The following is a 60,300-nucleotide window of genomic DNA, read 5'->3' on the forward strand; positions in this document are numbered from 1 at the left end:
ATCTGTTCTCACATAACTTCTAAAGTACTCATTAGAATTTGACAAACGATATGTCATTCGAATCGTCTCAATCGTCCGCTGGTTATAGGCTATATGACGTCACCGCAAACGAAACATGGCGCCCTCTAGAGGTCATAAAGTAACGAAGCAAAAAAATAAAATGAAGTTAGGATGACATGTTGTATATCATTTGAAAGGGCTTGATTAGCACATTTCAAATATGTATATATTGTTAGCTTTTATTCCCAGCTTTACTTGATTACACCGGATAATTCATTGATTTCTCGGAAAAATTGACTAACTATTTGCTAATCCGCAAGCGCTCTGACATAGTTCCACGCATTATCCGACTGCGGTTACACAAGAAGGCTTTTGCCAAAGAAACAAATTTGGCTGCTTTGTATATTAATTTTATTAAAGATTTGCAATATTTTTTCGACCTAAAGTTCAATTTCGTACATCAAATTGTCATAATAAGAACTAGATGAAGTTTGACGCTGTTTTGTCATTCTGACGTGTATCATAGATTGCAGGAAACCCTAGACGAATGGTATGTTACGTCATCGTGCCACAATGACTTTCTACTACGACAATATATTATTGAAAGCTAGTTAATCATCTAAAGTTATTATAATTTTCATAAATAGAGAGAAAATGCGGTACCACGATACTGATTGCCAGCTATACCTGTCTCTTTCAGTATACGGTATGCTTTATGAGGGTGTACATACCGTAGACGCGGTCCTAAATCTACTTAAAGAGTCCTTACAGAGTGAGCCGACGCACGCGGTCCTAAGCCGGGCGCCTTCGGCGCCCTCTAACTTAAAGTGTCGGGCGAAGCCCGACGCACGCGGTCCTAAGCCGGGCGCCTTTGGCGCCCTCTAACTTAAAGTGTCGGGCGAAGCCCGACGCACGCGGTCCTAAGCCGGGCGACTTCGGCGCCCTCAAACTTAAAGTGTCGGGCGATGCCCGACGCACGCGCTCCTAAGCCGGGCGCCTTCGGCGCCCTCTAACTTAAAGTGTCGGGCGAAGTTCGACGTACTCGCTCCCAAGCCGGGCGCCGAAGGCGCCGTCTAACTTAAAGTGTCGGGCGAACCGACGCACGTGCTCCTAAGCCGGGCGCCTTCTAACTTAAAGTGTCGGGCGAAGTTCGACGCACTCGCTCCCAAGCCGGGCGCCTTCGGCGCCCTCTAACTTAAAGTGTCGGGCGAAGCCCGACGCACGCGGTCCTAAGCCGGGCGCCTTCGGCGCCCTCTAACTTCAAGTGTCGGGCGAAGCCCGACGCACGCGGTCCTAAGCAGGGCGCCTTCGGTGCCCTCAAACTTAAAGTGTCGGGCGAAGCCCGACGCACTCGCTCCCAAGGCGGGCGCCGAAGGCGCCCTCTAACTTAAAGTGTCGGGCGAAGCCCGACGCACTCGCTACAAATGTCGGGCGAAGTTCGACACACTCGCTCCCATGCCGGGCGCCGAAGGCGCCGTCTAACTTAAAGTATCGGGCGAAGCCCGACGCACGCGCTCCTAAGCCGGGTGCCTTCGGCGCCCTCTAACTAAAGGTGTCGGGCGAAGCCCGACGCACTCGCTCCCAAGCCGGGCGCCGAAGGCGCCCTCTAACTTAAAGTGTCGGGCGAAGCCCGACGCACGCGGTCCTAAGCCGGGCGCATTCGGCGCCCTCAAACTTAAAGTGTCGGGCGATGCCCGACGCACGCGCTCTTAAGCCGGGCGCCTTCGGCGCCCTCTATCTTAAAGTGTCGGACGAAGTTCGACGCACTCGCTCCCAAGCCGGGCGCCGAAGGCGCCCTCTAACTTAAAGTGTGGGGCGAAGCCCGACGCAAGCGGTCCTAAATCGGGCGCCTTCGGCGCCCTCAAACTTAAAGTGTCGGGCGAAGCCCGACGCACGCGGTCTTAAACCGGGCGCTTTCAGCGCCCTTATATTTAATAAATAAAATGTAACCCCAAAGTAACTTAAATAAAAAATAAGTTCAAAAACTAAAACCCGACTACTATAAAATGTGCTCTAAAAAGTATGAAACAAGATAGAATTTTTTTTTAAACTTTTTTTTTTTTTTTCATTCGGAATTCATTTATTTATAACACTTAAATAAAAATTTGGTACAATAAATATTATAAACTAGGCAATAAAAAAGAATAATAATAAAACTAAAAATCTAAGTCTAAAGAGGGCCCCTGAGGCATAGTGCCCAAGATGCTGGCAGCATTTCCTCGCTGAATCGCAATACTTATACGTTGAGCGAGGAAGCTGCCAGCTTTCATAAACTAATTCTATCTTGTTTCATACTTTTTAGAGCACATTTTATAGTAGTCGGGTTTTAGTTTTTGAACTTATTTTTTTTTAAGTGACCGAGTGAAGTGAGAGAGTGAAGTGAGGTGACAATTGACAATACCTTTGCGCGTGCTGAATGTATCAAATTTAAAAAAAACCGGCTTAGAGCGTGTCGGGCCACGCTCAGTGTAGGGTTCCGTAGTTTTCTGTATTTCTCTCAAAAACTACTGAACCTATCACGTTCAAAACAATTTCCTAGAAAGTCTTTATAAAGTTCTACTTTTTTGTTTTTTTTTTCATATTTTTTAAACATATGGTTCAAAAGTTAAAGGGGGGGGGACACTTTTTTTTCTTTTATGAGCGATTATTTCCAAAAATATTAATACAATCAAAAAATGACTTTAGTAAACCCTTATTCATTTTTAAATACCTATCCAACAATATATCACACGTTGGGGTTGGAATGAAAAAAAAAACAGTCCCCACTTTACACTTTACATGTAACCCGAACAAAACATTTTTTTCCATTTTTTATTTTACCACTTTTGTCGGCGTAATTGATACACATATTGGTGCCAAATTTCAGCTTTCTAGTGCTAACGGTCACTGAGATAATCCGCGGACGGACGGACGGACGGACGGACAGACATGGCGAAACTATAAGGGTTCCTAGTTGACTACGGAACCCTAAAAAGCGATGTCAACTCTGACAACGAGATGAGAAAAATGTATCATTTTTCTTTCTTCAAAAAACTTAGGTACCTATCCAGTTAAATGATATTAAATAAAATCTAGATAAGTATTTAATTTGTTTATTAGTTATTACACATGAAACATACAGAAAATCTGAAATGAGTCTAGTTGAGTGGTACATTATTACATTTATTACCGTTAAGGTTTGAAGAGATTCCTCAATTCCTCATGAATTCTATAACCTGATTATAAGAAATCGAGTTCGACAAAATTTGACTTGAAAACTCAATATGCTTACAAACATAACAAAGAGCACAAATCTCCTAAAAAATAAATACCAAATTCACTTCATTTCATTTCATTTCACTATAAGCACATCTCGGACACTGGCGATAGTGGCGATCAAATATATATATGAAAGAGGCGCGTTCCTAGCACACATTCTAAGCTCGTGTAGGTGAACGCGTACCATGTTTGTATGAGTGAGATATGACAGGTTGACGGTTCGCGTGTTTGATAGGCGGTAACTGTGAGGTAACCGAGAGGGGGTGGGCGGCTCTATCAGCGGGGAGCGGGAGTGGCCATACTGTACGATAGTACTATTTCTTATACTGTGCTATAAGTGCGCCGTTCAGATTTGAGGAGTTCGATCCGTTCTGATCATCATCAGCAGTTCCATTGTACCAAATGTCACTGTTCTGAACGTAAATACAAGCTGTTCTTATAAAAATACCAAAGTCACTATAAATGTGCTGTTCAGATTTGAGAAGTCCCGTTTTGATCATCATCAGCAGTTCCACTACACCAAATGTCACAATTCAGAACGTAAGTGCCTGCTGTTCTTAAAACCACAAAAATCACTATATGTATGCCTTTAAGATTTGAGGAGTTCCCTCGATTTCTCGATTTTTGTGGTTTGAAGAACAGCAACTTCTCAAATCTGAAACTCATTAATAGAGTAAAACACTTGTTTTTATAGATATAAATTAAATTTAAGTTGTTTTAGAGGCAGGGGTTTAAGATAATAAAAAAAATACAGACGAATTGATATTCCTCCTCCGGTCCTCCCTTGAGATTTGGGCGCCGGTTAAAATGACAATTTCGCGCGAGCCCTCCACTTTCATCTTAACATACTTACTTAGCGATAGAGCTAACGATATTATCGTAGGTACGTTTGTGCGCCGTTTAAAGCGCCCTCCACACTCGCGCGCGCATCGCGGCGCGATGCCGCGAATGCGACTGTGGATTCGATATGCAGATAGTTCGCGGCTTCGCGCCGAGTTCCCCTGTCGGTTTTTCGGCCCGCGTCAAAGGAGGCGCGAAACGCGGACTTGCAAGGCTCCACATCAAATAATATGTTCCACATTACACATTCTCACGATTTTACAAAAAAATTGGTTGTCTTGTCTGTAAAGTCGGTGTACGGACGGTAGTTTGACGTGATAACGTCAAACATTACCGTAGTATAGATTAAACGATGAGATTTTCAAATGCAAGAATTACTTACCTACCTCTATAATTTTTGGCATTGTATGACAATTTCAACTTTCAAATATATAGGGACAAGACATGTTGTTCTATGCCATAGATTTATATATATTAAGCTAGATTGAGTTGTTAGGCCAAAAACTTTTACTAGTCTGACAAGAACGCTTTTCTTCACCGGTGATAATGATAAAGTTCAATTTAGTATGCCAAAAAAGTGTGAGCTCAGTCCCTATTGTGCCATGTTTAGCGGCCCAAATGTCATTGTCAGTGAGTTCCAAACACAGAGAACCTCCTATAGAGTGCCAATATTGTAAATTTTGTGCGTGCTACAAATCACCAGTGCTTGGGGCGCGAGGAGCGGGAGGGGAATGTGTTTAGCGCGCTGCGATTGGTCGTTTCAAGGACGGCAGGCAGTCGCGCCAGATGAAAAGGGACAGAACTATGACTGTCCCTCTACTGTCGCGTAAGTGGCCAGTGTAAGTTGACCTTACTTGTGGAATGTAATATCGTCCGTTTTTAAATTTTAACTTCTTGTTACCTTTCCACACCATTTCACACTACAGGTGGACATCTTTAAGGCATCAAAATACCCTTTTTCAATTTTTTTATTGCGAAAAACACGAGCTACTTTCGGGTCGGTTACTTTGGTCGTTACTGATCGGGCACGGCGAGCGCCCGCGCTTATATCATGGCAAATACAAGTAAGGCTGGTGACCGCGAGTCGTCTTGTAATGGATGTCTATAGGGGTTGGTCTGTGGTTCCAAAGACCTTTACAGGGGACAGCGGAATCACATTTTTTGCCATACTAAATTGAACCTTATTACTGAGACAAAAAGGTGACCGTTTTCGCTAGTCTGAACTAGCGAAAACGGTCCACATGAGATTACATAGAGTATATTGAATAGTATGGTATGAGAGGGCATTGTTTGGGCTGGTGTCCCTCTCGCACACGTGTGGCCAGTGTTAATGAGGTTACCATAGTAGTAGTAATTTTATATGTATACTAGCTTTTACCCGCGGCTTCGCCCGCGTAATTAAAGTATTCATTAAGATTTTCATTTGGATCCTTAGGTTTCTCTGTAGGTATATTTATCTGCGATTATTTCGATTGCACATAATACTTTTGCTTGCAATGATTGTAGAAATATTACACATCGACCACAGCGTAGGTAATTCTATATAAATACGCTGGGGAAACCTTTATAAACATCCCACATAGCCCGTATTTCGACACTATGATCGGTGGGTAAAAAGTACTTTTTTCTATTATCCCTTACAATTTTTTACATTTTGCTTATACTTATCGCAAACGTAATCTTCAAGCAAGCAAACAACGATCGTCTTAGAGCACATTGATTGTAAGAGACCGCCGACCGATTATCCGTATCCCTTATACCCGCCGACCGATTATAACGATACCCATATTATCCGTATCCGTATCCGTATCCCTATCCCTATCGCTATCGCTATCGCTATCGCTATCGCTATCGCTATCGCTATCGCTATCGCTATCCCTATCGCTATCCCTATCCCTATCGCTATCCCTATCGCTATCCCTATCGCTATCCCTATCCCTATCCCTTATCAAGATGTTTAATGATATAACACTTTAAGTTCTCGCGCTTTGTACACATATTTAAAGTCACATACAGGTCGAACGCGATTAATTAACATTATTTTTACCTTTTTTCCCAACGTTTCGGCCAGGTTGCACTGGCCGTGGTCGCGGAAGACTGACGTCCCAGCAAAATGTCACCGGAGATGTAAACAACACAAAACTACCCGATATTAATTTATATAAATGTTCGGGGTAGACAAATAAATATAATCTACCCGCTTTTAGTTAATGTTTATTTCCCACCATGTTTATTTCAAAGGTAAAAATAATGTTAATTAATCGCGTTCGACCTGTATGTGACTTTAAATATATGTTTAATGATTTCTTATCAAGTGCTAAAATATAAAGTTTCATGGTTTTATCTTTGAAAATTAAGAAATCCCATACAAACTTTCAACCCCTTCATCCCTTTTTTTCGAAATAAAAAGTAGCCTATGTTTTGTCTCAGGGTCTAAAGATTGTCTGTTCCAAATTTCATCACAATCGGCTGCGTGGTTTAAGCGGGAAAGCGTAACAGACAGACAGACAGAGTTACTTTCGCATTTATAATATTAAGTATGGATTACCTGACTTTATAACTTCTTATATTATTTTAGTGTTATATTCAAACTAGGGTTTCGATATACATATTTCAAAGAATTGGAAAATAATTACAATGTAATTATTTTGATACCAATAAATCAAAGATTTGTATAATTAAAAACGACGTTCACTGAATAATGTTAACATTGTCAATAAGTGCGAGAGGAACACCAACCCAAACAATTACCTCTCATGTGGACACACTTTTTGACCTAACTACACAATCTAGTTCAATAATTCTAAATCTATGATGAGTTCAGACGGTATATGTTCTGTCAAAAAGTCGTATAAATTAAAATAATTAATTTTCTTTTCTATTTTCACTTATCCCACCGCTGCCACCATGTTTTATGTTATTATACTTATTATTTATTTAACTTATTAAATGAGAACACGTTCATTTTGGAAGCCATCTTTTTATTGGCAGCATACACAAAGATGGTCCATACACAAACCACTTGCTCTTGCTTGGTGGCCTTGAGGAACGGGACAATGACGTCATCTTTTTCGTGCATGCAGCCCGTAGTAACGAGTTATTAGACGTTATCACGTCAAAAAGAAAAGGAAATACAGCTAAATCCAACATGATGGCATGGAATAATTTAAAGTTAAACTCGATCAGCTGATGCTATTCCGCCATCTTGGCGAGAATCGAAAAGCGAAATCGCCGTGAAGTTGTGCGAGTGGTCTGGAGCCACACGTCGCGCCGCGAAGTCGCGCCGTGATTCGCGCTCACAGTGTGGATGGAGCACGTGTGGAGCGGGCTTAACAATATGCATTGTTGTTTGTCTATGGTATGTCTAATTGTCTATGGCTATGCCTTTGACACTGTCAATGATATCACATGAAATAAAGCAATGCAAAGATGTACAATTAAAGTGAACACAATAAATGACACTATGTATATAAAATACTTATATCTGAGATCAAAAACTGCGTTTAGACACCAAATGTCGTTTGCTGACTACAAATTTTCATGGTGAGTGTTACGGACTACATTTTTGTTATTTTCTGATCCTTTGACATCTGTCAACGCCATGCTCAAAACAGCTGTCAAGTGAAATGTCAATGTCAATAGATATTTCAAAATATTATTATGAGTTCAGTATTTGTGCGGTATACGTCTCATATTTAAAGATCTCATTATGAATATGCAAGAACGCATTAAATTAGTTTTTAAAATACTGAAATTTTCATCATTTTTTGGATGCAGTGGATTCTTAGTCACCTATCCTTTTCGACTAACGTATAAATCCATTAGTAAAATAGTGAATTCCAATGTTCTCGCCACGGAGAAAAAGCACACCCCCGAGTACATCTACATAGATGACCCCAGCTACGACCTGACCGTGAAGATGGAAGAAGACAAAGCTTCTAGGCAATCTGTGGGATGGAATCGTATTTGGAAAAGTTTAAAACATTCTCTAGCATGGCGATTACTATGGCTATGTAAACATGGGAACCAAGAGCAGCGAAACATCGCACTGGTACAGTTGGCTTCATTCAACAACAACAAGGAATGGGACTGCCTAAAACTTGCGCAGGCGATCGACAAGAACACCGCGGTGCTGCTGGCGCGCACGCGCGGCGCCGACCTCCGCTATTTCCTGCCTCCGCCAATACACGTAAGGAAAGCCGCCAAGGCGCCAGAACTACTCTCTTATAAATTTCACGATCTAATTTTAGCTGTCCAGACTCTACAGCGCCATAGTTGCATACAACACTTCTTATCTAAGTATTTTGCTAATGTTCAAGAGCAAGCAATGGAGGCTGACAGTATTCCTGCTAAGCCAGACACCTTAAGTGAACGTGAACTTTGCTTGATGTGCTTAGAGGCCTTGCATCACCATCTAAGCTTATTTAATAATAAGAATTATGAAGATGATCACTCTGCCAAATTGTTAGTAAAACTGGGCATAATGTCCTGTCTTGCAGAATTGTTTTTAAGGCATCCTAATGATATAGATGTGGATCTGGGAGTGCTAAGAGTTCTTACTGTATTAAGTGTTCATACTAGCCTCCTCACTGAATTCTTTGAAAATGGTCTCATCAGAGAACTATCAAGATTATTACAATCCGGAGATATCAGGTTATCAAGCTCTGCAGCGGTATGTTTGGCGAACCTGTCTGGGGAGTATTGTTACCGTCCAGGTTTATATTTATTACATCCCCTGTATAGGAATACTGCAACTCCAACATGTGATACACTTCTGGTTCACGGATTAAGAGGTGGTGTTTTTGTGACCTGGAGGCAAAGAGATCAGTCCTGTAAGCCCATTGGTATTTTAGAGGGCACTCTGTTGGACCTTGAGTGTAATGAAGGTGTGCCAAAATATATAGATCAAGAGCTACAACAAGTAATGGAAGAAATAATAGAATTAGAAGATGAAGCCTTACTTGCCAATATAGAAGTAGTGCTAGAGGATCTGCCCATTTATTCCAAAAGAGACCAAGAAAATGCTTCCTTCTACACTGTAAAAAATAAGCGTATTGGGTTGATTAAAGAAAGGAAAGACCGCTGCATGTACACCTCTTGTTGGCCTAAGGATTGGCTTCCACAAGATTGTAATAATCTTAGGATCATTGGTGTAAATTATCTCAGCTCTTTATCAGACTGGCTAGAACGATGTCCTTTACAGGCATCTGATATATCAGCTCGGGCTTCTGAATTAGAACCTAATTTAATTGAAGCTGGAGTGGGCAGTCGAAATACACCAATAGTGTGGCTGGCTCACTCAATGGGTGGGCTCATAGTCAAACAAGTCCTCAATGTAGCTGCTCAAAGCCAGGATCCTCAAGCTAACAAACTGTGTGAATGTACCAAGGCAGTATTTTTTTATAGCACACCCCATAAAGGGAGTGCATTTGCAACCATGCCCAGAGCTGCTGCAGCAGTGTTGTGGCCATCTACAGATGTTCGCCAACTGCAAGAAAACTCGCCAGTATTATTAGACCTACATCAATCATTTCTCAAGTATGCTGACAGATATAACTGGGAAACAATAAGTTTTGCAGAAAGTTTACCTACTTTGGTAACAGCTTTCAAGGTTCCTGTACATTTTGTTGAGGCTGTATCAGCAGACTTAGGAAGAGGACCTTTCTACCAACTGCCTGTGGATCACTTGTGTATCTGTAAGCCTGCAACTAGGCAAAGTATTTTGTATACGACATTGTTAGAAGTCCTGTTAAGGGTAACAAACAAAGATGTATCACTAAAGTACACCAGTATAGAATGGTTTTTTAACATTTTATTGGAAACGTGGCAACGGAAAAAGCGGAAATTATGGAAGCTTTAAATGGTTCCCAAAGTAATGACGGACTACGTTGGTCTGAGCGTTTGTTATTAGATATTTTTACTGATGGATTTACTGATTAGAATAAATGTTATAAAACAAAACTCTGTTTTTTTTTAAACTTCCTTTAGATAGCTCTGAAAGTTGTTATTGCTTTTGTTTTTTTTTACTGTGTTTATTCATTGATTGAAGGCAGTATGATAGTTGTTATCTTAAGATTATAGTTCAAATGTATTTAAAAATTCTTCCCAACACCCATCTGTGGATGACGTGATATTTTACCCCAATAGCAGCTGGTTAAAATAAATAACAATGTTTAGAAAATAAAGCTATGGCCAAGCCATACTTCTATTACAAGACAAGCTGTAGATAAGTGTTAAATAATTCAGGGCTAGTTACGTATTTATATAACTAACTAGAAATTTGTAAATTGGGTTACAGTAGAGTTGAGAGTTGCCTCTGTCGCTCAAACTCTCTCTGTCGAAAAGTGCAGTCGGATAAAAGAAGGTTACACCAAATGTAAGTAAACATTTTGTATAGTTGATAGTTAAGTAGGTAAATCTTTTACAAAGAATAAATCTTAACTCGCCAATTTTACAAAAAAATCTTTTTGGTTAAGTCAGTTTCTCGTGTAGGTAGAAATGGTTAGGTATTGTTATATTGCAGAATATAACATTGTGTACACACTGATAGGGTGATAGGCGAACGGGTAGAGATCTTTTAGTCATATCCCTCTTTTGGAGTCACGCAAAATTCGTGAAAGAGCGACTATGCTACGCCAGTACGCTATTGCGGGACGTTAGTGCTAGATGGCGTTGTAGAGCTGATTACAGAGCCACCTAGACGTTTATATGCGAACTAAATACCCTGCGGTGGTCAGCGCTTGGTGATAAAGTTAAGTAGGCTTCAAATAGATGTCTACCTGATACACATTCATGATTTTATCATAAATTTATTGTTGCTTTGATAAAATACATTGTTGTATTGTAATACAAAAAAACATAATTCATTATTTAAAAAAGTAACAACATATTTTTACTCACAAGGTTCTTGCGTAGGTACTCATATATCCATAAGTACTCAATTACTAATATCCATACTTCCATACTAATATTATAAATGGGAAAGTGTGTGTGTCTGTTTGTTTGTCCGTCTTTCACGGCAAAACGGAGCTGTCGTGATTTTTTAAGTGGAGATACTTGAAGGGATGGAGAGTAACTTGGGCTACCTTTTGTTAGGGTTCCGTAGTCAACTAGGAACATTTATAGTTTCGCCATGTCTGTCCGTCCGTCCGTCCGTCCGTCCGTCCGTCCGCGGATAATCTCAGTGACCGTTAGCACTAGGAAGCTGGAATTTGGTACCAATAGGTATGTATATCAATCACGCCGACAAAGTGCAAAAATAAAAAGTGAAAAAAAAATGTTTTATTAGGGTCCCCCCTACACGTAAAGTGGGGAGCGATTTTTTTTTCATTGCAATCCTAACGTGTGATACATTCTAGGATAGGTATTTAAAAATGAATAAGGGTTTACTAAAATCGTTTTTTGATAATATTCATATTTTCGGAAATAATCGCTCCTAAAGGAAAAAAAAGTGTGTGTCCCCCCCTCCAACTTTTGAACTATATGTTTCAAAAATATGAAAAAAATCACAAAAGTAGAACTTTATAAAGACTTTCTAGGAAAATTGTTTTGAACTTGATAGGTTCAGTAGTTTTTGAGAAAAATACGGAAAACTACAGAATCCTACACTGAGCGTGGCCAGACACCGACACGCTCTTGGCCGGTTTTTTCTCTTTCTAACGCGAGCGCAGCCGCGGGCAAAAGCTAGTCCGTAGTCCATACTAATATTATAAATGGGAGAGTGTATGTGTCTGTTTGTTTGTCCGTCTTTCGCGGCAGAACGGAGCGACGAATGGACGGGATTTTTTTAAGTATAGAGATAGTTGAGAGGATGGAGAGTGACATCATAGGCTACTTTTTGTATCTTTCTAACGCGAGCGAAGCCGCGGGAAAAAGCTAGTATCTACATATATAAAAATTCAAAGAATGTTTTAAACTCTTACAAGAAGTTCGAATTGAGTACCTACTAGTACCTAGTAGTAGAAAAATTATCCCTGAGTCTATATTATACCTAAGGTAACGGACATGATATCGGATCGGATAATGTGAAAACGCACTAATTGTCGTTGTTGTGGATGGCTCCACTTGAGGAGAGTGGAGACCTTAGCTTTGATTAGGTACAACTGTAATTACTGATGTGAAAACTAAGAACTTGAGAATGGGTGTGGAATTTTCTAAGATACTGACTACTTATATGTATTTGAGTTTACGTTTCTTCTAGAAGTTCTAGTTAATAGTTTCCAATTAAAGGAACTATACTAATGATTTATCTTATACTGCTTGTACTAATATGTATTCTGTGATTATAAATTAAAGCCTGATCAGAAATATATGACTACGCGCCATGTTGCGGAATTTCATTCGTACTATTTTCTGTCACCCCTTACATCAGACAGAATAACAGCGCTCTCCTGACCTGACATAGTCATATATATTCATTTTTTCAATTTTGATAGTACTTTGTATATATACCGATGCACTTTAGTTGTGTTTGTCTACCATCTATTTTCCTCTGTCAGTTATTCTAAGGTAAGCTGGAAGAGATCCCTTAAAGGGATAAGCTCGCCTTTGTACATAACCGTTATAAATGTTATAATTATTCTCTGTACATGTAATTTGTTCTGTACAATAAAGTGTTTACTACTACTACTACTATATTTCTGGTAGGCTTTTGATCATCTGGCATAACTCTTAACATGAACTCAAATACGCTTTATCGAACTAAACGCATAGGGCGAAACGTGGGTAATGCAGAGGCCTTCGTAAAGGTACATTTCGATTAGTTTACTAAAAGTACCTCACCTTGACATGCAACTAGCCAGCAAGCTGATCGATATCCCGACGCGCTACTTGCAGCTGTGACAAGACTCAACTCAACTATATGTAGGAACATGGTGTGCATAGAACCTTTATTTTAATTATATATTCGCACCTCAAGGCCTATGTATCAGTATTTACTTATCTACCTTTTGGATGAAAGAAGAGCCTGGCATCCGTTGACTCGTTGGGTGGACGATATTCGTAATACTGCGGGACACATCTGGATGAGTCTAGCACAGGACCGGGGTAAGTGGCGTACACAAAGAGAGGCCTATGCTCAGCAGTCGGCGGTTACAGGCTAAAATTATGAATTATGATTTTTTTTTTGCACACTAGCAGCTGACCCTCCAAACAGCTCCATTCAATAAATGATATAAAATCTTTATCTTCTTGCACTCTTTTATCAAGTACCTAGATACTAGAAATTACAAAACGGCCACGATAATCCGAGCCTCGCTGTATTCGGAACTGCCGAGTGACCCTTTCTTAGAGAAACAAAGCCTTTGTTTAACATGGCAAACTAAATTAGATTTATTAGATGATTCCCATCAAATGGTTTTATATTCAATTCTGTCGAGACTAAGTCAAAAACTGTATTTAAATTGATGAAGTCCCTTAATGTTCAGTTACAAGTTAGGGTTGAAGATACAACAAAAAACATACCTATTAAAATAATATTTCTGCCATTTAATATACCCAAGGTTGAAGAGATTAAAAAAAGTGCGAAAAAAAATGCGTTAAAATCTCTAACAGCTTTTGTTTCAGTGTCTCAATCAAAGGTCTCAATTTTGAAATTTAAATAATAATAACTTCCGTTCACATTAGCTAACTAATCAGCAAGTCAAAAATTCAAGTAAAGTCGCACACCACTACGGTCAATTTGAGTAACTCGGTAAATATAAATTTCCTAATTATAATTTTGACGAGAACACGGCGCAGTGCCGCATGCGGCGCGTTGGCTTTCCTCCAGCTTTATATTTAAACAGACCGGTATCTACTGACATTATATGAAAGGGTTTTGAAATATTCCGAATCACAAGTATTTTCATATTCAGTGGATTCGGAATTGGAACACACCACTCCACAGTTCAGCTTCAAACACGCTGAAGTCGAAGACCTATGCCTGAGCTTGCGTGTCTGCCTAAATAATAATAAAGGATGCTCTAGATAATATGCACTTCATGATGACTTACTGAATTGATAACGATAATAAATACATTACCTACATCTTCAGAATCTACAGCCTGCCTAATGATTAATGATAAATAAACGACTATTTGCTTACCTACTTTGTAAGCAGGTACCAACCTAACTTCTAGATGAACGTAATCTATGGTATAAGCAGAAAAGGGGGCTGCTAGAAACTAGAAACCGTGGCCTGCGGCGCATGCATAATTTACGATGGACAGATGGTCACTATGGTCAGGCATTAAGCAATGCCGGCCTTGGTCAGTGTGTTTGAGTTCTGGCCTAGTGGATATTTTGTGTGACTCCGACGCGAATATTGGATTTGGAGCGCTCGATTTTGTACAAAATCAGTGGAGAACGGCGTAATGCTATTGTTGAAATACCAGCGATAGATATTGGGAATTTACTCTTAAGTAGCTGTAATTAGTTATTTAGATGTTCTATAGAAGGTATCTAGAAGTACCTAGGGTAAACTCGCCTCATTCGGTGACACGCCTAATTCGGTGAAACAACCAAAAATCGTCTTTCAGAATAGTGCTTCAAAGTTTGTATCACCGAATTAGGCGTGTCACCGAATAAAGCGAGTTTACCCTGGTGTTCATGGTTTTTAAAGGGGGTAATACTTATATACTCGTATAGGTATTAGGATCTAAAAAAATGTAATAAAAAGTACGTATAACAACAAAAGTACAACTCCACGACGGTAGAAAGAAACCTTGACCAGGTTTTTACTAGAACCGAGGTCATTTGACCTTGTTGGTCTCTAACAAAAAATTGTATCGGGGCCTTAGGGAAATATTAGACGCAAGTATGTTAAATGTGTTTGACAAAATTAATTAAATTCTTAAGTGAACTATACCTACACGCTACGATGTATGTACAGTCAGCTGCAGAGTGAAGTGATAGTGGAAAGAGTTTCTAGGGGGAGACCTTTAGCTTTATCACTGTACAAATGCATTACTCAACGAATATCTATGATTTCACAACTTTTAACAGACTTAAGATTCAGGAAAAAATATATTATTGGGTTTGGTTAGTCGGCGTGTGTTTTTATTCTGTCAATGAGTCCTTAATTATTGACATTATGACGCACTTATATAAAGATTTGTCTATGGGGTCAATCTGCGGCAAGAGTAACATTAGTCACGATTTTATGGCATGTTCCATTTATTCACGACGCAAGTTCAAGTGATAAACTATCTCTAAATAAGTGTTACTTTCGCGATTTATGCATGGATCCTTTAATTTGCTGCTGTAAGTAGTTCAAATTAAACACGCAATGAAGTCGTGACTCACGTTACTTTTACGTGGATTTGATAGACGTGAGTCCCTAGTGAGTCCCTACATAAGAATTAGTTAGCAAGGGGGCACTTCTTTCTAAGTTGACTGTACCTAATAGTTATCGGTGAGGCAAACGAAAAGAGGGCCAAGGTTCGTCAATAGCGGCGCCGACGATAAGCACGGACGGAGCTATCGGGACCAAGCAGTTGCGACAATTTGTTAGATCAGTGGGCCGATTTTTGAGTCTCACGCGTTCAAATTCAGAAAATTGTCACTGAAAATAATAGGCAAGTCACCGTTTTCAACCGGTATTTTAGAGATTTTGCGATTTTCCCGTATGCGAGATTCAACAATCGCCCCTCCTGGGTACGTAGCCGAATGGCACAAACGCTCACGAAACGAAACGCTCGTAGATATCTATCTCTATCGCTTTGCGTATTGGCGCGACAGAGCCAGACTACCTTTCGCGGCGTTTCGTTTTCGTTTCGCGTCGCAGAAATGCCATTCGCGTACGGCACCTAGTACCTATACTGGCACCGGCAGCGTCAAGCCCTTGCATACCGAAAAATAAACACATACTTAATCTAATCTAATAAAGTCTCTATCTCTAGTCTCTATTTAATAAAGTCTTAAAATTTACCTAATTAAAGTAATAAGTAAGTCATCTTTATTTAAATTTAAATCAATTAAATCTTCGTGGTTTTTTTTACGCACTAGTGCGAGAAGTGGTTCATTATATCGTCGAAACTTCGGAGGGCCATCTGTAGGTACTGAAAAACGTCGTACGAAACACGTGCGAAAAGGAAATTCGTAACTCGTGTCAATTTATAACACTCCCTTCGGTCGTGTTTTAATTTATCGCCACTCGTTTCGAACTTCCTTTATTTCGCACTTGTATCGTAATGTACTATTTCACGCAACGTCGTATTTCAGAATCATAACATAATAATTCACAAGGTATTTTAAGGTCCATCAATAAGACAAATCAACTGTCTTATTATTATGAAAACTTAGGTACATATACATACATCTTACAGCATTATACAGTTACAGAGTTATCGTTAATGTAACTCAGAGCTGCCCATTATGAATTATGATTTCAGGGACAGTTTGCTGCCTGCATAAACCATCAGCCTCTTTCTAAGGCACAATCAAATTACTTACTTTCAGACAGCTATTTTTCTACAATAATAAATTTACGTTTACTATTGCTAGTCCTAATCATATAATGGGAAATTTACTGTATTCTTGTACTGTGTTTCTGTGTACAACATAGTCCAAGAAAAGTACCTACTCTTTCCGAATGGATGATGTGAAAAGCAGTAACCCTCACTACGCTCAGGATTCTATTTTAGAACTCCTCTCTACGCCCAGGATTCAATTTTAGAATACTTCACTTCGTTCAGGATTCAATTGACGCTCCAGCTATAAATAAATATGTAATCTTGCTCCCTTGTAACACTATATCTACTAATGATAGTTTTAGCCCATCTCACTTCGTATAAGTACCAACTTATTCATATACTATATGTACTTGTATGTTGTCAGCATCGGCAATTAGGAGGATTATTGTCATTATACACGGTAAACTTCCGTGAGATATATTCAAATAATTAATTGAGATACGGTTGTACTCACGTTATTATATCGCTATTGCTGCGACATGTTTCGGGCCAATTCGGAGGCCCCTCTTCAGGCGTATAGGAGTTCACGATGTCGCAACATGTCGCAGCAATAGCGATATAATAACGTGAGTACAACCGTATCTCAATTAATTATTTGATTATTGTCATTGTTTCTACAACTAGCTGTGATGCAGTATTTACTTGTTTTATTTTAGAATATTTTTTTGACATCTATTTTGGTGCATTGTCTACATATATGTAATATGTATACAGTACAATCTCGATAAACCGGCACTGTTGCTGACACGAAAGTGCCGGATTAGGAAGGAATATTCGGATTACTGGATATTAGAACCATTTTCCATACCTATATTTTTTATGTACAGTCAGCAGCAGAAGTTCCGTAACGGGCAAGGTGTTCACAATGATCCTAACACGCTCTTATTGTCTTAAAAATAAGATCGTGTCAAGTTCATTTTGAACACCTTGCCCGCTACGGAACTTCTGCTGCTGACTGTACCTATGTCGTATAAAAAGACTGCTCATTCTACCATTATCTGGTTTTTAGCCACTTTTAAAGTGAAGTCAGGCTGATAACATACTAATTAGATGGTAATATCACTTGCGTCTCTATTTTAGTTCCGGATGTTGGGCCACTGAAGTGCCGGATTATCGATGTTTTAGGGTTCCGTACCAAAAAGGTACAAAAGGAACCCTTATGGCGCCGCTCTGTCCGTCTGTCTGTCACATTATTAAATATCTCGAGAACTACTTATGCTATCGCTTTGAAATGAATACTTAAGAACATTGTTAACCTCTACAAATTGAAAGTATTTTTTTTTTAATTTATTAATGTTAATTGCAGAAAATGGCCAAAATGAAAGGGGGCAAACTGAAAATTTCAAGTAATCAGGTCAAGTGGGGTATCGTTAGAAAAAGCTCAAACTGTACATATCAAAACTATTTTTTATAATTTTTTGGTTGTGGAAAAAAATGTTTTTTGAAGGAAAATGTAAAAAAAATACCGTTCCGCTCCTTATCTCCGAAGTTAACCAACATAAATTTATGAAATTTTCACCAAACATGGCTATTATAATGAATATTACAGGAAAAATAAAATCGTACACGTATCTTGAAAACTTTTTTTTTATTTATAAAAAAAACCTTTCAGAATGTTGCCCTTGCGGGTGTTTATTGTACCTGTATTTTTTAACAAAATAACAATGAAATTACCAGCTTTCAAATAGAGGCAAAATGGTTAAAATCGGTTCACGCAATAAACAATTATTCCATAAAAATCATCTTCCATACTAGCTCGCGCGCATTAGTTTACTCAATTTGCCGATAGATGTCGCTGTACGTTGAACGCTCATTTCCTACATCGCGTTTTTCCTGATATAATGAGGTCGGTTCAGGAGCGTCTTTGCGACATGTCGTATTTTAAGTCTTTTTTTTTTATTATGGACTGATCGGCGATTGACCCTAGTCACACCTGATGGGAAGTGAAGACAGAGTCTAAGATGGAGCTCACCGATTCAGTAATAGCCTATTCACTCTTCGTTTAAAGAGACCGAGGTCGTATTTTTCTGGGAACACCGATGCTGGGAGCGCATTCCATTCCTTTGCAGTCCGCATTACAAAGGATGAGGCAAATCGTTTTGTGCGGATAAATGGAACACTAACCACATACGGGTGCATACGTTCCCCCCGCCTGGACGTCCGAAGATGGAAAGGAGAAGGAGGAATTAGGTCGTGCAGTTCTTGAGCGCACTCCCCATAATGCATCCGGTAGAATATCGACAGACAAGCGACTCGACGGCGATGTTCTAGGGTCTGCAATTTAGCCTTAGCTGGCCCCGTAGCCGAATGGCATTTCTCCGACGCCAAACGAAAGCGATACGCCGCTGGCTCTGTCGCGCCAATACGCAAGCGCGATAGAGATAGATATCTACTAGCGCTTCGTTTCGTGAGCGATTGTGCCATTCGGCTAGCCACCCTGATACTTGGCGGAACCGTCCCAAAGGTGACAGCAGTATTCCAGCGTAAGTCGTAAACTATTGAAGTCGAATAGTCTTGATTTTATTTGGACGTTGTCTAACAATAAAATTGTATATTGAAATATTACTTGTTATGTGGGAAATTGAGTCTTGAGGGATTTAGTCAAATCTGTAGAGTTCTATGAATAACATTTTGATGATTCAACTATTGAAAGTTTGTACGGAACCCTCGGTGAGCGAGTCCGACTCGCACTTGACCGGTTTTTTTTATACTGGTACCATTACCAAACCCCTCGGGATATATTTGATTTGCAGTTTAAACCAAAATAAATAATTATCTCTAGTCGTCTATACATGGGGTGCAGCGGGGCAATTACGACTGGGAGGCTATTTTCAACTAATCGAATTTTTCACCAGTCGTAATTACCCTGCTGTACCTTAGTATTTCAAACCGAAGACCGTCCTCTGACAGGTGTTCACTACAGAACACTTCCTGTCTTCAGAACACTAGATTATATGAAGGACAATGATCGTAAGATATTATATTAGTTTTAATAATTATATAATGTCGCTGTATGCCTATTATTTTTCTTGAAATAGGTACCTATTGGGTGTTACGACTCACGATGTTGTCGCAGCGCAGGTTAGACCTCATTAATTGTTGAGCACAAAATGACTATAAACTGTTTCTTTCAGTTTAATGAGGTGTTCAAATGCACGAGTCTGGTGTCTACTGTACTTGTAAGTACTTGCAATTTACCATCGCTCGCTTTAAATGGACATGTCGCCGATATGTCGACGTCATAAAAAGGACAATTGTGTTTAATGAGCCAGTTATAGTGCTCTGTGCTCGATACCAGCGCCGGGCTGCACATTGATTTGATCACCCGGTCTCCGTTAAATGACGGCACGACAGGTACTGGCTGTGACATTATTGGCACGACAGTATCTCGCCTGAGAGATAGAATATAGCTGTCCCTCTTTAATTAACATAGTTAGAAAAGACAAGAAGTCTATCTCGAGGTGCTGTCGCGGACCTCCTGTGATAGGCTTACAGGGATTCGTTTAGCAATGCAAATTATTTTCGCATTAACGCATTTCTTTCCAGTAAGTTGTTCTTAGCATATATTTACCTATTATCTTTATTTAGTATTTACATATAGATGTCGATAATAACATTAAGGGTCTTTATCTATGGAGATGCTTCCCATACTTTTTAAGTAGATCGTTTCTTTGCATCCATTCGATTAAGATTACCATACCTAGATTAGGCATGACACTGTCCACATAAATTTACAAAGAACTAATTCTTGCTGTTGTAATCATTCAAATAAAGTTTGTTTTAGTTCAATTATTTATTACGACCGCTATAACTATTTTTTTAATAATATTTAATACATCTATTTATTTAATTAATTATTTAAATGTAGAGGAGTTTGACATTTCACAGATTTAAATGTAAGTAAAGCACGTCATGTTGTTTTTAGGGTTCCGTACCAAAAAGGTACAACAGGAACCCTTATGGTGCGACTCTGTCCGTCTGTCTGTCCGTCTGTCACATTCCTAAATATCTCGAGAACTACTAATGCTATCAACTTGAAATTTGGAATAGTTGTGAACATTGTGAACCTCTACAAATAGAAGGTATAATTTTTTTTTATATGCTGAAACTAGCACCTGCCAAAGACTTCTTCTATATTAGTAGGTACGCGTTAAGGAGAGGTTTCCGGGTTAAAAACTGTGACTTGTAGATGCAGTAACTGTAAATACATGCAGCAAACCTGCCTATTGCGAATAAGTAAACGACGTTAGTTTCATAAGCTAGCCACTTCTGTTTTACTTACGAAATAAGTTTTCGATTCTGTTAGTAGAATTTTGAAACGTGGATTTAGTGGAGATATTATTGAATTAAGCGTCGACATTCAAAAACAGCTCCCTGATGCCGCCGATGAATTTGTACGGGTGCGGAACCCTCGGTGGGCGAGTCCGACTCGCACTTGGCCGGTTTTTTTAAGCAGTGGAAATGGTTAAGAAATGATGGTTATCAATTCCTCACAGTATTTTCTAACACACACATAAAAATCAGTCTTGGAATTTCAGGAAAGAATTGAGAATAAAAAAATATTGAAGCAAAAAATTACCGTCGTCGGGTCAGCCTAGCTACATAATATGCAGATATTAAATGTCGATACGTATTTACTCTACATTATCCCAAAGTTTCATCCTTAACAAAATGAGGAAGGTCTGGCCTGGCGGCTCTGGGCTCAGTCTTTAAAGGTACCTACTCTAAAATTTTACTTATAAAATTCTTAGTAAATTTAATACTGTGTGTAAATTAATTTTACATTTAGTGACCAGGATAAATCTTCATCAATTTTCATTCCAAACACATTTAACTTGCTCTGTGGTTAGGTCTGCAGGTACAATTAGTCATATTCTGGTGGTGAAAACAAGGATACAAATTACTTAAACGAAATGGAAAATTAAGGACAAGTACGGAGAGTCTAATTAATAAGTACACTCTATAATTTAATCAAATCATTCCATACCTATTTAGTCACATTACAGTGCAGTCTAATTTCTAGATATATGCGTGTTCTCTATCAAAACACATTCACATTTCAATAAAAATATTTTTCTCAAAAACTACTGAACCTATCAAGTTCAAAACAATTTTCCTAGAAAGTCTTTATAAAGTTCTACTTTGTGATTTTTTTCATATTTTTTAAACATATGGTTCAAAAGTTAGAGGGGGGGGGGGACGCACTTTTTTTTCCTTTAGGAGCGATTATTTCCGAAAATATTAGTATTATCAAAAAACGATCTTAGTAAACCCTTATTCATTTTTAAATACCTATCCAACAATATATCACACGTAGGGGTTGTAATGAAAAAAATATCAGCCCCCACTTTACATGTAGGGGGGTACCTTAATAAAACATTTTTTTCCATTTTTTATTTTTGTACTTTGTTGGCGTGATTGATATACATATTGGTACCAAATTTCAGCTTTCTAGTGCTTACGGTTACTGAGATTATCCGCGGACGGACGGACGGACGGACAGACAGACATGGCGAAACTATAAGGGTTCCTAGTTGACTACGGAACCCTAAACAGTTAGTATGTAGCAGCAGCGGCTGGTCCAAACAAGCCGATTCGCACCGGCTTGCCTAAAAGTTGAAATTACTAGTAAAAGTACCTTATCCGTTTGAATCAGCCAAAGGTATGGTCAGGTTGTTTTTTTGACTGATTCAAGTATATTGCCGATTAGCAGAAGCTTGTTGTTTGAACCAGCCGCCAAAAAACTTGTTGTGAAAATGTAAGTGTACCTAGGTATTCTTTTTGCTCAGTGTTGCCTAGCAGAAAACTCTATAATCCATTCATAGTTAGAATCCATGCGCTTGAATCAACCAAGCGGCTTCTGTGGGCCTCTAGCCAAATGTACAATCGTTGACGCTCTGTGACTCGTTGACTAGCGATACTATACCTTAGAGAGATGAGTACGTTGCGGCACGGAACGTCAGTGACTGTAGTCTTGGCCAGAGGGCTTGTATGTGTAGAGGTGTATACGAGGGACGAAGGCTAGGTCGACGTCGACACTCGGTGCCGAAACGCCGAATGCGAAACTAGGTCAAGATGATTTTAGAATCAATACTCGCGCGCTCCTCTGAGGCGAGCGCGGAGGATGGATTATTATAAGCAAAGAGAATTGGACACCTACCATGCCAGTTTCTATGCACCTACTTGCATGGATTTTTACCATTTCATGCTATTCAGGCAAGTTTGTTTTGTAGGTGCCTAAATGCGAAAGTTGCGTAACGCCTACAAAAAATAACTTTATTCTAAAGCTAAACACACCTAAAACTTGTTCACTTTTTATAAGAACTAAGTTGTCTTAGTACCAAAATCATATTTTAAGTAAGTACCTACTATTTTAGTAGTACCTAAGTTCTATATAAGTACGAGCTTGTATTTTGTTGAGCTTATAAGTATAGGTACTTCATTTATTAATAAAATAATCCCTACACTTTTTCACAGCTAACTTAAGTTATATTATTGTTACGGCTCTACGTCGTTGGCCTCCATTAACTAGATAAGTAGGTACAAAGCTTCTTTGTGTTAATTCTGTGCTACACAGGCCAATAAACGTTTTTTTTAATGTTTTCATCACACTCGAACACTAAGTGTGCTAATTGAATGCAAGCGGAGCGGGAGTTACTAGAAAAATCGTTCTCCCTAGGGACTTCTGAAATTTGTAGTAGGTATCGTAAACATCTTTTTACATATTTTTATATTGCAAATGTGATGAAAAACATTTTGTATAACCCGAGGCGTAAGAATATTGCAAACTCAAAAGTCTTTAAATCGCTCCGACACGATTACTCTCGTTAGCAATATTCAACTTACGCCCCACGTTGCACAATGTACTATTGAATTATACCTTTTATTTATTTCCTTGAACAGTTTCATCTGCCCTACCTTCTCGATTTCTGTACGTATAGTCATCTATTATTTATTTATTAATCAAACGGCAACTTACATGTACAAGCAAAATATTTAATATAGGTGTAACGTAATATGTTAGTGGTCATAGTATATGTACCTATATATGTATTGTATAGTATTAATATCAAGGGTTATAGAAAAGCTATTGTTATCATTGTTATTTTTTAATTATAAATGGAAGTGATCTTCACTCGTTCATAATATATTGTGTGATGTTCGCACTTGATTAAAGAACAAAGAATCCACATGGCCCTAGCGCTACCGAGTCCACATAGAAGCCTTGATATCGATAAAGTCGAAGTGGAATGCGTAACCTCAGGCTCGGCCTTCTGACATCATGCATTACGTCATTCCTCATTGAACACCGCACATGTTCTATAGCTATGAGCGGCGTATAATTAAACACAGGGTTAAATAAATTATAGACACCATACCGACGAGCCGGTCAAGCGACCTTATAAGCTAAACTTCCTGCATGTTCGTTTATACATATAGGCCTAAGGGCTACACACATCTATTGGTTAAAACGTAAAGCCTTGGTTATTTAAAATGTTACCTACCTGACTAATTTAATTCTATACACCGTTTTTTTATTGTTTTCCGTTAAATTAGACACGCAGTTAAGACGCTAGTTTCATAGATAAATTAATTGTATTTGACCTAAAGAACCCTTCCGGAATTCAATAAAAACAGGGTGTATACAAATTCACATTTCTGCCTCTTTTCGCGTACTTACCTACTTGGTGTTCTCCCTTGCTGCACACTTCCTGCATGTAACTTCTAGCCAGGTGCGTTGTATATGTAATCAATTGCAAAGTTATTATTATTCTAGATAAACGCCCATTGTCCAGTCGTCTTCGATCTTGTGAATTGACGATCAGAGAATTCTTGTTAACTGAACTCTGTAAATAGCAATATAGGTATGCAACTTTGTTCTAGTACAATATTTAAATGACTTGAGTGCGCATTCGTAGGTACAGTCACCGGCATCGGCATAAATAAATACCTTCTATACCTTGTCACATTAACGTCTTGTATGAAATGTCATACGAAATTTTCAAAGGCAGAGCACTTTCTTTGACATAATGATCACAAGTCATAATGTTAATGATTGCCAGATTATCATTAGTCATAATTCTGAAACGGTTAACTTTTCAGGGTTTTTATTAAGGCCATAGTCTATAGATTGGTTAAATTAATAGGTTTATTTTTTGGAAATCCTGAAAAGTTACAAGTTTCTGAGAAAAATCAAATTATGAGTAACGAAAATGTAGACAAACGATACATTATGACGTTTATGACTTAAGCGTTTATGGGAACCAATAGAGACCCTGTCAAACGGTTTAAAGACTTTAAAGCAACAAAGTACCTACCGAGTTCATCACTTCTTTATGACGCTGACTGTACTTATAAAATGTGATTATGTACTTATAAATGTGCATACTATTATTACCTATAACTATAATTATCCTAAAATAAATTGCCATACTTACTAACTGTATGTAGCAAGCGATTGGATCAATCAGGGGCTGATTTCCCAATTTCGAGCGCTTGATTTTGAGTGTTTAATTTTATACTGTCTCACTCATTAAGCATTACAAAAATAGGGGTACTAAATAAATTGAAAATGGATAGTATATTTCAATAATATTATTTCATCGCTCAGATTTTCGAGCGACGAAATCGAGGACCCGAAAATAATCGAAATCACAATCGTCACAGGGGTAAATCTAAGTGCGTTTTCACATAATCCGATCCGATATCGGGTGTAATTTTTCACCACACCAACACGAACAAAATACTGACTATAAACTATCAAGTTATATGAAATCCGTCAATTTATTCAATATTTATGTTATGATTCAAAATTATCCTTCAGTTAAAACTTGTATGAAATTACTTTACACTCTTGTGGATAAAATGCAATTTTGCTATCTGTTTTCGAATAGCAAAGAAAGCATTTACCAGTTGGCGTGGCGAAAATATAATTTTCTTGTATGACATTTAATAATTCTACGAAACAAAATTATGCTTATTTTACTTATTCCAATTCATCGTTATAACAATTTACATTATGCACATTAGCATTATACGTAATCTGTTATGCGAAATAATGATATGCGTATTAAACGTTATGCGTAATAAAAGGTATGCCAATTCATATTAGGAATATTCAGTTATACGAATTAATGTAGACCCTGTGATTTTGCTGATTTGAGTGAACTTTTATAATAACTTTAACTATATTGAATTTTAACACATTTCAATGTTTAATACAATGTATTGCGAATTTTTGTTACGTTTAAAAAAGCAGCACGTCACCAGTTACATCAATTGCACTGACCAGCGTACATTAAAGTTATTATTAGGGATGTACCGATTATTGATTTGGCCGACTAGGCCGACTACCGACTAGTCGGCGCTTGGGTGGCCGATTAGTCGGCCGACTAGCAGTCAATCAAGTTACAATTCTACATCATATCCTACAGATCGGGAAACCAATTTCAAATTTAATTAAGAGCCTTGTAAACTCTCAACTTTTACGGGTCAACCCTAAGACTCGAGCATAATAGGTTTAAATTGAATTGAATTTTCCAAACATACGTATCCTATACGTAACCATAGAGTAAGTTACTTGAACGCATGGCTACTTGTATTAGTTTGAACTATAACTAAGCGCTAATCTACTTAGTTCCGCGTGCGTACATGAGCATGCGGCAAAGATCTCACCGTAACTCGGTCACCGAGGCTTTATCGCCATGGTAACCACTCTATTGGAGCCAGTATCGATCCTGCAGCGTGACTCTGGTTTGAGATGGACCTTTCATGCCGGAAAGCGCTCGCACCTAGTTATACTTGAACCTGTGGGAGTTTACTTATTTTGACGTGAAACGTTAGTTGAACGTCATTAAAGCCCGCAGTAGAGGGGTCGGCCCGAAAACCTCCGTAACTACCAATTATACTTATATGTACAATTTTAATACTCGTCTATAGAGAAAATTACTCGAAAATGCAGAGTTCGCTGACGTAGATGGTTATTAAAACATTAACTCTAAAGAACTAAAAATAGTGTTAGTATGACATTACCTAATGCTAAGACTGAAAAAATTAAGACAATTCAAACTTTAAACGGGGGAACAAAAAATATTCTTTAGTATTAAGTACTAAACCGTACTGGTCAACCTAAACCATATAAAAAAATACTTAAACCAAACCACCCTGTCAGTAATAAGTACTGTATTAAGTAGGTATTTAGTTATTTTTGAGTAGGGTTTAAAGCAATATTTCCCGAAGTGCCACAATGTGATATTGAGTCTTTGGATTAATTTTATCCAATGTACGTGAGTACCTATTTGAGATTTGAGTAATAAAGAATTGCCAAAACAATTTAAACCTTCATGAAAATGAAAAAATCTTGATTCCGTTGCGAAATGTAATAAGCAGTTCAAAGTAATAATAAACAAACAGATTAACTTTAAATGGAAATGTTTTACGTCATTCTACTAAAAACCCTGTATCCAAGCAACTTATGCCTTTAATTCCTTGAACTAGGGATGAACATTTTAAAGCTAGAATTACAAATAAAACTTATATAATTTTTAAGAAAAAAAACCTAGTATTTGGGGTTCTGGTGAAACTTGCGATTGTTGGATTATGTAGAAATATGCACCTATTCTTTAAAACTGCTTTTGATTTAAGTCTGATTATTTGATAGAAACACAAATGAATATACGTAGGTATACCGTTACGGTTTGAGGAGTTTCCTCAATTCCTGCTCACGAATCCGATATCCGATTATAAGAAATCGAGCTTGACTTGAAAACTGCACGTAAATGCATGCTGTTGTTATAAAAATACCAAAGTCACTATAAACGTGCCGTTCAGATTTGAGGAGTTCCGTTCTGATCATCATCAGCAGTTCCGCTGCACCAAATGTCACTGTTCTGAACGTAAATGCAAGCTGTTCTTATAAAAAACACGAAAATCACTAAGTATATGTATACCTTTAAGATTTGAGGAGTTCCCTCGATTTCACTAGGATCCCATCATCAGAACTGGGTTCTGAAAGAAATGGAACTAATCTGTAGGTATATAGTAGGTATATAGACTTACTTACTTACTGCGATGGCTCAGCGACCCGAAGTGGATCCTGGCCTCCGACACTAGATTCCGCCATTCGCTCCTATCCTGTGCAATCTGATGCCACTCAGTCACTTGAAGGTCACGCAGGTCTTTCTGGACCTCGTCGATCCATCGGTACCTGGGCCTTCCGACCGGCCGTTTTTCAGTAGATCGCCACAAGTGAGCTCTTTTGGCCGCACGATCCTCTCCCATCCTCTCCACATGGCCGAGCCATCGCAGACGAGAAGCTTTACTCTCGCCGATGACGTTGGGCTCGCCCACTAGCTCTTCCACCTCCAAGTTCTTCCTGACTCTCCAAGAGCCATCCTCTCGTCTCGTAGGGCCTAAAATCTTTCTGAAGATCTTCCGCTCTGCCACTAAGAGCTTATTCTCCTCCTTCAGGGTCAACGTCCAAGCTTCGCATCCATATACCAAGATCGGCCTTATCACGGTCTTGTAAATCCTGATCTTGGTTCTTCTGCTGATGAGCTTGGACGTTAATATTTTGTGAAGGGCTGCTGAGCATCTTAGGGCATTCTGGATACGGATGTCGATTTCGTCTTCTCTCTGGTTGGTGTCAGTTATCGTGCAACCGAGGTACTTATATGATGATACGCGCTTGTAGCAGTTCCCGTTAATGGTTATCCCGTCTCGGCGTCGTACCATTCTCCGTCTTTGCATGTGTAGATACTCCGTCTTCTCCAGACTGATTCTAAGCCCCACTTTTCCACCCTCCTCATCCAGAGCTTGTGCCATTTTTTGAACGTGCTCTTTAGTTTCACCTAGTAAGGCCAGATCGTCGGCGTATCCTACTATTTTGTGTCGGCCGTTCAACTCAACTCCCCCGTCATCGTCATACACTACGACTTTTCGGATGACGTACTCGAGTATCAAGTTGAACAGCAAGGGTGAAAGAGCATCGCCTTGTTTGAGCCCTGTAACGACATCAAACTCCTCCGTAAGGGTGCTACCCACTCTAACCCGCATTTTGCTTACTTGAGTGGCAACTTTGGTCATTCTGACTAGCTTGTCAGGTATGCCTAAGGTCTTGAGTATTTGGTAGAGAGCTTCCCTGTCGACGCTATCATAGGCTTTGGTAAAGTCAACGAACAATGAGTGAATGTCCCGGCCAAACTCCCATCTTTTCTCCATAAGCTGCCTTAGGAGAAAAATCTGGTCTACAGTGCTCCGGTTACGGCGAAAGCCACACTGGTAGTCTCCGAGTGCTGATTCTGCATATGGTTCTAGACGACCCAGAAGTATGTACGAAAGAATTTTGTATGCCGTCGGAAGCAGCGCAATCCCCCTATAGTTTGCACACCTTCTCCTCGAACCTTTCTTGTGTATGGGACATATAACACCCAGGTTCCACTCCTGTGGTTGTTTTTCGTCATTCCAGATCTTAACAATTATCTCATACAGTCTAGACTGCACTGCCCCTCCCCCATATTTCCATATTTCTGCTGGTATACCATCAACACCCGGACACTTATTGTTCTTAAGCCTCATTATCGCCTTTCTCACCTCTTCAAAAGTAGGTATTTCAGTTTGTGTACTGTGTGAAGTATCCTCTGGTACATTAATGTCAGTTTCAACAGGTGGGCAGTTGAGTAACCCTTCAAAATACCGTCGCCACTCATTTCGCATCTCTGATGGGTCTGAGATGAGGTTTCCTGCATCATCTTCAAGGAACTGGACTGTTGGTTGATAGCCTTTCTTGACCGCCCTTACTTCCTGGTAAAATTTCCTGCTCGCATTTGATCTCATTAACGTCTCTACTTGGCTCAGTTGGTCTTCTAGATGTTTTCTTTTGCACTGCCTGATCAGGTTCCTTAGGAAGTTGCGCTTCTCAGTGTATTCGATCTCCCATTTGTGGTCTTGTAGCGACAGTGCCCTGAGTCTCCGCTTTTCTTCCATTGCCATGTCACACTCCTTGCTCCACCACTTCCGCTTCTTACAACTTCCTCTCTTTCCTATCACCTTCAGTCCAACCTCCTTAACGATGTCCCTTACTTCTACCCAAGCCTCGTCCACATCGTCTTGCGCCTCTAAACCATTAAATCTATTATGCAGCTCAAGCTGAAAAGTCCTCCGTACAGCTTCATCTTTCAGATTCTCTGTGTTCATGACTGGTTGACCTGGTCTATCGGTCTTACGTATCGCTTTGATTTTAGCTTTAATTTTTATGCCGAGCATGTAGTGGTCGCTATCGACATCGGCACCACGAAAGGACCTCACATTTTCTATGACAGCTTTGTGTCGGTTGTCAACTAACACATGATCTATTTGATTGACTGTGACTCCATCAGGGGACTTCCATGTCCCCTTATATATGTTTTTGTGGGGGAACATTGGACTCTTCACTACTAGCGACTTTAGGGTAGCAAAGCTCACCAGTCGAATTCCATTCCCGTTAGACTCTTTGTGCTTGCTATGCCGACCAATAGTCGGTGTGAAGATTTCTTCTTGTCCAATTTTGGCATTGAAATCCCCTAGTACGATCTTAGCGTCATATTCAGGTATTAGATCGTATACCAGTTCTAGTTCTTCGTAAAACCGGTCTTTAATGTCATCATCAGCCATTTCTGTTGGTGCATACGCATTCACTATTGTAATGTTGTAAAAAACACTTTTAACCCGCAAGATACTAATTCGGTCAGAAACTACTTCAAATTTAAGTATACTATTTTTAATTTTGTTGCTTATAACAAACCCTGTGCCGTTAGTGTGGCGGCCATCTTCACTCCCATCGTACAAGAGAACAGCTGTGTTGTCAATGTTACATTCTCCTTGATAAGGCCATCTTACTTCCTGCAATGCTGCGATGTCAATTTTGTAGCGGCGCAACTCGTTATTCAGTTGGTATATGGCACCGGGTCTGTATAAACTTCTTACATTCCATGAGGCAAATCTTAAGTCCATATTTCCACGCCGTGAGTCGTTTTTAGGATCGGATCGTTTATTTTCTAGTGTCGGTCTTGTAACGATAAGGTTTTTCCGTAGGCGGGGTGTTAACCCACCGCACAACCCCCAAAATGCTGGAGGACCACATCCTACTTTGGTCAGCGAGTCCATCGGACTTAGCCGGATAGCGTAGCTAGGCTGTACTACCGACCTTTCCCCCATCCACCAACCGGGGGACGCTCCTCTACGCCGTGAGGCCCAGCGCGAGGAGGTATATAGACAATAAAAGAAATCAAAATCGGTCCGGTAATGGCGGAGATATCGAGGAACAGACAATAAAAAACACATACAGACGAATTGAGAACCTCCTTCCTTGAGATTTGGGCGGCGGTTAAAAAAGAAACAAAATCCCACGAAAACATTTTCATGCAAAATAATACTCCAAATATATATGCCAAAATTACAACATCATATACGATCGTGTATGATTTGCACTCTCAAAAAGTTATGGGATCTACATAAGTATTGTCCAGCATGAGGATAGACAGGTATTTTAGTTCCGTCCCTGAGACTGTATACCTTCCTCTATAATTATAATTATAATAATAATAATCGTGAAAGCCGAGAAGGACAAGTCCAGTAAGTACCTAGACTTGGCTCACGAGATAACCGCCATGTGGGATGTTGAATCAACGATCATTGTTCCGATAGTCGTTTCAGCGAACGGTCTCATAGCGAAGAGTCTCGACCAACATCTTAAGAGACTCTCGCTAGGTGGCTGGATCAAGGGCCAGATGCAGTAGGCGGTGATCTTAGACACAGCGCGGATAGTTCGACGGTTCCTCTCTCTGCAGCCCTAACCACCGGCAGCTTGGGCCCTGCCCCGCTGCTGGCGGCACCCTAGGTTAGGTTTTTTATAATGTGTTTATATGTGTTTTATATTGTTTTGTAAGTGGTTTTGTATTTTACTTTTATATTCATATTATAAACAGCCTAGCCTAAGATTTGAAAGAAATAAAGAGAATAATAATAATAATATAATAATAGTTCTTTATTTACAGGTAAATACCCATTTCAACATTCTTCCTTGACTTTCAGTAGACAATTGAGGAAAACTTTGTTTTTTTTTTTTATAATTTCCTATTTAAGTATACGTTATTCTATTCGGTACGTACACCCTGACTTACAGATAGATCAGATCTGACTGAAGGCGTATAGGCAAGTATGAGTAGGTAAATGAAATATCCGCGTGAACGCACACAGCTGACACAGCCTAGTGAGCGGCTCGGTGGGCCCGCCCGGCTAACGGGACATTTTTGGCTATAGGGTACGCACAACCAAGTTTTACCAACTTTTATTTTAAATGTGGGATGGAATGTTGACATTTTTTGACCTTTCGAGATAACTTTACTCATAGTCATACCGCTTGTCGCGCCGGTAGGACCACAGGTAATACTTATAAGTATTGGTAAGTATACAGAGTGGGGCCTGTAACAAAGGCGAAGAATCGAACTGTAGGCTATTCTCCTTATACTGATCGACATTTGTTCGGCGACTTTTAAAAATAACTTGTATTTTGATTTTTATCACCCTTGAAAGTTTTTTCTAAGAGGTATAATGTATTGCGAATTCTGTTAAGTCTAAAGTGTGACAGACAATGTCAATGACAACAATAATGGCTTACATTGAAGCTAATATTTATTTTGTATGAAAAATTAAAAATTTTAAGACTTCATAATTTTTAAAAGTCACTGAACAAATGTTGATCAGTATAAGGAGAATAGCCTACAGTTTAATTCTTCGCCTTTGTAACAGACCCCACTCTGTATAAGGTTAAATTATGTGGTTAATATCTTTATTTACATGAACATATTTACATAATTATATAAGAAACTAAGACTAAACTTAAAAGCTAGCTAACATCTAAAATAGGCCCTTGAGGCATTGTACCAAGGATACTGGCGACATTTCCTCGCTGTATCGCAATGCTGATACGTTGTACGAGGAAGTCGCCAGCTCTTCGGTCACCAGTTACCTCAACCAGACGCTTCGCGATTTCTGTGTACAACTTGTTCGCGCTGGGACCCCATGGACCTAGAGTTTCTACGCCAAAAGGTACAAAAAGGCATGGCTCGGAACCGGTTTATTTTTTACCGGTAAAAACCGGTTTATTTCGATTTTACTCTGAACTTTCTAAAAACGCGAACGTTATGAGAACTTTATTTTAACTGAATAAACCGGTTTATTCGACGACCGGCGAGACGCACCGGCGCCGCGTAAATACCTACGTTCACGCAGCGAATTTTTGTTTGGTTAGAACAGTATACTGCGGAATAAACCGGTTTATTTTGTTCTAAATCGGTTAATCGAACGAAACCTTTATGAAAGCGTTCTACTAAAAACCGGTTTCAAAATAGTGGTTTTTCGAGCAAAAACGAAATTTAAAGGTTTTGGCGTAAGTACATGATTAAGATTTAGATTTATTTATTTCATAATATAAAATTACATTATAAATTAATTCTACCTTAATCTATACGAATTTATATTATGATCGAATTTATCATCATGATAACGGTTTGAACATTTAACCGGTATCCGAGCCCTGCAAAAAGGTATTCTTTGCCAAGACTTTTGTATTTATTACGTTTCAAAATTAAATAGGTTAAATTATATCGAAATTAAATGTTGTTCAATATTTTGAGGATATATTGAAAATAATTGAGAACGACAATATTGTGTGGATAGTATACAGTGAGAGATATTCCACGTTATGAGGCAAGCCCACGCCGCGGTCCTCTCCTATCGAAATAATCGTTGTATCTAGGCCACTTCGGTGCGATGAACCGCTGATTTTCGGCAGAACGCAACTAGCACGCGATAACTGACAAGACAGCGTCATCATTTAGGGTTTGTCGAAATTACGCATTATTTAGCGTCTTATCTATGGGCTATGTATTGTTCATCTGGTAAAACCTCTTTTGAATCATAAATATGTTAAATCGATTTGATTTAGTTTGATGTTTTACAGGTAGTGAAAAACAATGTGTTACACTCATCAATTTATTAAATAGGTAAGTATTACATACATACATACAATCACGCCTGTATCCCTTGAAGGGGTAAAATTTATGTGCATTGCAGTGATAGGTTGATCTGCCTCAACGCAGTCAATATTGCCCTATTATTAGTACATTTCTTCACCTTAACTCGTTGCGATAAGGTGAGAATGAACTCGAGAGAGGTGGGACGTATAATAAAATTATAGAGAAGGAGTGAGAGGACCTTTGGGTTCGTACCTACCTGTAGGCCTAGCACATGATTGCCGCGAGAGTATGTCGCCGCGAGATAGATGACACGTCTCCTTCTAACTGTATTAATGACATAAGGACGGGTAGTCTATCTCATGGCGACATACTCTCGCGGCGCGGCAATTATGTGCTAACCCTGCTGGTGTAAAGTTTAGCTATCGCCAAGTGTGATGGGCATCTTTGCGCTCGGTGCAGCCAACTACATTTTTTGTATAAAATCCATATTTATTATTCCACTAGCTTTTGCCCGCGGCTTCGCTCGCGTTAGAAAGAGACAAAAAGTAGCCTATGTCACTCTCCATCCCTTCAACTATCTCCACTTAAAAAATCACGACAACTCGTCGCTCCGTTTTGTCGTGAAAGACGGACAAACAAACAGACACACACACACTTTCCTTTGATTGTACCTGGGTAACCTGGGTACCTTTAACTTTGTTTTCACCTCACTAGCTCGGAAAGGACTTTTTTATTCTTTAAAAACAGATAGCAAAATCGCATTTTATCCACAAGAGTGCAAAGAATATTTGAAATCCGAACATGTCATTAGTTACTTTTTTAAATATAAATTCTTGTAAAGGCATGTCCCAGACAGGACAATTTACTCCCTGTGCTTAAATTGTCTTAACAAATCATGTGATGTGAACGTAAAAATTATTTCATATCGAATTGTATCCGACTAAAAACACTAAATTCAAACAATTTTATAACATGATTTTACCATAAAACACTTTGAAATCGTACAAAAAATTTTATTTTTTACTTTTCCACTGTACTTATTCAGAACGCACCTTAAGTAACATTGCAATCTCAAAACGCGTGAAACGGAACGCACCCAAATAGATTTTTCTTCTTGATTCTTAATTTGAAACTTTTGTGGTGCCGGTGGGTGCATAGTGGAAATTGTAATAAACGGGGGTTTTTTCAAAATTTTAATTTTGTGGTTATATTGCGTGTCTCCTCGCTTTAGTGAGGTGAAAAGTTATGTGTTACACACGGGATGCAAAGTTATTTTACCTCGTGTGTATTGCAACACTCTCTACGCTCAGTATCCTATTTTTGAACTACTCGCTTCGCTCAGGATTCTATTTTCGAACCACTCGCTTCGCTCGTGGTTCAACCATAGAATCCATTCGCTAGCTCGTAGTTCAACCCCAGAATCCATTCGCTAGTTCGTGTTTCAATTCCACACTCGGTTAAAATACAACTTTGCTCCCTTGTATAACAAATAACTATTTCTGAATAAAACAATTTATTAGAATTGATGTTAAAGTTTGCGAATTTTTTCCAGTGGTCAAACGATATAAGTAATAAATAAAAAACACGCATATGGCCATTGAATTGAATTAGTACCTACGTATAAGTATCTGATATTACCTATACCAAATACTATGTATTTGTTCTAAACGTTTATTGGAGTTAACACAAATTATATGTAGCTGAGTCTCACAGTTGCCGTATTTATAGGTAAATTGCAGTTTTCGCTATATTGAATTGATGCAGAGAGTAGGAAGGTGATTATATAATAAAGGTGACTTTGCTGTTCAAACATAACTATTCGGTTATAGTTCCTTGCTCGTAGTTTCCTTGTAGTCGGTGATAAGTAGGCAACTATTTATATTTAATTATAACTTTATTGTAACGGTAAAGAATTTCACAAATTATTAGTGTGTTGCTGCCCCTTTTGGTCCATGTCTAAAAAGAACCGGAAGCCTGTTATATTCATTAATTTGAGGAAAATGTAGACATATCGGTGGGCACCAATGGGCACTCATGAGCTCTAACCAAGAAATATCATAAAATTATTATTAACAATTAAAATACCAATTATAAGCTAGGCGCTTTGTCGCACAACGTATCAGCAATTTGATAGGACGATGTAAGGCTAGCTTTAGCATTGGCACAAATGGGACAATGCGTCAAGGTCGTCAAGGACCTTTGCTTATTTCAAAAGTGCTTTATTACTTTACTAAGTACTTCAAAAATACTACTCAGCATCCTCTCTAAGGGGTACATTAGGTACATTTCATTAAAGTGTCAAAAGAGCATCTACGCGTTGGCTTAGGCTCCGCACACGCTTCCCAAAGGTCCGGTCCGGAACACCATTGTTCCGTGATGGGAAAGACTGCTCATCTGATAGCAATTTAACATTATTATTGTGTTATTAAATACAAAATCGTGGATCGGTCGACTGCCATTGGGCAACGCCAAAAAAGGCCCGCTCACCTACAATCCAACTTTCACTTCATGGCTCGTGAAAAAATGTACCGACCTTTCTAACAAGTTGGTCTTTGCAACAATTGTGTCGCAACGCGCAGGCGGATTTCTAATGACGAGAGAGGACGGAAAGACAAGAGCACAGAAGGCCCGCGCCGGCGCCGGCTCTATCAGGGTTCAACTCGCATGTCATCACTACTTCTATACAGAATTACATATCTAATATTTTTCTCGTTAAAAAAATAATTCGTCAATATCCTGCGTGCCGAACAAGTATTTTGTCGGATCTTTACGCTCTATTTTTTTAGGCAGTTCTGAAATGCCATGTCCTTTGTGACTGTATTTTGTTAACGTGAATATACTTTATACTTTAAAGACGAATTTGATGACCAGAGGGCCGATTTTTGAATCTCGGCCATTCGATTTCGTGAAATACATTCAATAATATCTCCACTACTAGCGATTTAAATTCTACTAACAGAATCGAAAACGAGTGGTCATCCTTTTTCAAAAATATTTAGTATTACGCCGTTTTCCAGAGATTTTCGAACGGCGAATTAGTGCGCTCGAAATTCAAAAATCGATCCCCAGGCAGGCAAATATGGTCGCGCGATAAATGATAAAACATCTGGGTACGTAGCCGAATGGCACAAACGCTCGCGAAACGGAATGCTCGTAGATATCTATCTCTATCGCTCTTGCGTATTGGCGCGACAGAGCCAGACTACCTTTCGCGGCGTTTCGTTACGCGTCGCAGAAATGCCATTCGGCTACGGCACCTGGCCGATCGTACTTACAAATAGTGCGATACGGAGGGCCCCTTGACATCTTTATGAATTGGATAATGTATTGAAAAGGGATGGATATGTGCTAGTTATTTCTCTTTTTGGTAGGTGGTCAGTAGGTTCTTGTTTTGCTAGGGATGTTACTTTGTCGATTCTATTATCGATAAAATACACGCTTACTCATGTTCTCACCTTAAAAATAATATAAACTTGATACATATAAAAGTAACGAAAACATACAATATCTATTGTAAATATTTCATTAGGATTATTATGGCTTTTTGACCATGAAAGTCACATTTTCATACTGTATTCTTGGCTAACCAATCTAACCATACCTACGGATTGCAAATAAATGGTTTGTTTATGTACTCAATACCTACATAACCGCTCATTATTCTTCTCTTACTAAGGCCCATATCACATTATCATATATATTTCATCATAGATGTGTATGTCTCCCTTCCTCTTTAATGCGAAGAAAAAGGACGGCATGTTGTCTGTGATCATGTGATTTCTATGATAGTGCAATATCGGCCTAAATAGTATGTGTAAAAAATACGAGTATATGAGAAATCAATACATTCTTTTCTCTTTACGCAAAGACCTAAGTAAAATGCTTTTATTTAGCATATATCTCATGTGAAGTCCACCACTCAGAATCTACTTACCTCAAAAATATCTTCTCTACCAAATGGAAAATAAAACAAACGGTAGTGTAGGTGACATAATTTATTATTTCAATAGTTTCAACTATTTTTAGTTTCTTTTAATCATCTATGAGAATATCTGGAAAAACTAAAAAATATTAATGGTTGAGTTCGCTAGACCATGACCAACAACCAATGTAACAACATTACCAGGTCCGTGATGCCTACCAATAAACATTCATGTCCTTTTTATTGAATGAATATCGATAGGGTTATTATCCCTGACGTCGATAAAAATTACACAATTTACACATCACTATCATATAAACATAACCTAAAATCAGTTTGAAGAAATATCGAAAAAACATGAATAAAACTACGCAGAATTTAATACGGCATTAGTTATATATAAACTATCAATATCGTTTTTTATGTTTCGTTTAGATCCTACAAATAATATTATCAATAATTGAACGAAATTCACTAATGAAAGGTTACATGTTCTTGGCAGTTTTCTTTTCACCATGTACGTGAATTACAGTCCTTAATCACACAGGCCACAGTCACATAAGGAACTTGAATACATCACAAATAGTAACATAGCAGGTTAATCGACTATCTATTAGGAATAAACACAATATAATTAAAAATCGGCTAGATGACCGCCGGGATATTTGACTTAATATAATACTACTATGTACAGTTGTCAAAGGTGGACACCGACTGTGAAAGATAAACACATATTTAATTTAGCCGTATTGTAACTACTAGAAGGCAACCAAAAGGCAACCACTTGACAATCGTTTAGTGACCACCTTCGGGCAAACGAAAGAAGTTCCGGATTTTTATCGCATTCGCTCATAAACAAAACGTAATAGTGTGTTGTGAGTAAGATTCATGTCACCATGCTCTTATTTTAGCATGGCTTCCATGCTTTAGTTATACTTCCGTGGCCTGGGTGCGTAGCCGAATGGCAACAACGCACATGAAACGCTCACGAAACGAAACGCTCGTAGATATCTATCTCTATCGCTCGTGCGTATTGGCGCGACAGAGCCAGACTAACTGGCGCGGCGTTTCGTTTTCGTTTAGCGTCGGAGAAATGCCATTCGGCTACGCACATGTTTTATCATTTATCGCACAACCATGCTTGCCTGCCAGGGTACGTAGCCGAATGGCACAAACGCTCATGAAACGAAACACTCGTACTCGTAGATATCTATCTCTATCGCTCTTGCGTATTGGCGCAACAGAGACGCAGATACCTACTACCTTTCGCGGCGTTTCGTTTTCGTTTCGCGTCGCAGAAATGTTATTCGGCTACGGCACCTGTAATCTTTTTCTTTAAAGCTAAGGCTTATTGGAGACATGTAAATCTGAACTTCGTTTCAAATGAGTAGGATATAAATCGTTATATTTTCGAAGTTCTTTAAGACAGGCTAGGTACCCAAATTTCGTATTTGGTACAGCTCTAGCTTAAATCCAATGCCACATGGAGTAGTCTTTTGCCACCTTTGTCTTAAGTCCACGTTAATTAACCTAAATAAATGGACCGTCTTTTTTGGAATTGTTAAAATGAACAAGTCCTCTCCTTTTCATTTCTATGACGAAAATAGAACCAAAAATACCAATATTTTAACGTGTCTAGTGACCTTCAGGTACATTATGGACAGAAAACAATTTAAATATAGAGCAAAGGGTTTAGTCTCAACGTATTTTCTTTTAAATTTTGATATTCAGGTATGGGCGAAGTATTGATTAGTATAACTGTCTGCGTTGGCGCGGGGCTACGGGCCACAAACAGACCACGGTAAATACTAACTGACGAGAATTTGGCATATCTCCATCCTCTTTTACCTGCTCTACAAATGCCGCGTGTCCTCTCCTTCTCACACGGTTCACCTCCAAATGCTTTTTGAGCCCAGTCTGCGCTGAACTCACCAAACAGGTTTCTAAAAATAGTAGAAGCCCGCGATTTTGAGAATTGACTAAGGTCCAGGTCCGTCCTAACATAGGGGCCCTTTAAATGTGCCTTTTAAGAAACGAGTTCAGAGTAAGTAGTCAATCATTTCATTCTATTTAAAAAGTCTAAAATGTCATTCCACATGAAAACGTCTGGAGCGTGCTGAATGATTTCAGATTTTGTTCAAATAATCGGGAGTATAAAAATCATAGTTTAGGGTGTGAACATACTTGGGGAGAGTCCAAAATATATAATACATATTCAATATCTACGTTGTTTTCAGTTGGCACTCATTGAACGTTTTTTTTTTTCATTTTCTTATTCACCCCCGTGATCGTATTATACATAATTAGATACCTACTTAGTTTCTAGCTATGTTTCGAAGCTTTTACTGAAAATGATGTAAATGGATCTTCCAAATGCCTTACATATTCTGAGACGGTGTGAAGAGTGTGTGTTAAGTGTAATAGGTAAGGTATTATGTTGTGTTTGATGTTTATGTGTTATATGTTTTATGTGAATTTATTGATTAATTGTAATAACTATTAATGTACTATGTAGATTGTTTTTTGTAATTACCTAAAAAAAATTGTAAGCCGTTCTTGTAACTAAATAAATAAATTAATATTTATTAAACACCTTTTCCATAAAGAGTCGAGATTTGCCCCGCGCACTGTACCTTTCCCACTAGAGCACTGAGGGTAGACAATTTTTCTTAGTTTTTAGATTAGAATGTAAGTAGGTACACCTTCCAATTATATTTCTTGACAACATTTTCAACTTACATTATGGTATTATCTTTCCTCGGTATAGGTAGTGCAGGTCACTTTTTCTGTGACGTTCTAGACATCGTAGTAAAAACGCAAAGGCTAAGACTCGTATCGAATTTAGCACATCAAGTTATTGTTTTCTGTAGTATTTGACTTAAGAAATCAATATTTATAGCTTGCGGGCATTAAAAGTGCGTGATGACTGCGTATTTTTAATTAAACATGTGTGTATGTTTTATTTTAATTATGGACTCCGAAAACGGTGTTGGCCAATGGAGTGACGTCACATAATTCAGATCAACTATGGAGTGACGTCACATAATTCAGATCAACTATGGAAATTAGAGGTAGTAATCTGACCTCCATAGAAGCAACCTCTATTGTATTAAAATTCATAGTCGTTGACGGGAGTGACAATGTGAAATATTTTTTCTAAATATACTGACGTCATGTCATAGATATTCTATAGATTAATATGGCTGATGTTGTTTTTGCCTGATCACGTAAAAGTAAACTTTAAATAATTTTTTTGCGGGTTTTCGTTTAATTAGACAGTAATTAATAATATAAGACATACTTTGAAAAAGGGTCAAGTAGCCTATTGTGAATAGACATTACTGATGTGTATGCATTGCATTAGAAACGCATCAAACGGATGGTTAATAACCTGTCAAGGGCAAAACTATAACCCTATAACCAACATTCATTGGTACCTTCAATGTATTTAGGTAGGTTGACTGGCGTTGCAGTTTAATTATTAGGTACTAGCTACCCACCCCGACTTTGCACGGGGAGTAAAGCTTTAAAAAATTACCTAGTAGGTATGATTACTACCTACTATGTTTACTTAATATCTACTATGTTTTCCTTATTAGATGTCATCGCGGATTTTTTGTAGCCCTGAGTAACGTAAAGAGAGATAAAATTTCGCCATACAGTGTTTTATTAGCTGAAACGGTTTGGGCAGCGTTTTCGCTCTTAGTCAGCTAGATTTGATCCAACACTAGCTTATATTTATAACTTTGTGCATACTTTTACACATAAGTGTTACCTATTAGTGAAAACTTCATTGGCTTATGATCCACCTAAATGTACGATTTACAGATGTATTATATAATGCTGCTTGTTTTCCTTAATAAAGAAAAAATAAAAAAAACTCGATTAGGTTTTCTTTTAATTTGATTGAAATATAACGATATTTCTTATACCACCCTTTTTTAAAACTGCTTTTAATGCTTTAATTATTTGATGGCAACAAAAATCAATATACGTATACCGGGGTTTGAGGAGTTTCCTCAATTCCTCATGAATCCGATTATAAGAAATAGAAGCTTGACAAAATTTGACTTGAAAAGTCAATATGCAAAATAAATGTTACTGTTCTGAAATCCATGCTGTTTTTATAAAAATACCAAAGTCACTATAAGGGCCCATTTAGACGGTACGAGAACTCGCATACGAGTTTTATTACATTGCGGTATTTGATGGCTGTGCAAAATTGTATGTACCCTCAACATCCCGCAATGTAACTAAAATCGCATACGAGTTCGCACGCCGTCTAAATCAGGTCTAAGTGTGCCATTCAGATTTGAGGAGTTCGGTTCTGACCATCATCTGCAGTTCCACTGCCCTAAATGTCACTTTTCTGGACGTAAGTGCATGCTGTTCTTATAAAAATACCAAAGTCACTATAAGCGTGGCGTTCAGATTTGAGGAGTTCCGTTCTGACCATCATCAGGAGTTCCACTGCACCAAATGTCACTGTTCTGGACGTAAGTGCATGCTGTTCTTATAAAAATACCAAAGTCAGTATAAGCGTGCCGTTCAGATTTGAGGAGTTCCGTTCTGACCATCATCAGCAGTTCCACTGCACCAAATGTCACTGTTCCGTACGTAAATGCATGCTGTTCTTTTAAAAACACAAAAATCGCCATATGTATGCCTTGAAAGGCAGAAGAAGATCTGAAGATTTGAGGAGTTCCCTCGATTTCTCCAGGATCCCATCATCAGAACTGGGTTCTGAGAAAAATGGGACCAATCTGTATGTATATACAACTAATCAAAAAAAATTTCAAAATCGGTCCAGTAACGACGGAGATATCGAGGAACAAACATTAAGAAAAAATACAAACTAATAGAGAACCACCTTCTTTTAAGATATTTTAGGCGGCGGTTAAAAAAGCCGTTCTTTTCTGAATGCGCTTTAATTTTTTTTTTTTGCTGGTCACTTTATGTTGTAATTAATAAAAAAAATGATTGCAATTAGAATAAAATGCTGTGTCATTTAGATTAAACTGCTGTATATTATGTAAAAATAGAAGCTACATTTAAAAAAAAAAGCGTTGCTAGGTATACTGTGCGTTAGTAATTATTAGCGATGCAATCATGAAAAAGCTTTACTAAAAGTTAAAATAGATGCACGCCACGAATATTATTGAAGTGTATTTAGTAATATTTTGAGTTGCAAATTTTGCTGTTCAATTAGTATTTTTGATATGAATTTGGACTATATTTGCGTAAAAAAAGTAATTTTTTTAATTTTCGTTTAAATACCACCCATTTCTTAATCAAGTCGGTAAAAATGGCGCTGCTCCCTTGAGGCTTTAATTGAATACGCTGCCCATACCGATTGAGATATAATAAAACAAAACAGGTAGGTATGCAATTGTACCTCTTATGTAGGTCTACAAAAAGTCCGCCATAGCATATGTAGCCGCCGGAGCGAACCGCTAGTTTTTTTTTTTCTATAAAATTCGTGTCGATTTCATGTACTTACCTAACTTCGAGCATTATCGAAGTGCTTATCGCTCGTAATGTGGCATAACCAGTACGCATTATTCGGCCATGTTCGCTCTGAATTAGCTCTGCCTTATTAAATTCGCTGTAATATGAAGTTGTATTTATTGTGTAGCATTACATTTTAATGGAATTTCATACACCATGCCGCTTGAAGATAATGTCGATATAAGTATATATTCTTTTATTTTGATGGAGTAAACGCTCAAATAGAGTCTTCTGCGTCATTATAATCATCAAGAGAAAATACTTGTTCCTTAAAACCCTTTAAAAATTAATATATTTACGTCAAATATTAGCTCTAGATATGATTTGGATGGGATATACCGGTGTTTGACGTTATTGTTTGAAGAAACGTCACTTATAAGTTATAAGACTTATAAGACAAGTAACGTTGCCTGCTGTAACATCGGCGTATCTGACCCATCTAGTTACTATTAACTAAACCTAATATTTGACATATTGGCATTAAAAATTAGCCACATCGGGCCTTGAATAACTAGATTATTAGCCATTTATTATAAAGTTGTGACACATGTCACTATTATTTAAATTTTGTTATAAAAACCTTAAAAACACGCAGTGTTGAAGAACAAATACCTGAAGCACAGACTCCTTGGTAAAAAACCGGCCAAGTGCGAGTCGGATTTGCCCACCGAGGGTTCCGTACAAACTTTCAATAGTTGAATCATCACTATAACTCTACAGACTTGACTAGATCCCTCCCCTCAAGACTCAATTTCCCTCATAACAAGTAATATGTAATATATAATTTTATTCAGACAACGTCCAAAGAAAATCAAGACAATAGGCTAGTTTCCTATACCACGGAAGTATAACTAAAGCATGGAAGCCATGCTAAAATAAGAGCTCGGTGACATGTATCTTACTCACACCACACTATTACCTTTTTTATATGAGCGAATGAGACAAAATTCCACAACTTCTTTCGTTTTCTCGAAGGTTGTCCCTAAATGCTGATGTCAAAACGGACCTGGGGTCCATTTATTATACGGCAAAATTAAATATACGTTTGTCATTTCACACTCGGTCTCCATCTTTGACAACTGTACATAGTCGTATTATATTGGTTCGAATTTTTAGCGCGACTTCAATGGTCGTCTTGACGATATTTATTTATTTTGTGAGGATTTCTGATAGATCGTGGAAAAAATAGCTCAGTGTATATTTGTGATAGTTCCAAGTTTCATTTCTGACTATGGCTTGTGTGATCAAGTGTTGCAAATCACATTCAGGAAGAAAAGAAAACACGCAAGAGGTTATATCATTTCATCGGTAAGTTTCTTGAAATTTTGATAATATTTATTGATACGACCTGGCAGAAATATAAATGTACATATTAGTAGTTTATACAATTCAAATCTTATTCAATTCTGTATAGATTTTTGCATATTTTTTGGAAGTTTTCTCAAACTCGGAAAGGTTATGTTTTTTAGCATAGTGATGTGATGTGTTTTATCGACCTTGCAATAATAACCTATCAATATTCATACCTTAAAAACGCCATCAATGATTATTGTTCTTTGTTATGATTCTCTTGTTATTTAGCTATTTTACAAATTCAACTTTATATATTTCTTAGATTTCCGAAGAAGAAGACCGGAAACACGAAGTTCAAGGTGCGATGCTCGCGGTTCCTTTACTCCCAAGACTCCACCAAAAAGAAGGCCAAGAAGCTGAAATGGAGCCTGCCCCCAGATGTCTCCCCAGGTGTCTACCTTTGACAATTGTACATAATCGTATTATATTAGATCAAATATCTCGGCGGTCGTCTGGCCGATTTTTAATTTAATTGTGTTTATTCCTGATAGATAGTTGATGATCCTGCTAAATTCTTATTTGTGATGTGTTCAAGTTCCTTATGTGATTATGGCTTGTGTGATTAAGGACTGTAATTCACGTACATGGAGAAAAGAAAACTCCCAAGAACCTGCTGTGTTTCATTAGTGAATTTCGGTCAGTTATTGATACTATTATTTGTAGGATCTAAACAAAGCATAAAATACGATATTTTCATAGTTTATATAATAACTACTACCATGTTAAATTCTGCATAATTTTGTGCATGTTTTTTTCGAAGTTTCTCCAAACTGTTTTTAGGTTATGTTTTTGTACTAGTGATGTGTCATTTTTATCGACGTCCCGACATTAACCCTATTGACATTCTTGCATTGAAAAGGACATAAAAATGATTAATGATGATCAGGTATCACAGACTGGGTAAATGGTAATGTAACATTTCTAGTGAATTAAACTTATAGTATTTTTTAGTTTTCCAGAAATTCTCAAACATTATTAAAAAGAAACTAAAAATAGGTGAAACTATTGAAATAATAAATTTTGGTACCTACACTGCCGTTTTGTTTTATTTTCTATTTGATAGAGAAAATATTATTGAGGTAAGTATAAGTAGATTCTTGAGTGGTGGACTAGAAATTAATAGAGGGATGCTACATGAATTAAATTACTTAGGTCTTTGCGTAAGGAGAAGAGAAGAATGTATTTATTTGTTTTATACTCGTATCTCCCATCTTCTATTTTTTACAAACTATTTAGGCCGATATTACACTATCATAGAAATATAGTCATAGACAACATGCCGTCCTTTTTATTCACGTTACAGAAAAAGGGAGGCATACAGACCTATGATCAAAGATATAGGTATGATAATGTAATATTAGGACTTGGTAAGAGAAGAGAAGTGACCGTTTATGTAGGTAAGTACATAAACAAACCATTTATTTGCAATCAGTAGGTACGGTTAGCCAAGAAGGCAAGAATGTATGAATATATGACTTTCATAGCCAAAAAGCCACATAATAATCCAAATGAAATGTTTATAATCAATATTGTATGTTTTCGTTACTTTTATATATATAACGTTTATATTATTTTTAAGGTGAGAACGTAAGTAAGTGCATATTTTATCGATAATTGAATCGACAAAGTAACATCCCTAGCTAACACAAAACCAGGGACCACCTACCAAAAAGAGAAATAACTAGCATATATCCATCCTTTTTCAATACATTATCTAAGTCATAAGGAAGTCAAGGATGAGTATATGCATTTTACACGAATTTTTATTAGGGGGCTTGGGTAATTCGATGTTGATACAACGGTGAACGACTCTATTAACATTAATTTTAACTTGCATGATATTTCCGTCCATTGATGATGAAGATGATGACTCGTAGAAAAAGTATTGTATACAATAGTGATATAATTAAGCTTTTCACTCTCGTACCGTACTATTAGGCCACTCAGCAAGCTTCGTGGCCTAAACATGGTACTCGACTGAAAAGCTTTGTATTATACCACGATTGTATAAAATACTATTATATTAGTAAATCGTTTTGACAGTTCTTAAAAAGATGCTGATTTGACTAGTAGGAAACTAGCCTATTCAACTTCAATACTTTATGACATATCGTAAGGACGCTCCTGACCTGACCTTAATAGTTATTTGTTATACAAGGGGGCAAAGTTGTATTTTAACGCCGAGTGTGGAATTGAAAAACGAGCAAGTGAAAGGATTCTATAGTTGAACCACGAGCGAAGCGAGTGGTTCTAGAATAGAATCCTGAACTTGCGAGTTTTTTAACACACGAGAAGTAAAATACATTTGCACCCGAGTGTAACACAAAATTTTTCCCCTCACTATAGCGAGGAAACTACAACGCAAAAAATGTGTTTATCACTGCTTCCAGAAGTTCCACAGGTGGTAAATCATCTTTATTACTAGATTCACCTACTTTTATCAATTTTAAAGCAGTTAATTTGACTTTATTCAAGGTCAAATTACTTTACCCACTAGTGGATAAAATGCGTTTTTAACCCCTGGTATTAAAGGACAAAACACGTGTTTCCGAGCTAGTGAGGGGAAAAAATCTTAAAAACGCGATGTAGGAAATGAGCGTTCATCGTACCTACAGCCACATCTATCGGTAAACTATATGTGCGTGCGCTTAAAGTGTGGAAGATGATTTTTATGGGATAATTATTTAGTTCGTGAACCGATTTTAACCATTGTTACTTTATCTGAAAGCGGGTATTTTCATTGTAATTCTGTAGAAATTACAGGTACAATAAACACCCGCAAGGGTGGTTAAATTGAAAATGTAAATCTGAAAGGTTTTTTATAAAGTAAAAAAAAGTTTTCAAGATTACGATTACGATTACGATTTAATTTTTGAAACAAGGGGGGAGGGGGCGGTATTTTTTTACATTTTCCTTCAAAAAACATTTTTTTTTCCACAACAAAAAAATATAAAAAATATATTTGACATGTACAGTTGGAGCTCCTTCTAACGATACATCACTTGACCTAGTCACTTGACATTTACAGTTTGCCCCCCTTTCATTTTGGCCATTTTCTATGATTAATATTAATAAATCTAACAAAATAATACTTTTAATTTGTAGAGGTTAATAATGTTCATAACTACTCCAAATTTCATATCGATAGCATACGTAGTTCTCGAGATATTAAGTAATGTGACAGACAGACAGACAGACAGACAGACAGACAGACAGATAAACAGACAGGCAGACAGACAGACAGACAGACGGACAGAGCGGCACCATAAGGGCTCCTTTTGTACCTTTTTGGTACAAACCCTAAAAAGCCGGTACGGAACCCTAAAAAGTAGCTGATCAAGTAATTATTCTACTAGTTACTCCTGGATAATTAAAGCACTGACTTTTATGAAGTGCAATTTTCATAACTTGGCCACGTCGTGTGTGGATATGGATAATTTTTGTGATATTTATATATCCTATGGATAATGTTTCTGATATATCCTACGGATAATTTTTGTAACTTAAATAAAACTGATCTTCAGTCATCAACTCATCACACACGACACGAGGCGAAGTCATGAACTGTACGGACATGTGGTCGCATTCTGGACAGAGCGGGCAACGGAGTCATATTATCTACTAACTTCTTGTGATTGAATGAATAAATTCAAATTTTATATGATATTTAAAATAGCGATCAAAAGTATTTTGACAAACGTAAAAACTTCGATATAGCATGTGGCAATTTAATTCTTATTAAAGTAACCAATGGCTTAGACCTCCTGAAAACAGGTAAAAACTAATTAGGTACCTATCCCATTTCAAGGTATAGCAGGTCCTCGGTTGTTCTTCTAGACTTTTTGGACTGCCTTTGCCCCTAGTTATATTAAAACAATAAATTATATACTTTTATTAGTTTAAAAACTTTGGCACTACTTGAATAAAAATTATTACTTATGTTTTAGATAAATCATTTAATCGTTATTTATTTAATCATAAAATGTACCTAGGCGACTCTATTTCCCACTCTGTCCACATGTCCGTACACTAGACTTATGAAAATTATTGTTTCAATAGTCATACATACTTATGTACGAATAAATAAGTATTGATACTCTTTGTTTCATAACTGAATTAGATAATAATTGGACTCTTGAGACAGATTGAGTCGTTAAAGTACTAGTACCTACCTTTTAACAGTGCTATGCTGAATAGATTGAAACAAATTATACACGGTGAAATTATTTTTTTTTTATATCAGGATTTAATAAATAAATCAGGAGTTGAAAAATATTAAATACTAGCTTTTCCCGCGGCTTCGCTCGCGTTAGAAAGAGACAAAAAGTTAAAAATCACGTCAATTCGTCGCTCCGTTTTGCCGTGAAAAACGGATAAACAAACAGACAGACACTAACACTTTCCCATTTATAATATTAGTATGGATTAACATAAATATAATTCAATGCGTGAGGTCTCATGGAATTTACTTCACCACGTAATTAAATAACAGTTAATTATATCATTAAAATTAATAGCCACTGGATACATGGACACCCTACATTTATTAAAGGGAATTAGTTAGTATAAGTAGGTATGTCAAGAGCCATTGCATTTCAATGAAAATTTAATTTATTTTTTAAATTAGGTATGACAAAAAAATCTTAATTCCGTGCAAGTGCCACATAAAATGTGATCGCCATCGATTACTGAATAAGGAAAATTGGTTCCTGGTTACCGATTAAATTTCACCGTGTATACCTATCCTATCTATTAAGCATGAATTCTTCATGAAAGTTGCCTTACCAAGTGCACCGACGATTGTTTCCGAGAAAATGGGTTAATGGTTAGTCAATATAATCGATAGCTAAGAAATTAATAATTCAACAATGGTCTGGCACTAAAGCATCAACTGTCTCATGGCAGTCATGGCTTATATTTCAGAATCAGAATCAGAATGCTTTATTTGTAAAACATAGATACATATTAGATCTTAGGTCTATGAATGGTCTGAACAAACTATGTTTTGCCGGTTGGCATACAAATGTCAAAAAGGACGTGAGGCACGAGAGCAAATCCATACTAATATTATAAATGGGAAAGTGTGTGTGTCTGTTTGTTTGTCCGCCTTTCACGGCAAAACGGAGCGATGAATTGTCGTGATTTTTTAAGTGGAGACATAGATTAATTAAATAAACAAAGATTGGTAACTCAGTACATCGTGTAGCGACCTACTTAACGCGAGTTATCGTCGCTGGTACCTCTTAGTTTTCGAGTTATTTACAGATGGCGCTGTTTTCAATGTTGAAAAGTGCCACCTAGTGAGATAATAATTAATTACATTGCCGAGTAACAACATCTGAATATGATTCAATATTTTGAGCCGGCGGCACCTCGTTTTTTGGCTTAGGGGTTAGAGTATCTGACTTGCATTTTTGAGATCTCAGGTTCGAGACCCAGCTCCGGTTTTTTTTTAATGTGTTTTAAAAGAATTATGTTGTTGTTTTTCGCTTTTTTTATTTTTCTAGTTGAATATTAGAAAAATAAGTATGATGTGAAGTTGAATCATACAAAAGTAAGTATGAATTGTTCGCGCCTACTTGTTGTGTGTTTGAATCATAGAAAAGTAAGTATGAATTGTTCGCGCCTACTTGTTGTGTGTTTATAAAACCCATAGGCCCATAGGGAGGTACTTATCTACCTACTCTACTCTCCAATCACTTATGTGACGTTGTCTCTTTCCAAAGACCGATGTGCAAGTTTTATCGCCCTTTACTGTATTTATATAAATTTATCGGTACCCATAAGTATTAAAAATCTTTATTTAGGCACCTACAGCTATACAGTCAAGGAATTTGATTCCCTGCCCATTTAATAGAATCGTTGTTAGAAATACGTATATAGTATTTTATTTTATTCCATATATCTTTGGTTATACTTACCTAGTATTAAAATGTCAAATTACTTAGCACTGTTTTTGACTCGACCAAATTATGTAGGTTGCTTATAGGCGTATCGTCCGAAACTAAACTTAACACGTGTTTCTAATTTAGTAGCGTTGCTCATGTTTTATGCATCATCAAAGCAACGTCTTCATCTAGCTAGATCTTATGGTTTTTTGTGTTTCCTCGGAAGAAATCATTTATATTGGTCCCTAGTATCACTGTACAAAGTGGCTTGCTTTTTGCATAAAGTGCAGCTTTTTTGACCACAATTTCGCCGTAAGCCTTATATCTCTTTTCGTTTTTGTTTCACTATTGATAGCTAGCCAAGGCGCGTAAAACTAAATCCAGTGATAATTTTGTCTGTGACAAGAAATGAGAGGAATAGTTCCCGACATAGTTATCATTGTTATCAACAAACAATATTTCTTTAATCTTCACAAAACATTAAACTATTTGTTATAAGGGCCCGCGCAGACGGGCGACAAAGTCACTCGACGACTTTTTTGTCTCTGTCGTAACTCCTTGCGACAATTTCAAAGGTGCGCACACGGGAACGACAGCGATGCAACCACAGACTACTATGAAGATACTACGGACGCAACTTTTTCTTTTTTCATGAAATTAAGAGCCTATCCAAAAACATTTTTGGTACTTCAGAATAAGTGTTTAAAAGTTTTGATGAACTCGTTAGAATTTTACAACCCGGCATCGTTTTCCTCAATATTGTAGGACTATTCTTTTAAATTCTTGTCATATAAAGTCGGTCTTACCTCTACTTCTGAAGAATTGAAATTAAACGACAGGTATCAATGTCGACTTCAACAATCGGCATTTAAAATTATATTTTTTTTCGAATAATAACATACGTTTGCCCAGGCGGTTGAGTGATAACTGTCAAAATGACAACCGACCGGCGACTATTTTGTCACCGTGTGCGCACTTGCATTGAAACATGGAAATAGTGCATTACGATACAAGTGCGTAAAAATCGACACGAGTTACGAATTTCCTTTTCGCACGTGTATCGTACGACGTTTTTCAGTACAGATGGCCCTCCGAAGTTTAGACCTGACATATACTCGTAATGAACCACTTCTCGCACTAGTGCGTAAAAAAAACACCATCTGTACTGAAAATAAATATTTCAATGCATTTCAACACTTAGCATGATAATTAAGAAACTTTTCAAAGAATTTAATTAATAAAATTGACTTATAATATATTGTTTTATTCCACATTCATATATTTAAAAAAATCTGTCGTGCTGATATATGTAGCTGTTTGTGGTAAAACATTTTTATAGTAATAAAAATAAAATAATCTGAAAGTAATACTTCCGTCTTAGTGCGTTTTCACATTATACGATCCCATATCGGATGCAGGACCGATATCCCATATATTTAAGCCGCCATTTTTGATTTTCGCCTTTGAAATCCTTCCTGACATCCGCACTTAGGGTTGTAATATTTTACGTAGCATATTTTGCCTATTCTGGGATGTACGTCCAAGATAATTTAGAATAATCGTTAAAACTTGTGCAAAAAAAAAACAAATACTAATGATAATGAATGTGCATATTGAGAGTCAAGAGTATTGTACGCCAAATTCTGGCAGATTGTGATGTTACAAAATACTAACCCTATCATCAATTCATCATTTATAAAGTCGCCGTCAATAGAATTTGTGAACAATGTAAACAAACCTTGTACGTTGTCAAAATGTCTTTAATTTTCATTCTAACTCATTAGATACTGGCTAAATCCAACCTTTGAAATAATAAAATTGTGCTAAAATATTGATATTTTGTATAATGGTTTGTTTACATTGTTGGCAATTTCTATTGACAGCGATTTTAACTACTCACATTCGAACAATAAATAAATTGAATTTAAAACTTATCTTCAATATGCCAACTTTGTTTAGCATGCAGTGTTGTGCATCTTGCATACGCGCCATCTACCGGATTATAATGTTTGCTATTAGTCATCAAACGTACAAAACACTTCCCATGAATTGAATCTGATTCAAGTACCCGATTGGTAAAAAATGACTTAATTGTTTTTGTTAATTTCGGTGTTATATAGTGATAATGTTGTACGATCATGTTCCAAATTTTGAAATAATACGACTTAGGTCATTTAAATGAAATTATTTCGTGAATTGAACAATACCATTTGTTGCGAGAGTATAGTAATGCCATCTATTGTTTTTTTACGAGTCAAACATATAAAACGATGTACTGAGTTACACGTCTTCCTTTATTTAGTTTAGTCTATGGTGGAGATAGTTGAAGGGATGGAGAGTGACATAGGCTACTTTCTGTCTCTTATTAACGCGAGCGAAGCCGCGGGCAAAAGCTAGTGAATAATATTTGTCATCTACTTCAAATTTTTTATTTTTACGAAAGTGTAACTTACATAATAAATGTAATGTGAATGCATTACATAATTTACTTGCTTTCCTTGCTCGGTTATTACCTAATATTAGCGAGGCATAGATCAAGGATGTGGTAGTGATTCAAATATGTGGTACTCATGAGTTTAATCGTAGCTTTGGTTATGGGGTGATGACAAATAGGTACTTATGGGTATGAAGTCAAGGGTCAATGGAAACAAACTTGTTCGCTCTGGTTGTGGTTGTTGTCTTGGCAGATGTTACCCATGGCTTATGTTCTTACTTATACCCCTGCCTAGTACCTATTTGGAGTGAAGTCAAATATTCTATTTATTCTTTATTTGTTATATTTTATTTATTATGTTTATTTATTATTCTCCGCTACCTAGGTTGTCTGGAAGAGATCGGTCTTTAGCGATAAGACCGCTTTTTGGTTTACCTCTTAAGTTGTTGTTTATATTTACTACTAGCTTTTGCCCGAGCTTCGCTCGTGTTAGAAAGAGACAAAAAGTAGCCTATGTCACTCTCCATTCCTTCAACTATCTCCGCTAAAAAATCACGTCGATTCGTCGCTCCGTTTTGCCGTGAAAGACGGACAAACAAACAGAGACACACACTTTCCCATTTATAATATTAGTATTGATGTTACATCCTGTATTGAGGTGTGCAATAAAGAGTATTTCTATTGTATTGTATTCTTGTTATAAGAGATGATGATATTATCGTAAAATAGTCTCGTTAATTGGTCGTACCTATACAATTATTTTACTACTTATATTTTATTATGCCTTACATTTTGAACACTGAAATCTCAAAAGTAGACCTAAATACTTGTATGCTTGACGTATTGAACGATTGCATTTTTTCCACAGGAAAAATCTTCTTTCCATTCATTCGCATGCTGAACTATTATTATTTAGTACCTTATGCATATATTATCTTTCCTTATGTATACATTTTGTAATGTGTTTAGGTCATCTGTATAAGTCAACGCGATCGTCTATGATAAGTGAACACTTAAACAGCTACCATTTAGGTATGCATGTATAAATACATGTAAGATATTACTATTAAGTACGAGATTTCCTTTGGCATCCATATGATATGCTTGCTATGTACGAATACTTAGGTATAATACCATAGAAAACATCCATAACTGAGCAAGAAATATTTGTGCTAAACACACAATTCAACGAATGCGCTACCGAAGCTAAACGGATACCTCAAATTTCTCACAGAGCAACTAGTAGGGATTAGTCTCGTAACTTTCATGCCGATGACATCAATTTGACGTCACGCTACATATAGAATGATTCAAATAATTCTATTGTAATAATTAATTATTAATCATTATTCATTAATCAATTTAATCGATTACAAATGACTTCAAAAGTAAGCTATTCATACGTGGAACCGATTTAGATTTAGTTTTTTTTTGTCTGAAAGCTAAGTTAGTCGGGAGTGTTCTAAGTCATGTTTCATGAATCATCGGTCTACTATGTCTAGATCGGGGGTTATTTCAAAACTTTAATTTTGTGGTTATTCTTTCATATATTTCTGTCGTAGGCATAGACTAAACTAAATAAAGGAAGACGTGTAACTCAGTACATCGTTTTATATGTTTGACTCGTAAAAAAACAATAGATGGCATTACTATACTCTCGCAACAAATGGTATTGTTCAATTCACGAAATAATTTCATTTAAATGACCTAAGTCGTATTATTTCAAAATTTGGAACATGATCGTACAACATTATCACTATATAACACCGAAATTAACAAAAACAATTAAGTCATTTTTTACCAATCGGGTACTTGAATCAGATTCAATTCATGGGAAGTGTTTTGTACGTTTGATGACTAATAGCAAACATTATAATCCGGTAGATGGCGCGTATGCAAGATGCACAACACTGCATGCTAAACAAAGTTGGCATATTGAAGATAAGTTTTAAATTCAATTTATTTATTGTTCGAATGTGAGTAGTTAAAATCGCTGTCAATAGAAATTGCCAACAATGTAAACAAACCATTATACAAAATATCAATATTTTAGCACAATTTTATTATTTCAAAGGTTGGATTTAGCCAGTATCTAATGAGTTAGAATGAAAATTAAAGACATTTTGACAACGTACAAGGTTTGTTTACATTGTTCACAAATTCTATTGACGGCGACTTTATAAATGATGAATTGATGTCCTCTTTCCACACAATCCATCCATCGTTGATAGGGTTAGTATTTTGTAACATCACAATCTGCCAGAATTTGGCGTACAATACTCTTGACTCTCAATATGCACATTCATTATCATTAGTATTTGTTTTTTTTTTGCACAAGTTTTAACGATTATTCTAAATTATCTTGGACGTACATCCCAGAATAGGCAAAATATGCTACGTAAAATATTACAACCCTAAGTGCGGATGTCAGGAAGGATTTCAAAGGCGAAAATCAAAAATGGCGGCTTAAATATATGGGATATCGGTCCTGCATCCGATATGGGATCGTATAATGTGAAAACGCACTAAGACGGAAGTATTACTTTCAGATTATTTTATTTTTATTACTATAAAAATGTTTTACCACAAACAGCTACATATATCAGCACGACAGATTTTTTTAAATATATGAATGTGGAATAAAACAATATATTATAAGTCAATTTTATTAATTAAATTCTTTGAAAAGTTTCTTAATTATCATGCTAAGTGTTGAAATGCATTGAAATATTTATTTTCAGTACAGATGGTGTTTTTTTTTACGCACTAGTGCGAGAAGTGGTTCATTACGAGTATATGTCAGGTCTAAACTTCGGAGGGCCATCTGTACTGAAAAACGTCGTACGATACACGTGCGAAAAGGAAATTCGTAACTCGTGTCGATTTTTACGCACTTGTATCGTAATGCACTATTTCCATGTTTCAATGCAAGTGCGCACACGGTGACAAAATAGTCGCCGGTCGGTTGTCATTTTGACAGTTATCACTCAACCGCCTGGGCAAACGTATGTTATTATTCGAAAAAAAATATAATTTTAAATGCCGATTGTTGAAGTCGACATTGATACCTGTCGTTTAATTTCAATTCTTCAGAAGTAGAGGTAAGACCGACTTTATATGACAAGAATTTAAAAGAATAGTCCTACAATATTGAGGAAAACGATGCCGGGTTGTAAAATTCTAACGAGTTCATCAAAACTTTTAAACACTTATTCTGAAGTACCAAAAATGTTTTTTGGATAGGCTCTTAATTTCATGAAAAAAGAAAAAGTTGCGTCCGTAGTATCTTCATAGTAGTCTGTGGTTGCATCGCTGTCGTTCCCGTGTGCGCACCTTTGAAATTGTCGCAAGGAGTTACGACAGAGACAAAAAAGTCGTCGAGTGACTTTGTCGCCCGTCTGCGCGGGCCCTTATAACAAATAGTTTAATGTTTTGTGAAGATTAAAGAAATATTGTTTGTTGATAACAATGATAACTATGACGGGAACTATTCCTCTCATTTCTTGTCACAGACAAAATTATCACTGGATTTAGTTTTACGCGCCTTGGCTAGCTATCAATAGTGAAACAAAAACGAAAAGAGATATAAGGCTTACGGCGAAATTGTGGTCAAAAAAGCTGCACTTTATGCAAAAAGCAAGCCACTTTGTACAGTGATACTAGGGACCAATATAAATGATTTCTTCCGAGGAAACACAAAAAACCATAAGATCTAGCTAGATGAAGACGTTGCTTTGATGATGCATAAAACATGAGCAACGCTACTAAATTAGAAACACGTGTTAAGTTTAGTTTCGGACGATACGCCTATAAGCAACCTACATAATTTGGTCGAGTCAAAAACAGTGCTAAGTAATTTGACATTTTAATACTAGGTAAGTATAACCAAAGATATATGGAATAAAATAAAATACTATATACGTATTTCTAACAACGATTCTATTAAATGGGCAGGGAATCAAATTCCTTGACTGTATAGCTGTAGGTGCCTAAATAAAGATTTTTAATACTTATGGGTACCGATAAATTTATATAAATACAGTAAAGGGCGATAAAACTTGCACATCGGTCTTTGGAAAGAGACAACGTCACATAAGTGATTGGAGAGTAGAGTAGGTAGATAAGTACCTCCCTATGGGCCTATGGGTTTTATAAACACACAACAAGTAGGCGCGAACAATTCATACTTACTTTTCTATGATTCAAACACACAACAAGTAGGCGCGAACAATTCATACTTACTTTTGTATGATTCAACTTCACATCATACTTATTTTTCTAATATTCAACTAGAAAAATAAAAAAAGCGAAAAACAACAACATAATTCTTTTAAAACACATTAAAAAAAAACCGGAGCTGGGTCTCGAACCTGAGATCTCAAAAATGCAAGTCAGATACTCTAACCCCTAAGCCAAAAAACGAGGTGCCGCCGGCTCAAAATATTGAATCATATTCAGATGTTGTTACTCGGCAATGTAATTAATTATTATCTCACTAGGTGGCACTTTTCAACATTGAAAACAGCGCCATCTGTAAATAACTCGAAAACTAAGAGGTACCAGCGACGATAACTCGCGTTAAGTAGGTCGCTACACGATGTACTGAGTTACCAATCTTTGTTTATTTAATTAATCTATGGTCGTAGGTACAGTCAACAAATTTGAATCCTAGGCCACTGTAGAACCTTTGCACAGTAAACGTCAATGTGATTTCTGTGTCAAATAGAACACTGTGTCAATAAGACAGGGTTCTAGATTGGTCTAGGATTCAAATGGTTTACGTACATCATTTCATCATTCACTTGCATTCGTTTCGAATGATCATCACTCACACAGTTCATCCACCTTTTCTTCGGCTCTCCTCTCCCGATTTTCATTGGTAAGTAATACTTAAGTACTTCGTGACATGACTTTCATCCCTCCGCATCACATTACTTACTTTTTTCTGTTATTAGGTGCAACTTTCAGGCTTCCTTAATATACTCATTTATCAATAACTTAAAGTAGATACTCCTGTCAAACCACGCATTAACCGTAACAATGTTCTCATCTGCTACGTGCAGTGTCTTCAGGGCCTGACCCTCTGATTCATACATGAAAAAAAGACTATATTTTTATAACCCAACAATTTGGTACAAGTAACATCTCACAAAAGGAAGAATTTTCACACTAAGTACTTACATTAATGTATTGTTCACGATGGGTTACAAAAAAAATCGTCCTTAGAACCAACATTACGGGGGTTATTTGTTAGTTAGTAAATTAGCTTAGTTTCCGGTGTCTTCTGTACAGTCTGACCAAAAAGTAAAAAGTAAAAATAATTAAAAAGTGGCAACATCGTAGCGTCGTCCCGTTTTCTCACACTTATTGATTTGAAAGGGTGACACTACAATGTTGCCACTTTTTACTCTTTTTGGTCAGACTGTAATGGGAACTTATTTAATAGGCTACTTGACCCTTTTTTAAAGTCTGTCTTATTCTTATATTATTAATTACTGTCCAACTAACTGAAAAAAATATTACCATATTTTAGTACGACTTGAAAACCGCAAAAAACATGTTTAAAATATACTTTCACTTAATCAGGCAAAAACAAAATTAGCCATGTTAATCAATAGATTGTCTGTACGTCTGTCTGACAAAGTATGAGGCATAAAGTTCATTATGTCAGTGATTGACTCGACATAAAGTTAGGTTCTATGACGTCCCTACATGGCTGACAGCGTTTTCGGTGGCCTAAGTTAAAAATAGTACATTACATCAGAGGCCGGGAAAATGAGGATTTCCGGCCAAGTGGGTATATACGGTCGAGCGAGCGTGCGAGCGAGGCCGGATAGGGATACGAGGCCGGGAATCCGTTTTCACGCCGAGGCATGTATAGTACATACATACATACATACAATCACGCCTGTATCCCATAAAGGGGTAGGCAGAGCCCATGAAACTACTAAAGCTTCAGTGCCACTCTTGGCAAACAAAGGGTTGAAAGAAAACGAAACTGTGACATTGCAGTGACAGGTTGCCAGCCTCTCGCCTACGCCACAATTTAACCCATATCCCATAGTCGCCTTCTACGACACCCACGGGAAGAAAGGGGGTAGTGAAATTCTTAACCCGTCACCACACAGGCTAGTATGCACAGGCATGTATAGTGCTTTTCTCAAACATACAATGAAATAAAAATAAAATGCTCTAAAGGACAATATTTTATAAAAAAAAGTTACTTTGCAGGCCTAGGCCTAAAAAATAATATGAAATCCCTTTACAGTCCTCTCGAGTTGTTGCGCCCAAAAAGCGATACTTCCCAGTCCATTTTAAGGAACGTAAAGACAATATTTCATTGCATGTTTGAGAAAAAAATATTACACACATTTTTAATCGAAAATACGTAGTCATCATACACTTTTAATACCCAAAATTATAGACATTGGTTTCTTATGTCAAATACTACAGAAAACAATTATTTCTTGTGCCAAATTCTATATGAGTCTAGTAGCCTATTGTAGGTAACTGGCCACTTCTGAGTGAAATGGGAGATAGTGTTAAACGCAGGTTAAACGTCTTGTCAGTTGAAGTGGCTGAGAATGGCTGAGATACGCGTCATACTCGTGAACGGGCCGTCTGTGAAGACCGGTCTGTTTAAGCTTACTGGGGCTGTTATAACTTAGTAACTTTAATTCAAATTTTTATTAAATTAGGACACTTTGTTCGGTTGTCGTTTGTTTCCTTTCTTTTAGTGAATATTTTAAATATATGATTTTGACTCATGGAGACCATATACATCTCTAAGGCCCTCCGCTCACGAGGCTACTCTCAAGCGACTTTCGTCTCATACGCGTATGATACGCGTCGCTCGTGAGTAGCCTGCATACAAATTAACGTCGCTCCGCACACGACGAGACGCGTCTACGACCCGTATGCTACCAGTCGCACGCGACTGTCATTGCTGGTCGCACGCTACTCGAGTCGCATGCACGTTGCAAACAAAAATGGCGGTGGATCAAAAGTTTAATATTCGATTTTGTCCAAGAAGTGGAAAATTATCCGTGTTTGTATAATTATAAGCTGCCAGAATATATGAGAAAAGATGTGGTGGAAAAGGCGTGGAATGATATTGGCAAAAAAATGAATATGACAGGTCAGTATAGGTATTATATTTTGTTTTTATGAAATGAAGGGTTTATTTACCTACTATTATTACATTAACCTACTACAAACTATGAAGGGGTGAGTGATAAATAACGTCACGATTCTGAATTCATCGTGTTTCGCCTTCTAAATAGTACTACCTAGCTAATAGTAGTAGGTAGGTATACCAACCAAATATTACGTAACTTGAAAACATGTTTTTTTGTTTGTGTAGATATTTTGCTGTTTTTAGTGTAATTTGGTAGGTTTAGGTCTAAAACGAATGGAACAATATAATGTTGCACTGCAAATGATAAAAATCGTCTCAGTTGCGTAGCACTGTGTGCGGAAACGAGTAGCATACCAGTATGCAACCATGAATTGCATTGCAATCGCGTCGCTTGAGAGTAGCCTCGTGAGCGGAGGGCCTAAGGAGAATTAGATTAAGTAGATATACATTTTATTTTTAGTTGTGACATTTAGAGTCAATTAGCTTTGCACC

The 60,300-nt window shown here is 37.4% G+C and overlaps 1 protein-coding gene across 1 annotated transcript; it reads left to right on the forward strand.

Moving 5' to 3' along the window:
* The first annotated feature begins 7,258 nt into the window (after nt 1-7,258).
* On the forward strand, nt 7,259-10,050 carry LOC125241073 (protein SERAC1). Its single transcript, XM_048149378.1, has one exon. The coding sequence runs from the start codon at nt 7,808-7,810 to the stop codon at nt 9,956-9,958; it is 2,151 nt and encodes a 716-aa protein (XP_048005335.1). The 5' UTR covers nt 7,259-7,807; the 3' UTR covers nt 9,959-10,050.
* Nucleotides 10,051-60,300: the final 50,250 nt, after the last annotated feature.

Source organism: Leguminivora glycinivorella, chromosome Z, assembly GCF_023078275.1.
Source record: "Leguminivora glycinivorella isolate SPB_JAAS2020 chromosome Z, LegGlyc_1.1, whole genome shotgun sequence".
In the NCBI taxonomy this organism is placed as follows: domain Eukaryota; kingdom Metazoa; phylum Arthropoda; class Insecta; order Lepidoptera; family Tortricidae; genus Leguminivora; species Leguminivora glycinivorella.

Excerpts from the sequence above, each read along its gene's own strand:
- LOC125241073 (XM_048149378.1), top strand. The coding sequence starts at position 7,808 with ATGAATATGCAAGAACGCATTAAATTAGTTTTTAAAATACTGAAATTT.